Source organism: Xenopus laevis, chromosome 3S, assembly GCF_017654675.1.
Source record: "Xenopus laevis strain J_2021 chromosome 3S, Xenopus_laevis_v10.1, whole genome shotgun sequence".
NCBI lineage: Eukaryota > Metazoa > Chordata > Amphibia > Anura > Pipidae > Xenopus > Xenopus laevis.
Window position 1 is genome coordinate 40,076,468 of NC_054376.1, and position 72,089 is coordinate 40,148,556.

The window sequence follows — 72,089 nt, forward strand, 5'->3', positions numbered from 1 at the left end:
CCAACTGCTACTAGAAGACACAATAAAAAGAAACAGATGCTGAGAGAGGGATAGTGAAGATCATTTCAGAAACAATGTAGAATATTAAAGGGATACTGTCATAGGAAAAAAATTTTTTCAAAATGAATCAGTTAATAGTGATGCTCCAGCAGAATTCTGCACTGAAATCCATTTCTCAAAAGAGCAAACAGATTTTTTTATATTCAATTTTGAAATCTGACATGGGGCTAGACATTTTGTCAATTTCCCAGCTGCCCCTGGTCATGAGACTTGTGCCTGCACTTTAGCAGAGAAATGCTTTCTGGCAGGCTGCTGTTTTTCCTTCTCAATGTAACTGAATGTGTCTCAGTGGGACATGGGTTTTTACTATTGAGTGCTGTTCTTAGATCTACCAGGCAGCTGTTATCTTGTGTTAGGGAGCTGTTATCTGGTTACCTTCCCATTGTTCTTTTGTTTGGCTGCTGGGGGGGAGGGAGGGGGGTGATATCACTCCAACTTGCAGTACAGCAGTAAAGAGTGATTGAAGTTTATCAGAGCACAAGTCACATGACTTGGGGCAGCTGGGAAATTGACAAAATGTCTAGCCCCATGTCAGATTTCAAAATTGAATATAAAAAAATCTTTTTGCTCTTTTGAGAAATGGATTTCAGTGCAGAATTCTGCTGGAGCAGCACTATTAATTGATTCAAAAACAATTTTCCCATGAGAGTATCCCTTTAAATTGATTGTATTTAGAAAGTGTGATGAAGCTTATATTATATTTTCATTTTCTTGATAGCAATAGCAAATTGTGTTGTAGTTGATAATTAGTTGTATGGTGTTATTGAAAGTAGTTTTATTAAGAAAAAAGTACAGTTGAGGCCGGGGTAACTAATTGTGATATTGGTGCAGTATATTATCATGCCCTACACTTGCAAGCAATGCAAATCTCCCCTCTATAGAGTAGAATTGTAATGACTTCACTTTATACTATTATTAAACCAGCTTTCCTCCTCAATCCCATAAGGACCGCAAGAAACACATGGGTTAAAAAGAAGCTGAATGCTTTGCCTATGATCAAGCTTCTTGGGCTCTAGAGCGATATTCCTGGCATGCTGCTCCTTTTATTTATTGCATTTCTTTGTTCTGTAGCAACTCTCTTTCCAAACGAGACAAACGCAGGAACAATTTTGAGAAAAGAATATGGAAATGTTGCCTACTTAGGAAATATAACATATGATAATAGGAATTAAATTGCTCCATTTTCTTTTTACTGTCCTGCAGTAAATGTTTCAGGATTGTTAGGAGGCATTACTCTAACAACCAGAAAAGTGACTCCAACTGATTATTTAAAGCTGGAATCCTGACTGATCGTTAGTGCTGCACCAGACAGGAGCTCACAGGAGACAATTATATGACCATCTGAACTTTGCTGCAGACAATAGATCCATGGACACCCAATGGTACAGAAATAATTGGTCTTTAATGATGATCATCATATACTTAAGAAAAATACATTTCTAAATGCACATTGTTTCATTTAATTGTGTTTTCCAAAAGTAGCAAAATAGGAAACAGATTGTTTCGATGCCAGCAGAATACGTCTGCTCTAGCTGCAAACTTTACAGACAATGGCAAAGGAAGGGGTGCAGGGTATTGATTTAAGAGGTAGCTGTTATCTAGCTGGCAATCTTAAACTGACACTGACAATTTTGTCATAGAAAAACATTTACTTTGGCATGGGAAAGTACCTGTGTTGTGCTGCGTTGAGTGCCATTAAGGAAACTAGATGTTCCTTTGAATGCCGCCCTTCTCGACACTCACCGTAGCCCCCCATAAATTAGAGAGGATAAAAACCCACAAGAAGTTATTTAATGATTCTAAAAGTTATTACCAGACTTTTCATGTAGCTCCAAGAGAACAAAATGCATTGGTTTAAATGAAAACATAGATTTTATAGCTCTCCAGTCGTTGAAGGCAATAGAAGCAGAGATAAATTACTCAAGTGGTATAAGAGAAAATAATCTTCTTTACGGTGCTAGAAGTTGTGTTAGTGAATAGATGCTGTTACTCCTCGTGCTATACCCTTACATCAGTAGCTGTGGAAATGAGACAGCTGAGAAGCACAAGGGCAACCTGGTTCTAATCTAGTTTATAATCAGATTCACACATTAGTATAATCAGCAATTCAGCATCACTTTAAATATTATCAGTGTCGATTAACTTTCTAGAAATGAGACCTCTGCAAGGCATACAAGATACTCAGATATTGTAATGAGTGATTGTTAATTCTAAATGACTGTTTCCTTGTTATACTGCTTCACCTCATAGTTTGTGTTCTTTGGCAAATGTATCACTTTTTCTTTCTTCATTTCCACAAGTTGTTTACCCTTTCTCACCCAGAGAGCAAAATGATGCATAGTTACCATACATCTTATGGCTTATGTTCTGGAGCAAAGTCAACCTTTTGTTTTACCCGGTGCTACCAAGAAAGGGATAATGTCATGGGAAAACGTGATTTATTTTTTTTCAAAATGCATCAGTTAGTAGTGCTGCAGACTTCTGCATTGAAATCTGTTTTTTCAAAAGAGCTAAGTGACTTTTTTTTTTTTTTTTTTTTTTGCAATTAAACTTTTATTAAGTTTTCAAATAAGTAGAAAAAAAAAAAAAAGGGGGTACAGAAAGGAGAAAAAAAGGGGGGGGGAAGTACATACAATTCAGAATAACAATCTGCAATGCAAAAAATAGGCCCAAATATCGTATACATGAAGGCAACAAAAGGGTGGACAGGGTTAGGGGAAGACAGAGGGTGGTAAACCCACACTTTATATTAAGGTTCGTTTATAATAGTCGGACTCCTTAAAGGAGAGCCATCGCAACCACCTTGCGGCATAAACATCAGAAGAATCAGACAAATAAAGAGAGAGCTCCTCGAATTTATGCAATTCTTCCACCTTTAAGTACCAGTCACGAATCGTCGGGGCTAAGGATTGCTTCCATTTTAAAGGAATTAGCAGTTTAGCAGCATTAAGTAAATGTGGTTCAATTGTGGAGGTAAAGGCACCAAGAGATTTATCCATGTGAAACAACAGGACGTATGTCGGATCATCTGGGATGTCGAAATGTAAGATTTCACGTATAGCTTGCCTCACATCATTCCAGAAAGGCGTAACAGATGGGCAGGACCAGAAGATATGTAATAGGGAACCCTCATTTGTGCCACATCTCCAACACCTGTCACTAGTATTAGGGTAAATATGTTTTAGCCTGGTCGGGGTATAGTACCAGCGTGACATTATTTTGTAATTGGTTTCCTGTATTCTACAACATCTGGTACTCTTAAACAATTTAGACATGATAGCACTGAGCTGTTTTCCCGAAAAGTGTGCATTGAGATCAGAGGCCCATGAGTTAACAAATGAAGGGGTAACAGAAGCGGTAGAGTAGCGTAAGATTTTATAAATGCTTGAAATTATATGCATGGGAGCGAGTTCCATTGAACACAGAGATTCAAAAGGAGTCTGATCTCTACCCAATACGGTGATGCCACCTAGGGAATGAAAGAAATGTTTAATTTGAGCAAATTTCAAATGATCCATTTTCGAGAAAGGTTTGACAGCGTGAAACTTTTCTTTATCTATGAAGTCACCCTTATCCAGAAAATGAAACAATTGCAAATTGTCTTCTATCAGCCAATGCGAAAAATATTGCTGGTGTTGTCCCAATGGAAATGCAGGGTTATTAATGATCGGTACAAGTGGAGAAGGGTATTGTGTCAATTTAAATTTTTGTCGGCATTTATCCCATATCGACAAAGTATGGGGAAGTAAAGGGTGATCAGTAAACCGAATACGTCTGTGTCTAGTATCTAGCCAAGGCAAATGAAGTAGGTAACTGTATGTTGCCTGTTGTTCTATCTCAACCCATAGTTTGGAATCTGTGTGATGTGACCAGTCGACAATTCGACCCAATACTGCTGCATAGTAGTAAAGTTTACAATCAGGAAGAGATACTCCTCCCTTTTCTCTAGCCATAACAAGGGTCCTATAACTTAGTCTACTCTTTTTATTCTGCCATATGTATTTGGTAATAGTGGATTGTAGAGCGTCTAACATATGGTCCTGCACCGGTAAAGGGAGAGTTTGGAAGAGGTACAGAATGCGAGGAACAATATTCATTTTGATAACATTCATTCGACCAAACCAAGAAAGTGGTTTATCAAACCAAGAGTCTAGGTTTTTAGTAATAGCTGTCAAAAGATCTTTAAGGTTTCTCATCATCTAATCGTCATAGTCCTTGGTGATTTTAAGGCCTAAATATGTGATATGCTGTGGGGACCATCTATACGGAAAGTTCTGTGACAAGGCTTGAATAGTTCTAGCGGATAAGGATATGTTTAGTGCCATAGATTTAGAAAAATTTATTTTAAAGTTACTAAAATAGCCATATTGTGTAAATAATCGGTTCAATACCGGGATAGAGATTATAGGTCTTGTAATAAAAAAAAGAAGGTCATCAGCGTATGCCGCAATTTTATGGTGTAGTTTATTGACAGTCACACCATTAATGTCAGGGTGCAGGCGGACATGACAGAGGAAAGGCTCCAGAGCCATGATAAATAGAGTAGGGGAGAGGGGGCATCCTTGTCTGGTGCCATTGCGTATATCGATGAAGTGAGACATCTGACAGTTAACGCGTACTCTGGCGATTGGATTATCATATAGAGCGTATATCCAATTTAAAATTTTTGGGCCAAGACCAATATACTTCAAACAGGTAAACATATATGTCCAATTGACACGGTCAAAGGCCTTTTCCGCGTCTGTGGAAAGTAACATCAGTGGTAATTTATGAATTTTCGACCAATGTAAGATATTTATCAATTTGTTAGTATTGTCGCGGCCTTCTCTACCTCTCACAAAACCAACCTGTTCCGGATTTATGATTTTATGAAGAATGTTATTCAGCCTAATTGCAATAACTTTCGCTAAAAGTTTAACATCACCATTCAGTAAGGATATAGGCCTATAACTGCTCGGGTCGAGTTGAGTCTTGCCAGGTTTCAACAGAAGACTGATGTGCGCCTCTAGCGATTGTTTATGAAAGCGGGACCCTTGTTGGATACTTTGAAAGGCTTTGAGTAGGTTAGGGAGAAGGCAATCTTTAAATGTTTTGTAGTATAAGATGGTAAGGCCATCCGGACCGGGCGTTTTCCCCACTGGTGTGTTTTGAAGGGCTGTCGTTAACTCATCTAAAGTCAAATCCGCATCCAAAATATCAGCTTCAGCAGAGGTGATTTTCTGTATTTTAGAGGATTGTAAGAAGTCGTGTAGGGAATGGCCATATTCAGGCATATCATCTAGAGAATTATCTGGCAGTTGATAAAGATTCCTATAAAATAGTTCAAAGGTTTCTGTTATTGATTCCGGAGTATGTGTAAGAGCACCATTTACTTTTTTCATAGCAGGGATAAAGTTTTTAGTTTGCTTATGTTTTAAAACCCTAGCCAAGAGTCGACCACATTTGTCTCCGTGTTCATAAAACCTATGCCTGGAAACAGTAATTGCTTTAAGGGTAAAAAAATCAAAATGAGTTGAAAGGGCTTTTCTGGCTTCCGTTAATTGTGCAAGGGTGTCGTCACTGTGTGACCTCTTATGGGTTTGCTCCAATTGTTGTATTTTACAGATGAGATCGTTTCTAGTTTGTTCCTTGTCACGTTTTCGTTTGGCGCCATGCTTGATAAGGTGTCCCCGTATTACGCATTTGTGTGCCTCCCAACATGTGAGGGGTGAAACATCATGTGTGAGGTTCTCAGCAAAGTAGTGTTGAAGCTGAGTTGATATGTCCTGGCGTATGGTATCATCTGTCAAAAGCGATTCATTGAGACGCCAATTACCTTGTTTGAGTGTGGGAATAGGTGTACGCAGGGTAAGAGTTACCATAGAATGATCCGACCATGTTCTAGTGAGGATGTTACTATCTAAGACATCACTGAGCGCCGCATGGGATAAAAAAATATAATCAATTCTAGAATATGTGTTGTAACGGTGAGAGTAAAACGAATAATCCCTTTCATTGGGATATAGAATGCGCCAGGGGTCAATTAGTTGAAGGGAATGTAGCGTTTGTTTGCAACGCGACAATCGACGGGGCGCTATACTGGATTTGCCTTTAGAGCTGTCTAAGTGCGGATCTAGGGGTAAGTTGAAATCACCTCCCAGTACCAAGGTACCTTCTGTAAAGAGTGATAGTGTGTCTTGTATTCGCGTGAGTTCCTGGTCTTGGTCACTATTAGGTAAATATACGTTTGCGAACGTGTACCTCCGGCCCATGTAGAAGCCCTTCACAAAGACATACCTTCCCAACACATCACTCTTTCTATCAGTTACAGAAAAACCAAAGTTACTGGAAAAAGTAATTGCAACCCCGCGTGTTTTAGCGGGCTGGGGTCTACTAGTGAATAATTCTGGGAAATGTTTGTTATTCCATTTAGGCACTGCATCTTCTTTAAAGTGAGTTTCCTGTATAAAAATGATATTGGCCTTTTGTTTCTGAAGGTCTGAAGAAAGTAAAATCCTCTTTTGAGGGGAGTTGAGACCATTGGCATTAATGCTAACAATCTTGAAAGAACTTGTACCTCGAGATGTGGTGCGTAAGGCAGGCATTTATTATCTCTCAAATGGGAGTAGTAAAAAATGGAGAACAGAGGGAGCAAAACAGAAAAGGGAATGGGGGGTCAAAGTACGTCGCTACAAGGGGTAGGCTCAAGGCACTACTCCCGCAGGGTGGCTTGAGATGTAATAGCAGGGGGAAGTAGGCTGTGGGTCTAGAGTTTAGCAAGGAATTAAAGGAGGGGGCTCCCGCTCCTCAACCTCCGGGTCAACCACCGCAATCTCGAACCCAGAGAGACATGTATAGAAATAACATCAAAATAAGCTAATACCGTGAACAATATAACAATAACATGGAAAAATTAGCTAAATGAGACATGCGGAAAAACAAATTTTTTTTTTTTTTTTTTCCTTCCACTTTTTCTCTTCTTTTTTTTTTTTTTTTCCCCTTTCTCCCTTATTTTTTTTTTTTGTATTTTATTCTTGCATTTTTTTTTTTTTTTTATTTTGTCTTTTTTTTTTTCTTTTTTCCCCCTTTTTTCCCCTCCCTCCCTCTTTCTTTTTTCTCTTCTGTCTTCCGATATAGGCATAAAAATAGAGGGGGAATCAGAGGGTAGGGAAGGATAGATCAAACAAAAAAAAAAAAAAAAAAAAAGGGGGGGGATGTAGGGGTGGAGCAAGTAAGGCACTCTTAGGAGGTTAATAAACAGAAACTGGGGGTATGGAGGTTGCCTACGATAAAAGAAAAGCCCAGTGCAAGTATATATAGCAAGAAGTGTTAATTCCCAGTTGTATCCACAAGGTGAAGATGTCCAGTTGCTGCAAAGGACTTGTCCAAAAAAAAAAAAAAAAAGAGGGGGAGGGAGGGGGGAAAGCAAAAACAACTCTGAGTCCCGTGGACAAAAATATCGCAAACCGAAGCCATAAGGTATATAGTCTGTCTATATGTGAAGGTAAGGCTATGAGTAACAAAAAGTAGGACCCACATTCAAACTTAAACCAAGAATGTGTGATCAAAAAAAAAAAAAAAACAAAAACAGTAGAAATTGGGAAAACATCAACAAGAGAGGCTCATGAAGTGTCAGATCATATATCAAGCGACCTAAATGGGTCAGCATCAGAATGGTAGGTAGCAAAGAGGTAGAGCCGCAGAGTTATCGAGTAAGGAGGTGGAACAGCCGAGCAGGGCAAACAAACAGCTTACCAACAAAAATGTAGCGGTGATAAAGGTTGACCCTTCATCACCGAATCGCCATAGGAATCAGTAGAGGTGTCGTGGAGCCATCATGGATGCCAGGGCAGGGAAGAGATTCATCTCCGATGGTGTTAAAGCGAGCCGACGCACCATGGCCTCAGGTGGGATGGGGTGGCTCCTCTGTATCAGATCTTTTCTCGGCAGCAGTTGGTAATGCACTCCGTTGATCCAGGTCAAGCGGGGGTCCGTCTGGATAGACATATCTTTGCCAATCTTGTATTTCCACAGGTGGCAGCTCAAGCTTGTGAAAAAAGACCTGCGCATCAGAGGGGTCCCTGAGTGGGTGTGTTTTGCCATCCTTATGTGCCAGTAGGGCGAAGGGGAAGCCCCATTTATAAGGAATATTCCGTTCCTTCAGAAGTTGAAGCACATTGCGTAGTAGGCGTCTCTGAAGGACCGTAGTATAGGCAAGGTCTTGATAAATCTCTATATTGTCTCCGTCTAACTGCACCACTTTGAGCTCCCTGGCCTTACGCAATATGTCTTCCTTAACGGTAAAATTATGGAAGGCACAGAGAATATCTCTAGGTTTGTTAGGGCGGCCCCCACTAACTCTATGTAGTCGATCAATGTGCAGAGTTGCCTCTTTGTCTTGCCCTAGGAGCTGATTAAAGAGGCCGGAAAGAGTGGGCCGTAGAGCTGCATTAGGAATATCGTCAGACACACCTCGTATGCGAAGGTTACAGCGGCGGCTCCTATTCTCCGCATCTTCCAACATGCGACGCAAGTTAAAGATGTGTCGGGCTTGCGTGGTCAATCTAGAGGAGTGGGTCGTAACGGTATGCAGGAGATCTTGATGTCGCTCTTCCAGATCGTTCAGTTTAATAGCAACGGTACGGATTTCAGCTTTTAAGACCTGCGTCTCCTTCTGTTGGCCGGTTTTAATTTCCGTGAGGAGATTAGCCAGATCAGCTTTTTGTGGCAGAGCAGCGATCAGCGAAAGCAAACTAGCAGTATCTGTAGCACCGGCAGGCTCCTGCATTTCCTCTAGGCGCTCTTGCTGCGTAGTATCAAAGGCCTCGTCAGCCGCCATATTGGGAGTCTCGTCAGTAGCAGGAGACGAAGGCGTTTTATTAAAAAACTGCCCGATTTCTTTGTCTTTCTTCGTCGGGGCAGACTTCTGAGAGGAAGAAGTGGTAGTAGCTCTCTGGTTCCTTCTCATGATAAGGCAAATGTAGGAGAACGGTAGCCCAAAAGCGGTGAGGAGCAGGAGCCCTTGAAACACACGTCCGTTCTAGGCAACCATCAAGCCACGCCCCCCGCTAAGTGACTTTTTATATTTAATTTTGAAATCTGACATGGGGCTAGACATATTGTCAGTTCCTTGGAGCCCTCAGTCATGTGACTGACAAACTTGTGTCATGTGCTCTGACAAACTTCAGTCACTCACTGCTTCACTGCAAGTTGGAGTGATATCATCCCCCCAGCAGCCTATCAGCAGAACAATGGGATGGTAACCAGATAACAGCTCATTAGTAGATATAAGAACTGCACTCAATAGTAAAAATCCATGTCCGACTATGACCCCTCCAATTATATTAAGTAGGAGAAACAATAGCCTGTCAGAAAGCAATTCCATAGTGCAGCACTGGCTCTGTCTGAAAGCACATGACCAGGCAAAATGACCTGAAATGGCTGCCTACACACCGATATAACAACTAAAAAAAATACACCTGTTGGGTTCGGAATTACATTTTACATGACAGAGTGAATTATTTGCAGTTTAAACAGTGTAATTTAGAAATAAAAACTGCAACATAAAAGTCATAACAGAATCCCTTTAAATATACTTGGAGACATTTTTAGTCTAGCTGTCTAAAATCACAGAAGAGAAAAACTGCTCATGGCAAAACAAAAGCATGGTGGCTCAGTGTCAGGAGTGTTAGAGCCAATTACTAGAAGAGTTCAAGCAGTTAAAACTGCTTAAGTGTAACAGCCAATCGAATAGAACTTCAGTGGAGAGATTGACAGGCAGACTGCAGGCAGGCGTAGTCAGAAGCAGGCAGAGGTCGGTAGGCAGGCTGAAGGCAAGCGTTGTCGGAAGCAGGCAGAGGTCGGTAGGCAGACTGAAGTCGAACGTAGTCAGAAGCAGGCAGAGGTCGGTAGACAGGCAGAGGTCAACGAAGTCAGGAACGGGCCGAGGTGAAACACAGAAAATCAGAATATCAAGCAAGTCAAATCACAAGTGGGAATCACAAGCAAGGAAATAACCAAGCACTGTTTGTTTCCACAGATGCCTATTTAAGGGACTATTTTGGCGCCAAAGCGTTAGGGCGCAGCGTGATGACGATGAGCGTCAAACATTACGCGCCCGCGTCTTATCGCGGCGTGCGCACGTCCACATAAACGGTCGTGCGCGCCCTCGCAAAGATGCGCGCACAGGCAACAAGCGCCGAGAATGTACAGAACCCTGTACACTCCTGCGCCTGCGCACAGGTGAAGGCTTAACTGCGCCCAGTGGTACCTTACACTCAGTGGGTACCAGTGCCGGGGTCCTTCTGAGTTATAGTCCAGTTTGTTCATTAGTGGAAGAAGTTTGTATGTTCTTCCCTTGCCTAGGTTAGTTTCCTCTGGGTTATCAGTTTCCTCCCACACTTCTAACACATCTAGTTGTTAATTTACTCCTTTTAAACCTAACCCTACTGTGTGTGTGTGAATGCAATAGGGGCCATAGATTATAAGCTACACCAGAGACTGAAATGAATCAACATCTTAAAGAAAAATGTGTTGGAGCTGTATAATTAACAGAAAATAGATAAATATATATATATATATTCTCTCATCTCAGAAGACATGGTTTATGTTTAATCTCCATTTTGACTACTACTGTGTTTTTTTCACATATCAACATATTGAAGCATGCTGGCATCTGAAAAAAAACTGTATTCCACAGAATTAGTCCATAAAAATATAAATAAAAGAAAATCAGCATATTAGACAAAATAAAAAAACGTTAAAATTCAAAGCTTTTGATGTTATGTTCATAACATATACGTCTTGTTCCGGTTTATGTTGTGTTGAGTATGGCAGACACCAAAGACCAAAGAAAATCCTGACTTAATCAAGCCTGGTCTTCCAACTAAACAACCAGATTCAGCATTGTTTTGAAAATAGTATGCCACATTTAATTTGATGTAAAAAGATATATCATGAGAAAACTATATTGCAGTCTTTGGAACTAATATTAGAGATAATATTTTTTTTCATCAAAATTGAATCAGACCCATTATGAGAAATCACAGTTTAATGGGATTGACAATTATGGTCAAAAATGTTGTAACAACAAAAGCAAAGAATGATCAGTAGGATAGATCGGTTCACAAAACTTGTGAATATGCTGTAGAGAGGCCTGAAACCTAAGAAGAAGAGAGAACCTGTATCCATAGGGTTGCCAGGAATTTGAATATTTTTCAGAAGCCTGGAAGTTTGTTTTAAGTAGCTGATATGAACCAGGAAGTTGAAACAAGACTTACTTTCAATATTAGTGTTTGTCCTATTAAGTGAAAGAGTTTTTTAAATTTACATTTTTATATTATTGTTATTTCAACAAGAAATCAGAACAAAATTGGTTACAACAATGTCACGTGTCTTAATATAAAATAGTAAAGTGACTGACAAAGAACAGAAAGTTGCATTTTAAAGTACACAATCAGTTAATATTCACAACTCACTGTACTGTAGAGCTTTGATTCTTGTAGCCCATGTATAATAAACATGTAGCAAAAAATCTATGAAAAAAACTTGGTGAGAAAAATCTAATAGGAAGCCAATAGGAAGGAGGACACTATAAAAATTGGCACTAAGATGGATTCCATATTTCCCAAGTTAACCAGACTTCTAAGAAGTGGGCTGTGATGTCAATTGTACCAGATCTAGTGACTCACAGTAACCAATAAAATGCTTGCTTCTAAACAGGGACCAATAAATGTGAGATACTGATCAGTGCTATATGCACCTAGACCTGTAGAATACTCTGCACCTTTTATTACATAATCCCAATCATTTTAAATGACAGAAAAGGCACAAACCTTGTTTTTATGATGAGCTTTATGTAATCTCTATATCTGCACAAGTATAGCATCCGTTAAAATTTTAAAAATGATTACAATTCTTAAAAATTATTTCCTTTTTCTCTGCAGTACTAAACAGTACCTTGTATTTGGTCCTAACTAAGATATAATTAATCCTTATTGGAAGCAAAACATTCCTATTGAGTTTATTAAATATTTCTTTAAATGTTTCTTTAAATGAATATTAGTAGGCATGGTGATGCAAACTATGAAAAGACTCCTTATCTGGAAAACTCCAGGTCCCAGGAATTTTGAATAATGGGTCCCATACTTGTACTTACTATTTTATTACTTTTTAATTTTCCAGTTTATATTTCCTTTCTCATAGCTTTAAGATTAAATATTTTGTGACCCTGTTTTACTTACCTTCCACAGTATGTGAAGTTCATTAAAATGTTACCAGCAAAATGATTTTTTCCTTTTGCATACTCCTCATGAGTCCTTCCTATTCCTCCTATTCCCTTTGCCATAGTATTTACATCCTGCTTTAAATGATTTACCATGTAATACTTTATTTTGCTTTTTTCATTCCCTGTCTTGTCAACAACACAACTGTATCACTGAAATACATAGAGAAGCACATTTAAGTGGGTTATTTAATAATTTCTTATTTATTTATTTTTTTTTAGTAAAACCACTTTCTCATCTACATTTTTACTTTATTTATCAATAAATGGGAAAAGACTCGCTAAAAACTTTAAAAAAATATGAATCTTATGATTTCTTTATTTGATGCTCAAAAAACATTTTTAGGGGTTTCTCATATGAAACCCAGCGCAAATCATCTTCTAATTGTTAAAAGGACATCTGAGATTGCCTTCTACATGACTGTGGCAGGTTCAAGATGGAGTTGGTTTTTTATTCAGACTTTTAGCAGCCTCTGGGTTTCATAAATTTTGAAAAAATGAATTTTTTTCCATGAAAAAAATTGTATTTTCCCCTTTAAAACTCCGACCAGGAAAAAATCGGACTTTAGTAGATAACCCCCTAAGTGTTTGTTGCTGTCAAAAGTTAGATATTTTATCCACCATGCAAGTAATACAGAATACTCTCTTGTGGGTTTGAAACTTGTTTCATTCATTGTCAGATTAATATATGGCCAAATTGAATAAAGGTCAGCTGCCATCTTATATTCCTTACTCTATACCGTGATACCAATATTTAAAGAAACTAGTGCCAGATGCAATAATAATGAAATCTGAATTGAAAATAAAGTTGAAACTTGGATTTAAACCCCTAAAAAACCCAGAAACCCTTGCTGAAGTCATTCCCTAAAAGATTTCCAGCCTTTTGTTAAAATATTGATCTATTTGGCTCCCAAGCAGTTTAAAAACAGCCAAAAGGCTTTAGGTTGTGCATTTTTTCTAAGTGGCAAGGTTGGCATGTATTCTGTATTCCATGGTTTAGAGTTCAGGTTGAGCTTTTAATGGCTGGGGGCTTTTGTTGGGCTTTCGATTACAAAACTATTTTGACCAAATTGCTTTGGATGTCCCTGTTATTAGACTATTTTAGCTTTGGCTATTGACCTGTAACATCATTATTAAGTTTACAATTTGACAAATTTCTTTTTGGATACACTGCTGGTTGATATTGAACAGTTGAACGTTTGCTTGGACGGACACTTTTATACACCCTATATAGTATGGAGAGTGCTACTCCTGAGAATGTTTTCACCATTACTGACATTCTCTTGCCCATGATTCCATTGTAGAGATTTTGCTTTGAGTTCATGTCTTTTGTCACTGTACTTAGCAAATCACTTCTCAGATTCCAACTTTAAACACAATCACTATTTTTTTTAATCATTATATTTAGTGAGACAAAGATCATATTAGCAGATAACAACAGCATCAAAGTTTCGTTTTCTCTGACATGAAGACAAATCCTCCTTTTAATAATCAGCTCCTCCCTGCTAGTCACAAATGATACAGTTCTGCAAATCATGTCATTTGTCAGAATTTTTAATTATCTGCATTTACTTTGGCAGTGTACTAAACAGAGTGCTAATTGGCTTCCTTAGCACTTCCCTCACTCATATTTGCAATTTTACAGTGGTGCAAAATAATAAATGAATCACGGCTTTTATCAGATTTTATCCTGTTTGACAACTACAATGTTTAGTCTGGTTTGTCCATTAACCAGTTTAAACCAGAGCAAAATTAACATCTTGTTGTTGGTTAATGATACTGGAGATGCTGTTTTACATTGTTTATTAATTTCCTTTGGCTTTACCCAATTTAACTGCCTCCTGTGATTATAGGGCTTAATTATAAATGCAAGTGAAGTGTTCAAATCCATTTTTTACCCGGAGTCAGTATTGGACTGGCCCACTGGGATACCAGGAAAACTCACGGTGGACCCAGGTGCCAGTGAGGAGAGGTGGAATAATAGTTTGGAAAGTGGGTCCACAATCTAAAGTTTACTGGTGGGCCCCTGGCTTTCCAGTCTGACACTGGCCAGAGTACAACAATTCTTCCCATAATTCCAGAGTAACTGTAGCTGAAGCAGACACAATTGTGCTGAAACACCACTGCGCTATTTCCAACTCTTAAAAGCCAATGTATTAAAAACTGAATTTGTGTAATGGTATTTTTCTACTTGAATAAACTTTTCAAATTTGAATGCTTGGTTGTTTATTTAAAAATATAAATATAAAAAATTGTAGAAAAAAAATTAAATACCTTGAATTTGTATAGTTTCCAATGAGTCAAGAAATTAAGAAGCCTATTTATGAAGCCTCAAATTTTTCTGGTTGAGTCTTATAGGGGGGAAATCTGAATTTTTAGAGGAAAAAAACGATTTTTGGCTATTAAAAATTAAAATTCTAAAATACTCCAGCTAAAACTTGTCAAAGCCACGTAAAAGTCAATGGAGGATGGTCCCTTTAACAATTGGAAAATGTTTTTGCCTTCATGTTTATCCATAGTTTTGGATTATTTGTGCTGGTTTTCATTTGATAATCTGATATATTTGAGTTTTTCAGTAGTGATGGGCGAATTTATTCGCCAGGCGCGAATTTGCTGCGAATTTGCGCGATTCGCCACCAGTGAATAAATTCACCAAAAAAAAGGACGCGTGTCAAATACGGGTGCCGGTGTCAAAAAATTTTTTCGGCGAAGCGAAACGGCGCAAATTCGCCCATCACTATTTTTCAGGCATCAGTTTGATATAGTCAAGTTTTCCGGGCGACAAATTCAAAAAAGTTGCATGATTCGAATTGTTTGACAATTTCTGAGACTTTTCCAGCACATATGATTTTCAATCCAAATTGTCAATAAATGACGCCAGATCGTGTTAGAAAAATATTTAGTTTATGTATTTAGTTTTAGTAAATACACCTCCATGGTTTTACAAATTTCTTGCACTTAATAACTTGAATATGTTTTTAAAAATATAATTCTGATTCAGTAGTAGTAGCGCAAAAAATTGAATTTGCAGCAAGCATGATAAACAATACAATAATTTTAAAAAATTTGAATTAGTTCACTTTTAGCAGGTAGCTTAAAGCCTAACACAATATGCACGGCTCCTCTGGTGCACTTAACTGCCCATTTACTTTTATGCCCTTCCTTTGTTTTAGCATTCCTCAATCATTATCTCATGTGAGATATACAGTAAGTAGATCACACTGACTTTCTGTAACTACAGTTGGTTGCAAAGGTTAAACAGACAAGCTCATGGCACTGACCAAAGCACAGTGACTAGGCTATAGTGACCACTGTATAACCCCAGTTTCAATCTTGGCTTCATTAGCAACTTCCATTATTTACCGTCATTCCTCATTATCATTATCTCATAAGAGATTTAAGTAGATCACAGTCATGTTCTAATTATGGTTGGTTGCACAGGTAAAACAGACAAGCTCATGGGGCATTGACCACTGCACAGTGCCCAGGTATGAACCCCTTCTTCTGCTTCTGATTAATGAATCTATCCCATTACTACCTCCAACTACATTCATTAACAACTTCCATTAATTACCTTGCTATTTGCTTTTCCCAATCCTCTTATGCCCTTCCTTTGTTTACCTCACTCCTTAATCATTATCTCATGAGAGATATAATTAAAGTTTCTGTAAATATAGTTGGTTGCAAAGGTAAAACAGACAAGCTGATGGGACATTGATACTATGAGTTAGTTGTTTGCACAACAATATGCAGCTCTTGTTAGGGCTGTATCTCTTTGACTGTGCAACAAGTTATTCTATGTCCAGATAAACTAACCCTCTAGACTGCTTTGCTATGCATTGCTGGTACTTAAACTTTTATGCCGAGCTCTTTCATGTTTGTGGTGGGCAATCCGCAGGCAGGGCTTATTGAACAAGGCAGAGCAAAAGAATGTATTCATTAAGAAAAAAAAACTTGAAGGCATTAAAGGAGGGATCGCAGGCCTCTTACAGAATTTGTATACATTATTTTGTTTTTCTCTTCCCCAAATTGAGAGATTAACCGTCAGTCAATTGAAATGGCAGTCTGTATTATACCTTCCCTTGGTCTCCCAGCATGGATAATAAATGCTGGGATACAGCCAACCAGGCTTCTTTCTCTCTTGCCTTATTGTTCCAGGCCACACATCCGTGAACCTTTAGCGTGTTATGTACTTAACCACGGTCAGGTTGATGTCATTATTTTCTTATTGTTGCCTGGCTCCCTGGGTGCTGGTCCTGTATTCACATAGAGTGCAGCTTGTGTACTGTTTGTAGGTTAACCTTTTGAAAAGGAGATGCTCGACCACCTGCAAATTTAGCCTAGGGCTTTGACATTGCACTAGGCCGATTGGAACGCTTGAAAAAACACATTAGCCCTCTTGTGTTATTTCATCATTCTTTTTAATTCTGGCTGAGCTCTGTCAGATAATTCACAAGCAAGTGTCTGGTAGTGAACAATTTATGAGGTCTTTTGGTTGGGTTGCAGTTGCTGGATACGACAGGGTCAGAGTATGCTTTGTCTGAGTGTATGATCATGGCATGTGCCACTCTATCTTTCTACACATCCATCTGTCTGTATGGCTGCCTAGCAGCACTCAAGCAGCAGCCATTAAAAGTGAGATGTCAGAACCATGGGGAAAAGCAGTTCTCTGCATGAAGCACATCCACATTTAACGTGTACAACAATATTGTGCAAAAAAAAAAAATTGGTCCACATGCGGTTAGTTGAAACTAGAAAACAAGCTACATCCCTTCTCATTTCTCTGTTCACTGATGGGAGAACCAGAAATGCCTCTTTTTAATCCATAACATGACAGAATACTTCTAAGAAAATTTTAATTAACTCCTCTTGACACCAGATGCAGTTAATTTGCTACCTGCCAGGCCTGCTGCATTATTAGGTAAGGTGATATTTATTGCTATTATTAACATCAGAAATCTAGTTTTTTTTTTAATCTTTTAATATCAGTCTGTTTTGCATTGAGTGTATATGACTGCCTGATGTGCAACAGTCCAACATGTGGCAAACAATCCGCTTATCCAATTAGAGAAATGATTTAGCGACACCTCTGCATAACTATACGGATCAATGGCGTGTATGATCAGCAGTTGCAAAGCAGCAAGCAGAAGCAGAGACAAAAAATCTGTCTCACGCCTTCTAAATACAAGAAAGGAGAATCTGTGATAAACTAATGAGCATAAATAATCATATATAGATTTATATGTAAAAAGCCCTGCGTGGTGTGAATGAAATTACCATCTACAGAAATTTTGTTTCAGAATTCTTCTCTCTTTCATTTGAACTAATCAAAAAAAAATAATGCATCTGCCATTGAGTCAAAGTGGAGTATGCTTATCCCTTGCCATAACCCTGTAGCTATAAACACAATCTTATGTCTTGCCGTTGAGTTATATTCCGGAAAAGTTGCTATTTACAAGGCAAGGATACGCACAATTAAATCATCACAACCCATAAACCAAGCCGGGATTTTGTTTTCTGTCGCTAAGTAATAGTGAGAATTTCAGCTTTAATTTTTCTTCATTCATGGGAAGATTTGCTTTCCTCTACTTGGCTTTCAACAATAATTACACTAATAGAGAGTAACAGAAAGCATATCAATAACTTGACAAACTGATAATAAACTGACATGAATTGGATTATTAGATTGTCAACATATATTGCGAGATGGCATTTTGCCAGGATGGTATTTCTCCTGTGTGTGTGTGTTATGCAGGTACTTATTGATGGAATGAATTGTACAATTAACAATATCATGTATTTGTACAAGGCATTGCTGTTGAATAATGAGCTGTGTAACTAAGGTGATCCATGCCTGGTTTAATGACAGAATGGAATAAACAGGCATTTTGTGCAAGAGAAAGAGAACTATTGTAGGATTTAACTATACCTTTTTCTCAGTATAATTGTTGCTCTATATGTATATATAGATATTATCCTATTTATGAATTGCTGTCAATGCTATCTCTATGACCAGACTTGATGAGTTACAGGCTCTTTTTTCCCCCCAGAGTCCTTACAGTCAGCGGATCAACCACATTTAAAATTGCACTAAAATTGAAGCCATGAAAAGAAACTTGCATGCGATTTATAAGCCAATAGCTGCGAGCTGAAGTGCCAACCAATTTATATTTTTTAACATAGTTTGTAACTGTATGGTTTGGCAGTGATTCCAACTAAGTTGTGGCTGAAAAAACTTACCAGCAGGAGCACATTTATATTAGCTTACACCAATACAGATGAAAATAAGGAAATTAACGGTTGGTGTTTTAATAATTTGTGATAAATGTATTGATCATATCACTACACAGCTATGTGACCTGTTATCCAATAAGCTTTGGGCTTGGTGGTTTTCAGATAATGAATCTTTCTGTATTTTGGATCTTTTCATTCATTTAAACATTAAATAAAACCAGCAGGCTTGTTTTGCCTCCAGTATGGATTAATCATATCTTAGTTTAGATCAAGTACAAGTTAATGTTTTATTATTAGAATTTATTCGCCAGGTGCCAATTCGCTGTGAATTTCCGTGTTTCACCGCTTGCGAATAAATTTGCGAAATTGCAGCGAAAATTCGCCAGCGTCAAATTCGTTTTGACGCCCAAGACAATTCTGATGCCGGCGACAATATGCGTGTTTCGTAGGAACAGGAGAAACAGGAGAAATTCGCCCATCACTATTATTACAAAAAAAATTATTTGGTTTTGAATTATTTGGATAATATGGAGTTTATGTAGATAGATAATGGGTTTCCAGATAACAGATCCTATAACTGTAGTCACACACTGACGACTTCTGATGTGATAAGTGCCCTTAGCATAGAGCTGGCCACCAATTACAGAGCAGAACTCATTCTGGGGAGAGATACAGCTTTTTAATCACATTCAATGACAGCAGGTGCCCTGTCCTTTTTGTTCTGCAGCATGATGCTCTTTTGTATAGGAATGCAAATGAATGCAGCATATCAATGTCTTTTAAAGGTACTTTATTTAAAATTTGCAAGGAGTAAGGAAAAAGGTTTTGGACTTTTTGAAAGAACATTAATAAAAACCAGCCTTGGTGTTTGTTATCCAGCTGCCAGCATTTTGACTGTAAGGGTTTTTTTTTACTAAGCTCAGAATACCCGAAATTCTCAGAAATCCGAAACATTTGTGATTTTTTTGTGTTATAATAGGCTTAAAAAACAGTCCCATTGAAAAAGTAAATTTTGAGGAAAATGTAATAATAAATAAGCATTAAAAACCCGAGCGGGTTAGATCGGAGTTTGTAGAAGCCGATATTGAGATAAATTCGGACCTTGATAAATAACCCCCACAAATCATTGTATTTCTCAGTATAACATAGTCCATTTTTTAGCTTTTCCAGCATTTAATGGTTTGTGTTAAAAAAAAAATTGTAATTATAAGCCCATCTGTTCCAACAATGGGAAATGTAAGATGAAAATAAAAAGCACATGTAAAGTTATTCTTCCAATGCCAACTACTTGTTCAGTCACTGTGTACTGAACGAAATGTCTAAAGTGCAAAAATGGACATAAATTGTCATGTGTTTTACCCATAATGCACTTTTATTTCCCATAATTCCATTGTAAGTCAGCTAATTTTCATCTCTTGTCATCATGCCCATGGCATGTCTTTGTTTTTTTGTATCAATGAGGGTGCTGTTTTTGTAATTTGGTGCCAAAAAAGTGTCAAAAAAAGGACCTAAGGAAAATGACATCCAAGTGACAATTTGTCTACTACCTGATAATATATATTTTTTAATATTTCTAATCTTTTGAGTTTTAACTATTTTTGACTGACCAATGTTTTCTTACTTTACAATAATTGTAATCATTACAAGCAATTTCACTTTGACCAGTGTTATGTATTTACCTCATTTGAAAAGAAACACCAATTTCACATTGAAAAACCCCTCTGCCTATAAAATAAGAAATGAAAAATATGCTTCTGCATGCTTTAAGAAAAAAAAAGTGCTTTTTTTTTATTATTTGAACTCTTTTAAACAAATGTGTTACACTGAGCACAAAAGCAGTCCAATTTCTTCCAACCTTATACTTCTGCCTAAACCATAGTCATTTTGTTCGACATTGAAAATGGCTTGATTTAGTTGTCTTGCTGTTTTGGGCCTGTCCTGCCCCCTGCCGTGGTAATAAGGATGAGGCTTCCTGCTGAGCTCTGAAGAATACCATTTCATGGCTGCCACATAGCTGGTAGCTTTTATTTATAGAACCAAGAAAATGAGCGGGTATTAGTGTCCAAACATTTCAGAATTCTCCTGTGGCCACGAACAAAAGGAACTGATTTGCTGCAAATTTCCACTTATTTTCCAAAAGTATTTACCTTGCAGAAGCTTGTATGATCACTATAATGGCAGAGGAAAGGAGGGAAAAAGTGACCATTTCAGCTCCCAATTTTAAATCTGTTTGAATCTTAACCCATTGGTCACAAACTCACGGGGAAATACATAATCCTTATCAAGAAGCCCTGAGCCAGCGAAAGTGTTAAAGCCCTACATTGAGCCGAAGATAACAGGTCTAGAAGCTGGATGTTCTTCCTCTCCAAGTGAAGGCAGATAATTTCAAGACAGATATTTGGGAAATCAGAGCGTTTTCTAAATGTAAAGATTGTTCTGATGTTAGAGCATTTTTTTTTCTTAAAATGTCATTTTACAGCAGTTTGGAATGTAAGAGTTCCATTTAGTCAGCATGTATGTTGGAGGAAGAACAATTTAAAAGTGTGTGAGTTTCTAGGGTTTCTTCAGCGTAATTATCAGATATTAGTTTAGGATGTGTTAATTTTTACTTATCATTATTACAAAAGCAACTAGTCACAATTACTATATTTTAGCAATGATCCCTGTGTTCAAAAGTAGGCAACAAAAACACTACAATCAGCATTAAAGAAACAGTAACATCAACAAATGATGGTAACTGTTCTCCACGGTTTAACCTGTGCCATATAGCCTTTTTTCAATTTCCACCATTGCTACACAACAGCTTATTTATATAAACAATAGTATTGTTTTGAAGCAAACACAGCAGTTTCACCAGTGCAGGACAACATTGCATTATATTTTTATTACTTTAAAATACTTACCATATATACTCGAGTATAAGCCGAGTTTTTCAGCCCCCAAAATATGATGAAAAACTCTACCTCGGCTTATACTCGGGTCAAGCGCAAAAACGGTCGCCGGCGTCTAAGAATAGTCGCCGGCACCTAAGAATAGTCGCCGGTGTCCAAGAATAGTGGCGGGCGTCCAAGAATAGTCTCCAAGAATATTCGCCAGCATCCAAAAACAAGATGCCAGCACCTCTAATGGGAGCAGAAACCCTCAAATTTTTGATTGAAACTTACCAGAAGCTGCTGCATTTCTCATCCTAGGCTTATACTTGAGTCAATAAGCTTTCCCAGTTTTTGGAGGTAAAATTAGGTACCTCTGCTTAAACTCGGGATGGCTTATACTCGAGTATATACGGTAAATTTTTTGGTGTAACTGTTCTCTTAAGTTTCTGATCCAGATTAAGTTATAGTAGTCATATCTAAAACTGCTTTCTTGCAACTTCAGTAACTTCCATATATTAATTATGCTGATTACACCATCTTGTATTTACAGAGTAAACTGTCCCCCCTCAGCCAATGCATACCAAATAAAAAGTAGAGCAGTGCACATTATGTTTTGGGTTTCTGTACTAGCCCAAGGCAACCACAGCCCTTTAGCAGTAAAGATCTGTACCTCTAAAGATGCCCCAGTAGCTCTCCATCTTCTTTTCTGCTGATTCACTGCACATAATCTGTGCTGCTGTCACTTACTGATCTTAGGGACCCCTCACAATATACAGTACACATAGAATAGAAATGTAACAATATAAGGCTGATTAGTAATTAATACAGATAATTACTAAATGGCAGCACAGAAACCAGTGCAATTAGCATCAGAATTTAGTAATCAGCCCTGTAGAATCATCTTATATCATAGACAAACCTCATTTTCTGCTTGATAATTTGTGACAACCCCTAAACTTAACTTCTCAACAGCTGCTCAGAGCCCACTGAGCATGTGAGTGTTACAGACACTTTCAAAGATGGTGACCCCTGTGACAAATTTGAAGTCCTGGATCATTGCTGCTATTGAGAAGCTGAAACTTTAGACTGGTGCAATAAGTTCAGTATATAAAATATGGCATTTATTTGCCATATTCTTTTTGTAGGGTTTAGTTCTCCTTTAATCCTTAGGCTCATTGTTTACTAAATTCATTTCCCCTGCAAGTTATAAAAGGTAAATAGTTTGCCCAGGTATAGTAACTAATACAATTTTTGTGTTTAAACAAGTAAGTAGCATTTAATGCCTGCCTACTTTGGTTGATTTAAGTGACTAGACCTGTAACACAAGCTCTTTAGATTCTGAACTCACAAAGAGTCAGACTCAGAACTCAGAAAGGAATCACAAAGTTTTATAGACTTTGGAACGTATAACAATACAATGTACAAGTACAGAAGTGCAATAGAGTAGATAGGGCTTGCTTCAAAAAAATGTGAAATTTTTTCTAAGTCCCAAAAAACGCTGGCGTCTTTTACTTTTTTAAGGGTGATAGGCTCAAAAAGATCGTACATTTTTTGGGGGTACCCTCCTTCCCCCCTACATTTCCTAACATATGGCACCTAAACTATACAGTGGGCACGTGTATAGGGCAAAATAACAACTCTATTTTATTTTATGAAGCTTTCGCAGGCTTGTGTAGTGTAATGCAAAGCGAAGTTACGCTAGCGATGGTTAATTTGCATACGGCGCCAAATTCAAATTTCAATGGAAGTATTTGTAGCAGCACTACACAAGCCTGGGAAACCTTCAAAACATCAAATAACATTTTTATTTTGCCCTACACATGTGCCCACTGTATAGTTAAGTTGCCATGAGTTAGAAAATGTAGGGGGGAAGGAGGGGAGACCCAAAAATGTTTTTGATCTTTTTCAGCCTATCACCCATAATAAAGAAAAAATGCCAGCGAAGAAAGTCTGGCGTAAAAGATAGCGTTCAGAACAATGCGCGCGTTAGTGAATTTGCGTAGTTACGTCCGTTGCGCAAATTCGCCAGGCCTAAGGGTGCGAAGTAACACTAGGGAAGTTACGCCAGCATCCGTTAGTGAATTTGCGAAGTAACGAAAATGCCCAACGATAGCGAATTCACGCTAGCGTTAGGCGCTTCGGCGCTTAGTGAATTTGCCCCATAGGGGTTACCAAATGGCCAATTACAGCCCAAAACATTTTTCATGCATGTGTTGCTCCCCAACTCCCTTTACTTCTGAATGCTGCTCATGGGTTCAAAAGGTTGGGGATCCCTGTTCTAGAGGATATCACCTGATGTCAGTGGGGGTATGGCCAGTGGATGGACTTAAAAATAGATTGTTTTGGATAATAAAACAGTCTAAAATTTGACTAACTTGAAGCATGCTGATATCCTGCACATAGATACAATAAACCATCTGAACACCAGCAGAGGCAATGATTTTGCAGTTTTAGAGAAAGTTTTCCAACTTGAATATCTGCAGGCTAGAAGCTAAAAAGACATAATAGGGGACATGAGTCTGAGGATTGTAAGTCTTGTGCCCCAGAGCCCCAGCTTATGTACATTATAGTTAATAATGAACCCAGTAACAGGAGCTAATACTAACAAAATACTTATTACTTTCTTAGTGTGGTAATTAAATCAATTTAAAATGTATTTACAAATCTTTATGCAACATAGGGGGAAAGTGCTAAACTGAAACAGAATGCATTCATGAAATGTGATAATTTTATACCTACAAACTATCGGAAACCTAAACATTCCAGGTAACTGAAAAGCAGTGTATTCAATAATACCTCAACAATAATTCATATTGTCATACACATAAACTGCGACTGCATTGTCTTGCATCCGCCAAAAGTTCCCCCGAAGGAGAAAAGTTCAGTGTCGGAGTAAAATAAAAGACCAACAATTTAAGAGAATTGGAAAAATTGGCAGGAATGGGGAAATCTAAAGTGCATCATAAATATGTCTACAGTTCTTTGTAATGAAGGCAGAGAAAAGTTATTTGTTATGTTATTTCCCATGATTTGAATGCAGTTAAGTAGAGCACAGAAGTAGCCGCAAATGCCAACAAACAAAGCAATGAGGAGAAAGAAGTGTTAGTCACACAGATAGGGAAGTTCTGATGCCATTTCAGGGCACACTGGTACAAACTTCTGAATATCTTGTATGGCCTTACAATTGAAATTCCAAAAATTGACTGATATCCTGCAATAATAATTATGTGTAGGTTGCGTTTTATACTTTCTTCTGGACTTGTATCCCACACCCCTCCTTACAACATTCTATAAGATATTCACTGCCTCCCATTTTCACAATTCCTGCTCATTTTCTATATCTCCATCCATGTCATAATTAGGCACTTCATATAGAGTACACAGAAATGGCTGGTATGTAAAGCCATTCACAGATAGTTAAGATGGCCATACATGGGCAGATTTAAGCTGCTGATTCACCCCCTTCAGAATGATTTGGCAGCTTTTCTGTCCATGTATAGGTCCATCGGAAAGGGCCTACCTGTCTGATATCTGGCCAAAAATTGGTTGGATGTCGATCCGAAGGATTTGATTTTCCTGTCAGATCAAGGAGGACCTCACCTGTTAGTTGATGCGGTCCTCAATCCTGAATGTGGTTTGCTCAGTAGCAATTGTGATCCAACTGTTGGCTAAAGGGCCAAGCAATTGGATCAGCCAGATATTATACACCTCAAGGTGATCATATTGGTGAAAGATCCACAACCTCGCTAAACGATCTTATAATGTATGACCATCTATAGACAGATAGTTAGACCAGTGATCCCCTGTGTTACATTACAGGCTACAGAGATTCATTGGACAGAACACAGCTTCACCAAAACCAATGTTTTTTTTTAAATTAATCTCTATAGTCAGCCTTGATCTAAAAATCTGTATGAACTAAGCTAGAGCTAATAAAGGAAACTATGCTCAAAAAAAAATAAAAACAAAAATGACCGATGGATCACATTATGCATGAGAATAACAACTCTTAATTGTTATCAGATTGTGAGTTCATTTGAATTCAGAGGACAATGCTTTGTAGGACATTCAAAATTCTTTCAAAGATTAGAAAATGTTTCAAATTAGAATATGCAAGATTAACCTCTGCATATGTTGTTGCATAGTAATTTGCAATTCTTGCCCTTGGTCGGCAGCAGACATTGAGGTGAGGTCAACACCCAAGTAATATAAAAGAATTTGGGTGGCTTACCTATTGAAATTAAGTGCAGCGAGGAAATAACCTGCCCGACCCTAGCTACCATGATGTAGGTTAGTTTGATCTTGAGCTGTTTAACTTTAAATATTACGTTAAAAGTCGAGAGTGAAACGCAGATGGCCTGTTATTACTATAATCTTGTGAAAGAAGCTAAAATTACTTCTTTTCCCTCATCCAAAGAATTCTACATTGATCCCTGAGTAATCCTACACTTTCTTAAATATATATTTCATCGGGTGATAACAGAAATACATGGCCTGCCTTGATTTTCTCTAAAAGTGACAATCTGACATTTGTTTCCTTTAGGCTAAAATAGAATTGAAATGTAGTCGCTGACTTGAAGATCGCCTTGTAATGCATTAAAATGTCTCCTTAATATGTCTCATTAACATGTCAGACACCTCATGCAAAACATAATCATTTGACAGCATCAAAACTGAGACGCAGGGCTTATGGGAGACGAACAAGATGGCAGATATTACTTCAGGCAATGCTGGTGGTGGATCCAAAATGTACCTGCTCGAATTTAAAATGAAATATGCTGCCAGGTTTTATCACTTGTCTGTCCTATTCATAATCATTTTATGAAGTCAATGCAGTAACCCTTGAAAACACTGTATAATGTTTTTGCCCAGTTCTGTTAATGCGGATTTATTTGATTTATGCATACAAGAACAACACTGAGAAGTAGGTTTTTTAGTACTGGTGCCAGGGGCGCCTGGAAGATATCCAATCTCATTCTGTAGCACAAACTGATGTATAATGAAAGTGATGGTGGCATTGTATCCTAAACAGGAAAATGAGTTAAAAAACCTCAACTGAACCATATGGATATAGGTGTCTATGATAATAGACATATGAGTTTTAATATTTCAGTGTTGTGTATAATATAAATGAAATGTTGAAAGAGTTGGCTTGTTACACATATGGCGGCACATTCCAATAAATTGTAATTTTCTATTGTAGTGTCTACTTTTATTGTCCAAAGACGCCTAAAGGATATTTAATACTTTCACAGCAATCAAGGTTGACTGGATACCGAAAAGTCTTTAAATAGTATTGCCCAGTCTTCTTGTGAGGCACCTCCGCCGTAGGTGCAAATAAGTAATCCACCAAAAAATAGAACACAAGAAGATAGGCGCTGAGGCAGGATTAACTGCTAAATCATCAGTGTTTATTTGCCAACACTACATGTTTCGAACCATAGAAGGCTCTTTGTCAAGTGTGGAGACAATCAGTGCATCATTACTTAAAAGGTGTTAGACAGGAAGTGACACAATATAATGGAAACGAACTTTCCAATTATTAACCCTTGCCTAAAAGATTAGTGAAAAAATTATTTAGAAAAACATACTGAAGCGTGACAATGTCCAATACAGATTTTTGTTTGGTACAAATAAAGTCTTTTGAAGCGTTTCAATGGTGTCTGTTGTGTGTCTTTACTTTTTGCGATAAGTCTTTAAGGTGGAAGTAGGAAAAACAGTGACTGTGAAGATAAAAATATCATAGGGAATAAAAAACAATTTATTATCCAGGTTTAGTACTGCCTAAAAAAGCCTACCAAGCCCTCTTTTCATCACAAATTCTTAACAACAGAGTTCCATTAGTACGAAAAATTACTAGGCCTTAAATGCCATTGGTTTATTATATATATGTTTAACAAATTTATTGAGCCCATACGTTACCATTAGAAGTTTTCAAACATATCTTGGCTATTAATACTGATCAATATCTGGAAAAGAAGAGTAATGCACATATTAGGACCGTTTATAAAGAACTTTTTATAAGAAACTTTTTACGCTCCAAGACTCATTCAAGCCTTTTGGATTCATAGTGTTTAGTTTCTTAATCCAGTACATTTTTGGGAAAACCTAAAAAGGGAACATTTGCTTGCCTTAATTGTGTGTGTTGCGCATCTATTATCAAGGGAGATAGGGTTAATCACCCCTTATATGGCACCCCCTTGTTTTTAAAAAATTATGCAACATGCGACACATGCAACGTAGTCTACCTACTTAAATGCCCGTGTGGAATGGCATACGTAGGGCAAACTGCTAGGCAAATAAAAATACGGATTAAGGAACATCGAGGGTATATCCGAAATTATAAAAAAGACACCTACACAGATACAGCAGTTGCGAGACACTTCGCAGAAATGAAACACAATGTCAATCAGTTGAAATGGCTTGTACTAGAAGTAGTGCAAAACCCTCCTAGGGGAGGGGATGTGAAAACCAAATTGTTACAACGGGAAATGTACTGGATTAAGAAACTAAACACTATGAATCCAAAAGGCTTGAATGAGTCTTGGAGCGTAAAAAGTTTCTTATAAAAAGTTCTTTATAAACGGTCCTAATATGTGCATTACTCTTCTTTTCCAGATATTGATCAGTATTAATAGCCAAGATATGTTTGAAAACTTCTAATGGTAACGTATGGGCTCAATAAATTTGTTAAACATATATATAATAAACCAATGGCATTTAAGGCCTAGTAATTTTTCGTACTAATGGAACTCTGTTGTTAAGAATTTGTGATGAAAAGAGGGCTTGGTAGGCTTTTTTAGGCAGTACTAAACCTGGATAATAAATTGTTTTTTATTCCCTATGATATTTTTATCTTCACAGTCACTGTTTTTCCTACTTCCACCTTAAAGACTTATCGCAAAAAGTAAAGACACACAACAGACACCATTGAAACGCTTCAAAAGACTTTATTTGTACCAAACAAAAATCTGTATTGGACATTGTCACGCTTCAGTATGTTTTTCTAAATAATTTTTTCACTAATCTTTTAGGCAAGGGTTAATAATTGGAAAGTTCGTTTCCATTATATTGTGTCACTTCCTGTCTAACACCTTTTAAGTAATGATGCACTGATTGTCTCCACACTTGACAAAGAGCCTTCTATGGTTCGAAACATGTAGTGTTGGCAAATAAACACTGATGATTTAGCAGTTAATCCTGCCTCAGCGCCTATCTTCTTGTGTTCTATTTTTTGGTGGATATTTAATACTTTCTAATAGTTGCAGGGAACACACTTTAAGGCCAACTTTGAATGGGAGCCATATTCTCCAGTGTATGAGTATGAAATTATCATTTAATTCAGATGGTAAGTAGCCAAATTTCTTTGTTTTGGTTGTACTTGATGCAAATGGAATTGAATGATATGAGCTGGTCGTGTTCTAATAGCTAGTATAGTTCCCAGGTGTTCTGGATAAGTGATCCCATATCTCTAGCATAACCTGAGCTCCTGATTATATTGGTGCCCATGGGAGTCTTGGTAGTGCTGCTGCCCATCTACTTTTCTCATCTGGACTTGACCTGATCCATAACCTACTCCATATTACAGGAGCCAAACTATGCAGTGACCCCCAAAAGGTACTAATCCTAGGAAATTTATGTATAAAGGATTATTTGTCATTAATTAGCATTTTTTCAAAAACTTTTGTTTAAGTTTAAACATGGTATTTAAAAATGTAGATGCACTGTATCAAAATTCTGATTTTTATATTTTTTTAATTATCTTTTGAAATGTAAAAAACAAAAAAAATGGGAGTATGTCTTATTTATGAAAATACTAAAGTAAAAAACTTGATTATTTAAAAACCCTGAGCCTCATTTATAGGCAAATCTGCACCTGGGCAGTAACCCATAGCAACCAATCAGCTATTAGATGCAGGTGCAAATTTGCCCAGTGTTTATAAATGAACCCTTCAATTATTTGCATAACCAATTTAGTAATATAGTCATTAGCTGGTATTATTTTCTTCTATAGTAAATAGTGATCCTCTTCTACTAGGAAGTGTTCCCAATATCCATGTAATTTTTATACAGGCGTGTTGAATGGATGGGAAATGATGTGGGTTAAAGTGAATATTTAAAGGGGCAATATAGTTAATGGTAGTTAAATGGCTACTTTTCTTACCCAGTATACAATGAAAAACAGGCATAACATGATGTGCTGTGCTAAAGTACTGCATGCGTCACCTAATTAAATAAATTGTGCGTGGGAAATTAATGTTTTTCTTTCTTAAACTCATTTCTGTCCTCTATTGAACCTCCTATGTGTGCTAAGGACTTATGGTCTTCACAGTCAGTAGGATTTCTTATTTGCATCTTATTATAGACAAAGTAAACTAACTTGCGATTTGTTGTTTTTTTTTTTAATCAGTACACATTTGATCATCTTGAGATTTTAGTTCAGACACTTGTAATTAAATTCATTACATTACATTGTTTTAATTCTATCGGCTGTAGATACTTTTTCCCTACCTTACATAAAGAACATCTCTGTTGGAACCTTGATGAAGAAAGAATGCTTGAATTCCAATTAGAGAACCATATTCAAACTGCCATATATGAGTGTAAAGTCTGCTCCTTCAAGAACTCTTTTACAACTCAATAAGAAGGAATTAAAGCATGTAATGGTTTGAGAAGGGCCCTCTTTTGCTTGTTTATAATACAACATTTGTATAAGATATGTATGTATGTCTGATATATACACGCATCTAGTGTACAATGCTGGGGAATATGTTGGCCCTTTATTAAAGGAAAACTATACCCCCAAAATGAATACTTAAAAGGATCCTGTCATCGGAAAACATGTTTTTTTTTAAAACGCATCAGTTAATAGTGCTACTCCAGCAGAATTCTGCACTGAAATCCATTTCTTAAAAGAGCAAACAGATTTTTTTTATATTCAATTTTGAAATCTGACATGGGGCTAGACATTTTGTCAATTTCCCAGCTGCCCCTGGTCATGTGACTTGTGCCTGCACTGTAGGAGAGAAATGCTTTCTGGCAGGCTGCTGTTTTTCCTTCTCAATGTAACTGAATGTGTCTCAGTGAGACATGGGTTTTTACTATTGAGTGCTGTTCTTAGATCTACCATGCAGCTGTTATCTTGTGTTAGGGAGCTGCTATCTGGTTACCTTCCCATTGTTCTGTTGTTTGGGTGCTGGGGGGAAAGGGGAGGGGGGTGATATCACTCCAACTTGCAGTACAGCAGTAAGAGTGATTGAAGTTTATCAGAGCACAAGTCACATGACTTGGGGCAGCTGAGAAATTGACAATATGTCTAGCCCCATGTCAGATTTCAAAATTGAATATAACAAAATCTGTTTGCTCTTTTGAGAAATGGATTTCAGTGCAGAATTCTGCTGGAGCAGCACTATTAACTGATTCATTTTGAAAAAATGTTTTTTTCCCATGACAGTATCCCTTTAAGCAACAGATACTTTATAGCCTTTATAGAACAATTTATAGAGAGCATTGTGTTTAGCGATGGGCGAATTTATTCGCCAGGCTGACGACGGCGTCCGTTTTTTTGGATGCCAGCGCATTTTCGCCAGCGACTCTGCACTGGCATAAAAAAATGGATGCTGGCATAAAAAAAAAACGGACGCCGGACGCACCGTTTCATGATTTTTTTTGCCGTTTATCGAATTTTGCATTTTTCGGCGAATCGAAACACGCCAAATTCACCCATCACTAATTGTGTTTTAATAGTTGAATAGCTTCATGCAAGCCTAACTTCACCAAAACACAATGCCAAGCATTTGCAGGAGTAAAGGTCACTATGACTGGACTCTTGGGAAACATGCCCAGTTGTATGAAAAATGGTATTTCCCTAACAATCTGATTAAAAAACCCTACTTGCCTAAAGTCAGGCTGCAAAACCAATATCAGTGCCAATTACACCAACAATATTCTAAAATCTAATGATAAGCCTTCCCAAAATAGTAGAAGTTGTCCTCCATAGCAACAAATGGAGGACCAACTTAATATTAACACCCTTGAAAATGGAATTAAATCAGACAGATATGTGTCTAGATACTTTTGGCCTTGAAGTATATCAAGTTTTAGCTCAGTGGTTACATGGAACAACACTTTGGTCATATCTGTATCCACTTCCTATTAAGTTAAGCTGCCATATTGTACTGTTTTGTTTGATTTCTGTCTGCTTTACTTTTAGCACTAACTGATGGATCCCAGATGACCATACATGTAAGAATGACAAACATTAATGGGGTTATTTATTAAAGTCCAATTTTTTCTGGTCTGAGTTTTAAAGGGGAAATCATTTTTTATAAAAAATAATTTTTTTGGTGATTTATTATACCCTGATGTTGCTAAAAGTTAAAAAAAAAAATAATCTGTCTCAAACCTGCTGAGGTCATGTAGAAGTCAATGGCAGATGTCCTATTTACAATTGGAGGATATCATGATCTTCATGGTTTTCGATAATCCGAAAAAATTGTACTATTTAGATTTTTTTTTTCACGATTTTATCAAGTCTTTTCCCACACCAGATATTTTTTAAAGGTATTGATAAATTCAGTAAAAATGTGGATGGGAGTTTGGTCAAAATGGTTTTAAGAAAATAATGAGACATTTTTGGATTTTAGTATATAACCCATTTAATATGTAAATTACTCCATGGAAACAGAAAAAACACTACAAAGCAGGCATAGGATCACACATTCACCTCCTGTTCTGGAGCCTCTGACCAGAAATTATTCTGTAATAGACAATATAATTTGAGCATTAAGCATTATTTTATTTGAGTATTAAGCATTATTTTTCCTACTTGATGTACAACAGGAAATACAACTTGAAACACAGGAAGGACAGTGGTATAATTACAAGTTACTGGGCTCCACTCCCTCAAAACTCCGCTCCCTCAAAAAAGTTTGGGAATAAGAAATTTTCAGTGATCAGCAGTAACCAGATCTGCCTCCTCTATAATTAAGCCCCTTCAAAAGGACATTGAGTCACATTCTAGGAGGAATTTCACCAGTTTCTGACCTGCATACATTCACCTGTACAGAACACAGAAGTCAACCGTTCCTCATAGCTAGGACAATATTTTAATGGCTTTTAGTAATGTGGAGAATACCACTGCATGAAACAGACAATATGATGATATTACCCATACTTAGATGCAAACATGCAAACAAAACCCCACATTTTTAATGTTTATGATAGGGGACATTATATAGTGAATAAAGTACCCCCTCTTGTAAAATATAAGGATATTATAAGTTACCGAGGAGTTTCATGACCATATAAAAACACGAGGCCGAAGGCCGAGTGTTTTTATACAGGTCATGGAACTCCGAGGTAACTTCTAATATCCTCATATTTTACAACTGGGGGTACTTTATTAATTATAATACACAAGTTTTAGTGAGTCATGTGACAGAAATTACATCACTACTCACCGTTTATAACTGATGACATCACTACTCACCGTTTATAAGGATATAATTTACAAGATATTCATGGCTTTTGTGTATTATAAGTAGATACACTCCTATCAATATAGTTTATTTTTTTTAAAGAAAACTTTAAAAATATAGGGACAATAGATATAGCCATATGTAAAATGGATTAAAATGTACAACTAGGAATGATAGACTATGTTGCAGTGACATTGAGGTCACAGGCAGCCCTAATTCAAACACTCAATTCCTCATCATAAAAGGACAGCTTTTAATATCATTTGTGTAGAAGTTGGAGTCTTTCAGGCATAATTAACTACACATGCGAACCATAATTGAGGCCTATAACTCATCCTCGCTCTATTTTAATATTACATCATGAACCACATATATAGGATGTCATGTCGACTGATATGATAAAATGTTAATATGTTCTTGTGGGAAAGACATTTTCAGTGATTGCAGTGTTTGGATTAAGAGAGCCTGACAGAAATGTACTACTTTTCTGTATTGTACAGTATGTAGTTGAAACAGTTGTGCAGTATATAACTTACATAATATCTGAACTTAAGTCTTTCATTAGACCAAGCTGCATGGATGAATGCAAATATATAAATGTATGCAACCTGTTATCCAGAATGTTCGGTACCTTGGGTTTTCCAGAAATTGAATTTTTCCATAATTTGGATCTTCAAACCTTAAGGGGCAAATTTACTTACCTTCGAAGTTGCTCCAGCGTTGGCTTCGCAGCACTTCGCCAGACGAAGTTTCGCCAGGGCGACGTTAATTCACTAAAACCGAAGTTGCGCTCAGGGAGGCGAAAGTTATTGAAGTTGCCCTACCGATGCCTAATTTGCATACGGTGCCAAGTTAAAGTACAATGGACGTATATGTAGCACCAAATACATTACACTACACAAGCCTGCGAAAGCTTCATAAAATAAAATAGAGTTTTTATTTTGCCCTATATATGTGCCCACTGTATAGTTTATGTGCCATATGTTAGGAAATGTAAAATTTACGATCTTTTTCAGCCTATCACCCTTAAGAAAGTAAGTCTGGCGCAAGAGGTAACGCTCAGTAAAATCCGCAAGTTAGTGAATAAGCGTAGTTACGTCCCTTCGCCATAGTGCAACTTCGCCTGGTGTAAGGGTGCGTAGTAGCGCTAGAGTAGGTCCACTTCGCTAGTGAATTTACGCCAGCACCCGTTAGTAAATCGGCGAAGTAACGAAATGACGCCACGCTGGCGAATTTTCGCTAGCGTTAGCCACTTCGCAATTTAGTAAATTTGCCAATAAGTCTACTAGAAAATCATGTGAAGATTAAAGAAACCCAATAGGCTAATTCTGCTTCTAATAAGGATTAATTATATCTTAGTTGGGATCAAGTACAAGTTACTGTTTTATTATTATAGAGAAAATTATTCTTAAAAATTTGGATTAGTTGATTAGAATGGAGTCTATGGGAGACGGCCTTTCCGTAATTCAGAGCTTTCTGAATAATGGATCCTACACATGTACAGGTTTATTTCTTCCTTTTCATTATTGACCCTAGATTTTTGATGTGATGAGCTAAAAAAAAAATTGCTGTAAAATTCACCAAACTGCTGAAATATTTGCACAAATCATTACCATAAGTTTATGGAAGAATTTTTTTGTTGCAGTGACTTTTTCTTGTCTTATTTTCTCTGCAAAGATAGCAAAATGTGGAATTTCACCGCAAATCACTACACTACTGATTTATTGGATGCATCATGTTCAAAGTTGCATTTGCCTTGATATTCTCAAGTCTTCTTTTGCCTTTATATGGCTCCTGACCAAAAATGTTTTCATACAGTATGTGGTTGATTTAAAAATACTTTCTTTAATGCAGTTTTGGGCACCAAGCTTTAAGAAAGATATTATGGCGCTTGGAGAAATACAGAGGTGTGCTCGCGAACTATTAAATGGAACAACTGAACAATGAATAAACAAAGGAGAGCTAAACCCTAAAAATTAATATATTTAAAAATGCCATATTTCAAATACTGAACTTATTGTACCAGCCTAAAGTGTCAGCAATGATCCAGGCCTTCAAACATGTCACAGGGGGTCACCTCTTCTTTAGACTCAAGCTACAAAAACACACAAGTAATGTTACAATTTTTGGATTCCACTATAACAGGGATCACCAACCTTTTTTTACCCATGAGGCACATTCAAAAATTTTTAAAAAGTTGGAGAATAACACAGGCATGCAAAAAGTTCCTGGGGTGCCAATTATGGGCTGTAGTGGATTATTGGTAGCCCCTATGTGCACTGGCAGCCTACAGGAGTCTCTGTTTGGCACCTGGTTTGTATGCAACCAAAACTTGCCTCCAAGCCTGGAATTCAAAAATAAGCACCTGCTTTGAGGCCACTGAGAGCAACATCCAAGGGTTGGAGAGCAACATGTTGCTCGTGAGCCACAGGTTGGGGATCACTGCCTTTCTAGTATGTGACTAGTGATGGGCAAATTTGGGGCATTTAGCTTCGCCGAAAAATTTGCGAATTTCCAAAACAGCGAAAAATCTATTTTTGACGCTGGTGTCAGTTTTTTTACGCCGGCAAAATTTGCTCTCGCCGTTTTCGAGAATTTCATGAATTCGCTGCGAATTTGCGCCTGCCGAATAAATTCGCCCGTCACTATATGTGACTCTTAGTATGTCTATGAAAAAACATTGCGGTTACAACATTTTTCTATAAAGTCAGTTTCAAAAAGTAATGTTTTTAGAATTTCAGTAGTAGGGATGACCCATGAAAAATATATAAGAGCTTGGCAAAAAGCCAAGGGTTCACAGTTTACCCACTTTCACAAATAATGTGTAATATTATGTTAACTGGAGAAGGACAACTTTGTATTGCCACTTGCTGATTCTTCAGGATATGGGATTATTAAATCTACCATATTAAAATTTAGCATTTTCAATAGCAAATGAAATTCAAATGTATTTTCATGCCACTGATACTCTTGAATGTGTATTTAGATTAATCCCTACACCCTTATGCAATCAGTTGCTTCACACAAAACACTTGATGTCAAAGATTTCTAAAAAAAAAGCACTTGTTCAGAGCTATGACTCAAGTACATTATTGCTGCAGTAACTTTAGCCCTATGTAGAAATCCGCTTTTTTTTATACTAAAAGCCTTAAGTTTTCAAAATGTAGATGAGCAAAGACTAAGGAAGCCGTAATTAATTTCCTTTGACCTCAAGCTGAATTTCCTTTCTAAAGCTGTCATAAAGAGAAAGAGGGCAGAGACAAGAAGTGAAACTTTGTAACAATGCAATTAAACCCTTATAATGAGGTCAGCCATTGGACTCGCTGCTACCGATATCATTATAGTGCCAAGAAGGCATTATACTGATGCTCTGTTTTTTTTTCTTTTTCCTTAAGCTTAATTCTTCATTTATAATATATTTTTTCTTGGGAAACAGCAAAAAGAATAACAATTAACCATAACACTTTGTAATGTTACACCTCAGCAGATTTCTTACATTTTATATAAAAACGATTGACCATTTAAAAGGAGAGAATAATTCTAGTTGAATTAGAAACTTAAGTTTATTGATTTTTTTTTATCATCGTAGCAAACCTTCTACGACTTAAAATGTAGTCTTTGGAAAATACAATAGTGTACATAAAAATTATGGATATATAATAAGTAAATATTTTCGCCTGATACAGATTCACAGTGAAATTAGTGAAAATGTTTTGCAAAGTCTGTGGTAGAACTTCAACATGTGTTTTGTTGCATCAGGAAAAAAAAAATTTATGCAGAAAACAAGAGAGATAAGTCTATTGCCTCCAATGCATTAGGCACAAGAAAAAGCATTGAAGAAAAAGCTCATTAAATCCAATGCATTTGGTGCAAGAAAAACACAAAGAAAAATGCTATTGACTTCAATACATTTGATGCAATAACAACGTCCATCGATTTCAATGCATTTGGCATGAGAAACTGATTGGCTTCAATCATTTGGTGCAATGATATCTCAATATCTAATCTTTCAATAGTTGATCAAGTTGATCCAGTTTTCCATGGAAAAAAAATGATATTTGTATACACAAATGTATAGCCCTACTATACAAAAAGTAGTCTACACATAGCCACTCCTGCCTCGATCAACATTGCTTCACTGTAATTCTTTTTTGTGGCAAATGCCTTGGAGTAAATTACTATTTTCTAATGCCAAATACATAAGAGTTGATGGGTGGATTTTCTCTTACCAATTCAATGGAGTCAATGTGTCAATGTGTTTTTGTTATGCATTTTTTTGTGCCAAATGCACCTGAGTCAATAGACTCAGGTGCATGGACCAAGCTGCATGGATAAATGCAAATATATAAATGTATGGGACCTGTTATCCAGAATGTTCGGTACCCGGGGTTTTCCAGATAATGGATTTTTCCATAATTTGGATTTTCAAACCTTAAGTCTACTAGAAAATCATGAGGCATGTTGCCTCATGTGAAAAAAAAGCAAATTTCCCCCCCCCAAAAAAAAAATACATAGCGGAATTCTTGCACAGAAATGTGAAATTTTTCATCACTCACGTAACCGTAAATTTTGTCGCAAATTTTTGTCAGCTCAAAAAAATAAAATCACTGATCTCTAGTATTCTCAGTTTATAGAACAATTGGTGGCACCTGTGAGCTTCCAGACTCACTAGAGGGAGAATTTACAGATGTACGAATGAAAATTTTGAAAAAATGGATAATATATTCTTAAACTAGAGCACTGGAAACAAAACTGGGAAAAAACAGACACCTACGCCCCCCCCCCCATATGTAATAAAAGACATATGTTTGCCCAGGAGCAGTTACCCACAGAACCAATAAGATGTTTGCTGCTCCTGGGTAAACAAGTCTCCTGCCTTATATTACATAGCGTTTTAATATATGAATCAAAATAAGATTTGTTCACTAAATGGCAAAGTGATTTTATCATCCACTGCTGAATATATTTCCAGGAGCTCAGTACAATGTACTGTCAACAGTGCCATTAAAAGTACCAAGATGTCTGTTACAGATGTTTCATTTAAACAGCACATGCAGCTTCTAGTTAATACTGTGCAGCAGGCCCGGACTGGCAATCTGTGGGTTCAGCAAATGCCAGAGGGGCTGCTATAAGGTCCCATAGAAAGTCAGTATTTAGTGAGCTGGTGGGGGCTGTTTGTGCCTCTGTATATCTGAAATGCCAGGGCCTATTTTAATTCTCAGTCCGGACATGCCGTGCAGATAGCTTTTTGTTTTTTAACATATAAAAATAAGTTATGAGCATATGTGGCCATGTATGCTAAATTAGGAGAGTTGGCAACCTGCACAACATCTAGGGGCCCATTTACTTAGCTCGAGTGAAGGAATAGAGGAAAAAAACTTTGAATTTCGAATGGGTTTTTTGGCTACTTCGACCATCGAATGGGCTACTTCGATCTTCGACTTCGACCTTCGACTTCGAAACGAAAGATTCAAACTAGAAATCGTTCGACTATTCGACCATTCGATAGTCGAAGTACTGTCTCTTGAAGAAAAAACTTCGACCCCCTAGTTCGCCACCTAAAAGCTACTGAAGTCAATGTTAGCCTATGGGGAAGGTCCCCATAGGCTTTGCTAGCTTTTTTTGGTCGAACAAAAATCGTTCGATCGATGGATTAAAATCCGATCGAACGAATAGCGCTAAATCTGATATTCGAAGTCGAAGGATATAACTTTGACAGTCAAATATCGAGGGTTAATTAACCCTCGATATTCAACCTTAATTTGCCCCCTAATCATTTGCAAGTCCGAGGGCAGATATAGGAGCAGCATGCCACCCACTTGTCGCATTGATAGGGATCCTTGCCAGCCTACTGTGGCTGTTTTCAAAGCATCTGGTATGGCAATGCATGAGTTGAGGGGAGGAGAGAGTAGGAATGGCTCCATGGCATATCCATACAAGTATACATTGGGGTGGGTGCAAGTTACACAGGCTGGCCTAGGGGCACATAGACTTGAAATCCAGCCTGACCATTTAGCATATCAGATACTGTACAAGATCAGGCTGTGCATGGTCACCTTAAAATCACTCATAGAGGATAAATAAATGCATAAATCCCTTCTCTCTCTCTCTCTCTCTCTCTCTCTCTCTCTCTCTCTATCTCTCTCTATTTATTTGAGTTGGTGCTACTCTAATCCAGAAATAATCCTATATTCCTAAAAAGATCAATAAATGTATGTGACTCTACACCACACCAGGAGATGTCCTACCACTGGCTATATAGCAGAAAGTCAATAATTCATATCACATTTGCATCAAATTCTTAACAAAATGCTATGTTGGTATTAAACTGCTGGTCAGTGGTACTGGCAGTCTCTTGGACAAGTGCCCCAATTATTGTTTTTAGGAGTACAGGCATGGAATCCGTTATCTTGGCACCCCGTTCTGAATTATGGGAATACCATCTCCCATACACTCCATTTTAATCAAATAATTCACATTTTTAAAAAGTATTTCCTTTTTTTCTGTAATAATAAAACAGAACCTTGTACTCCAACTAAGATGCAATTAATCCTTACTGGAGGCAGAACAATACTATTGGGTTTATTTCATGTGTAAATGTTTTTTGAGTAGACGTAAAGGTATGGAGATCCAAATTATGGAAAGACCCCTTATCCAGGTCTGGAGCATTCTGGATAACAGGTCCCATACCTGTATTTGATTTTGGCTAATTATAAAATTGTTAAATGGCCAACCTTCAAATGTCACCATGGAGAGCTCCATAATGTAGGCCTCAATGAGGTCACCAGAAATGCTAATATAATATTCAGAGCAAGCTCACCAAATTTCGTTGTTGGCTTCTTCCACAGGTATTCTGTGTATAATACCCAATAGTTCAATGCATTCAGTAGTTTTGTGGAACAAATCCAGGGCAGCAACTTGTCTGCAAAGTTCTTTATTGGGAAACTGAGTTACACTGAAATGCTGCCATTATGAAAAGCTCATCTGGATATACCTGTGCAATCAGCACAATTCAATGTTTTGTATACTACAAAGGAAGAAGAAAACCACACTGACATGCTCTATTGTTTTGATTTAATTTGTTTTGATTTAATTTGTTTTGATTTAATCTTCTTATCACCTTACTAGAGAAAATTATTTTATTTTTTATCACTGTTCCCTACAGTCGATTCCGGTAGATGGAGAGTTGATTCCAAGCTTGGTTTGTTGACAGCCAACCTTTTATATCACATTGAGCATGAGTACCCATGTCCACACTGGAGAAAAATTCCCTCAGCGCCTGCCAAACATCATTCATTTACTGAATGGAAAATGAAAGAAGCAGCATGCAGGTAGCAGGCACAACGAAACCAGATGTTGAGCAGAGCCTCTCGTATTCTCTTTTTATATTCCATTTCTAAATTTGTCACCCTAAAGTACTTATTTTTCCTTCAAAGGTGTTACCCTGAAACTCTGATACCCTTATTCATACATTTATGTTTTTTTGCTATTATTCCCCCATCCTCCTTCCTTTCTACCTTGTATCATATAAATCTTCTGAAACCTTTTTCCAATAAGTATTTCATGCTCCCAGTAGGATATTTGTAGCTTTCCCAAACAACATAACAATATTACTGGGACCGGGGTAGGAAATATCTATTCTGGGATATTTATTAGCTTCTCATTCAAGGGTAAGCCTTGCAGATTTCTAGCAATCTTACAGGAAATTAATAGGATTTCCTCTCTGTGTGTTATTTATGTCACTTATGTGCATTGAGATATCCATGAAAAATAATTGAAGGAAAGATTTTTTGTCAGATGTAAAACTTTATGTCCTATCACACCGCAACAAGAACTATATGTGCCTTCTAAAATTGATTAATATCTATATTATTAATAACACAAAAATATTTAGTGTTGGGATATAATTGGCCACTTCCTTTTGAACTTGATTCTTACTGTTGGGCCAGAGGCACTTTGCCCCCATTTTGCTTATATAGTCTTTATATTCTCTGCCACAATGGGTTATGACTACAGCTGTAACTGTGGCTGCTTTAAAGGAGAAGGAAAGTCCTGTTATACTTGTTAGGCACCCCCAATTTTTTGGGCAACAGACAATTTTTATATGTGCGACTATTTTGTCCAAATGCACTAAAGTCAATGGGTGCCCGAATAATTTTTTTGTTGCAGTGGATTTTTCACTGGTGAACATTTGCAGATGACGAAATGCGGAAATTGCCTATTTCGTTCTACTGCACATGCGTCTCCCCCGGGAAATTTGAAGAAAGAAGAAGCAGGAAAAAAAAATTCGCCAGCGTCAAAAACGGGCGCAGGCGCCTTTTCATGAATTTTCCGCCGTTTCGTGAATTTCGCAAATTTTTCGGCGAAACGCCGCAAATTTGACCATCACTACTGATAGGAGCACTTGCCTGGGGTGTCAGGTAAGTAAATGCGATCACTTGGGGGTGCCTAACTTTTGGCACCCCCAAGTAAAAAGGACTTTCCTTGTTGCATTCATTGACACCATTAGTTTAATGTACTTGAAACAAGAATGCTCCTTCCCTACTCCTCACCTGTGGGTCCATCCTGGTTTCGACTCTGAATCATGTTCAAGTGGAACTATTGGCAGCCACCACCCGTCACTTATTCCGGGGTTCCCACTGTAGGCTGTGTCAATAGACACAACAATCTCGATCAAACTGAATTAAACACTAATTATTATAATGATGAGTGCTCAAAATTCCACAGTACCCACACTCACAAACCTTAGATTCTATTGCATATTACACATACTGTAAATGCTGGTATATCCGCTACAGTAGTGGGTATCTCTATCTGCTAACCCAAATTCTGGTGAATTGCTCAGTAGGATGCAACACGTAAATGAAAACAAGATCCATTTGGCCTTCTAGGTTCCAGTGATCTTTCGGGCAGAATTTCCACTTCATTCATTTTGCATTTTTTATTTTAAATAATCAACTTCTAAACACTAACCCCCAAATGTAATAAAAGGCACCAAATTTGCACGGGAGCAGTAATTCATAACAATCAATAATATGTTTGCTTTAAACAGGTGACCAGTTTATTCTACCTGCTGATTGGTTGCCTTACATAAGCACTATACAGGCAAATGTACAGGTACGGGATCTGTTATCCAGAAACCCATTGTCCAGGAATTTACAGAAGGTCATTTCCCATATACTTTATTATAATCAAATAATTAAAAATGTTGAAACATATTTAGTTTTTCTCTGTAATAATAAAATAGTACTTCTAATTGACCCTAACTAAGGTGTAATTTATCCTTATTGGAGGCAAAACAACCCTAATGTTTAAATATTTTTAGCAGACAAGTATGGTATGGAGATCCCCTTTATCCAGAAAACACCAGGTCCCTAGAATTCTGTATAATAGATCCCATACCTGTACTTAAATGACAATTATTCCTTCTTATTTTAATTTCCTTTGGTATTTGCCTAATGCAAGTATGTTGAATTATTTATTTTTCTTATATAGGTGATACGTTTTTTTTTCGTTTGCATTTTTCTGAGGCTATCTGACTGAGATCTTCCTTCATGCCTCAAATAGACATCCTATTGTGTTATATTTTCCTCTAAGAAGAGGCCAGAAGTGAGAGGGACCTAGATTTTATATGTTCTGAGATTATTAAGAGCAAGGCTAGCTAAAGAGGATGGTCTTGACAAAGGGTCAGATGTGACCCGAAACATTGCTGTAATGCCCTAAAGGGTTCCAATAAAGGCATTTTTATTTTATGAAGGAGTGGTGCTGTTTAATCTTGTAAACTGAAAGAGGATTGTCTTGCCTGGTGCAAAAATTTTAAATTACCACTTGAGAATTATAGCTAGGACCTAGATAAAGTGCTATATTCATGGGGAAAGTTTACGCTAGAAATAATTGTGAGAAAAAACCTACTATGGCTCTATCAACAAAGCTGCCTGTGTCTGAAATATTCAGGGGCAGTGTTGCATTAAACTTGTCCCCTCATGTTTAATATAATAAAGATATGATTATATTCACAACAGCCCTAGTGGGAAATATAATATATGTCTGAATTGCCTAAATGATCAAATTACAGCCAATGGAGGGGTTGCTGGATCTGCACATTTAGAAACAACACTATCATGATATTTCTTATTAAGGAAGGACACTGTAGTTTCCCCACTCTCCTAATCCTTTTCACAGTGAGTTCAAACAAGCCATCATCATTCACATGAGTACTGAGCCCTGAGAGAGAGCGAGAGAGAGAGAGAGAGAGAGAGAGAGAGAGAGAGAGAGGATTATCACTGCTGAATAAAGAAGGAGCCATTGAAACTAGAACATCTCATCAGTATTTGTTCAATGTGTCCACAGCATTATAAAGCTTTGCGTTTGGACGTTCACTAAACAAAATTTCTCAGCAATATTTTTGAAGGAAGTTAAATATAGTGTATGCCATAAAAATGAAATATATATAATGTACAGTCTCTGTGTGTAGTGGACATACAGTAGATTCCAGCCTCTGGAAGGATTTGCATTAAAATCCATGCTATATGTTTTGTCTTTAAAAGCAATCATTTACATGATTACGGTAGTCTCTATACTATAAATGCTTTGAGCAAGTCATTGGATAATATGAATTAGCATACAAATAGAAGGTGCTGGTCAATATACATTCCCTGGTCCCCTGTTTCATAAGTAATTTAGTATCTATGTAGGTACATGTGAGGGAGCAATCTGGGAGCACTCACCCGCACCTGCACCTCGGGTCCAGCAATCACCTGTGCTAGCTCGTGTTGAACGCCCCCAGATCCAAGCGGTTTCATACACACTGACAGCAATATACACCGAGCACCAGGTTACTGAATAAATAAAATCCTCATTTATTGGGTATAGTTAAAACATATTCATTTCGCAGCTGTGACACATACCCCATGCTTGACGCATTTCGTGCCGTCTCGCCACTTCTTCAGAAGCATGTGGCGAATTTGTGGAGAATTTGCACAATTCACTGCAGGCGAATAAACGAGACGCTGGCGCCGTTTCGCAAATTTTTTGCAGTTTCGTGGGAAATTCGCCCATCACTAAAGGTGGTGCAATTAAAAAAGTTTATTAAAAGAAAAAGTGTCAACAAATAACATCATTACATGTTTCATGCCAAGAGGGGCACTTAACATAGGCTGATATTATAGACTCTATAATTAAGTTCTTCTTTTGGCACAAAATGTGTAAGCCATTTATTGCGTGATGCTTTTTCTTTGAATTAATTTTTTTTAATTGCATCCCCTTTTTGTTTTGTGCCTGTCAATGCAACTATGGAAAAGTTGGCCATGAAATAACCTTTGCATTCAGATCCTCTTCAAAATAAGAAAGCTTTTGATTTACTTAATAATGAATAGAAGGTCTATCACAGAATAGGTAGAACACCATCCTTATATTGGGGTCAAGAAAAGAGTGGATGGTTTGCAAGTGTTTGCTGATGGCATTTACAGTCTTACAGCTCATGGTTTACAAAGGCAATCTTGTTCATAAATAGCTGCTTAGCTGATACACCATGACTGCAGTCTGTGGCAAGGAATAATACAAGACACCTCTGATTTTATTAAAATAGTCATTATAACCAGAATTCATCAGATGGCAATACCTCAGAAAGCACTCATAATTATGCGATGGAATGAGAAGTCTTAAACTTATCCCACCAAAGAGCATAAAGGTTGAAGTATAGTGAGCTCGACTAAAGATGTTGGTCAGGGTGAGACATGAAATGATAGACAGGAGCAGAACCAATGTCCAGAGGTCTCTGACATTCAAATACCCATTATCTCGCCATCATCGCTCTGTCAAGTCCTCTGTACCTTTATTGGTTGTTACTGCTCTAGTTGATCATAAGGACCCCTGTTACCTTTCACACTTTTCTCTTTTTATTTTCTTTCTTGATCTTGCTAACTGCCTACATTTCCTCCAGTAATTGTGTTCTCTACCTGGTGTGTGTTTAGATTTCAGAATGACTCAAAGACAAGAGAGAGAGAGAGGTTATTGAGTTCAAAATCAGAAGACTATATAATCCAGTAGGACTTTGTTAAAAGGAAAGCTTGCCCATTAGGCATCCTCTTCACTAAAGCTTAATAATCTCTGGGCGATCGGCAAATTTGGGGAGATGTGAAATTGCTTTCAGGCAGTAATATGAAACATTATGCTGATGAGGTAACCCTGTTTCTCCAGGCTTTTTTCCATAACAAAAATCCCATTAGAGCTTTGCCCTGCGATGTCCATTAGATCCAATCACAAAGCTATTGTAATTTGTATTAAGAATAATACAGTTTGGTGTTATAGGTGTAATTGACTTGTTGAGAGACTAGCACAGGCTGCATTTAAAACTATGCATAAGATAATGGCAAAGGAATCTCAGTGTTTTTTTGCTAGAATTATGTTCTATCTGGTAATAAACTGTAGTTAGATTTCTATTTCTACCCAATAATGTGAAGAGAGAGTCAGAGCAAGAGTGGTTTAAGTTTAGTTCTCTTTGGGCTCTATTTTTATATGGTTTTATTAGAATGTATAAAAACACCAACAACATTTGGTTTGGTCATTTCAAGAAATAAGAAAATCCAGGAAAGACTACTCTTTTACCATTACATCACAAATTATACAAATACCTTGTAATAAAAGTTACTAACCCTGGTGGTCTAGTGGGGGGACGGCAGGGACGCCTCACCACGCAATCCTCTTCCTTCTTCCTAAGGCGCGCGCTGCACGTCTTTCCTACTGACGTCAGCGCGCAATTGGCGTGAAATTCAAATGTTTAAAGGGACATTCAGGTTTAGAATTGTTGCCCTTTATAGGAGTTTGTTCCTGGTGCTACTGAGCTTTAAGCTAAATCTGTTTTGAACCTGTTATTGATTCCTGTTGTGACCCCTGCCTGGCTTTGACGATTCTACTCTCTGTATCCTGCCCCTTGCCTGTTTACCGACTCCGATTCTGTTTAACCCTTTGATTGACTTCCTGGTTTGACCCTTGCCTGCCTGAATACGCATATTCTCTGCCTGCCTCGACCCAGCCTGATCTGACTACTCTATTGCCTAACGCCTTGTACTACGACCTTCTGCCCAAAAGACTCTGCCTATCCAGAACCTCTTGCCTTGCACCTCTAGTTTATGTCCAGGTGGCATCCAAGTAGCTGAGGGCTCCTCCCGAGGCCAACGGCGGTCACACTACAGGTGAAGCACGAGCCGAGACCAGGGAGCTTGGCATTTGTTCTGGTGTTGGGTGACATACGTACCTACACCCACCACCCAGTTAAAGACATTGGGGCCGATTCACTAAAGGTTGTTATTTCTTAACGCACTGATTTGTGCGTTATTTAAGATGCGTTATTTAAGGAACGATTCATCAAAGTATTTTTGTATAGACATATCGCAAGCGTTAATTCTATATTTATGCACAGCGGTATTCTAATCGCATTGTGGTACTTATAGAATTAATCCTAGTGCAATAATTACTGTGAAATTGAACATCTCCTAGGAGTAGGCGCTACTAAACAACATCAGATGGATTAATAGAGGAAGATGTAGTGAGGAGCTGTAGGGCAGCAATTAAAGACCTTTATGAGGAACTGGAGCTTTACCTACCGCCACTAACACAGTTTCATGATACCTTGGGCTGGTCCAGAGTGGACTGCATTCTGTGTCATGGAATTATATTGTTTCGCCAAAAATTTGCGTATTTACCACGCAATGCGTGAAATGGTGAATTTCGCGTAACGCATTGAAATGAATGGGCATCAAAATAATGTTGATGCGAGCAACAATTTTTATACGTGCGACTATTTGGTCCAAATGCATTAAAGTCAATGGGTGTCCAAATAATTTTGACACGCAACAATTTTTATGCACGCGACTATTTTTTTTTTTTTTGATGCGCCAGATTTTTTGATGCAGCAAGATTTTCGCCTGTGAATTGTCGCTGCAGTTTCGCAAATTCACTTGGGCAATCTAGTATGTAAATAGAAAATCCAAAATAGTTCCCTCTTCATTAAAAGGCCTGTCAAATTTCCTCCCCTGCTCCCTAGCCTCACTTTTTCAATGCCCTGTGCAGAAAAATATACTACATCACTGCCGTTACATTGTGCAAAATGTCTTGTTATATTACTTTTTTCCTTTACTTTTGGGTTTTTGATCTGGCTCAGGTATTCACGTATACGTTCTGTGAGTGTTTTATTTGTACAGCCCACATATTGTTTTTGACATTTTTGGCATGTCACCAAATAGACCACCGTGGATGTATTGCAATTGATATAGTCCCTAATCTTAAAGCTCTTCCTTGTTACAGTTGACCTAAACTCCTTTGATATTTTAATATGTTGGCATGTTATACATCTACGGCTGCCACATTTATAGCACCTCTCCTAACCCCATATTACCTATTCTGTCTCTTTTATTCTTCTCACTATACATACTCGGTGACAAGAAGTCCCTCAATGTATGTGAGCGTCTAGGGATACTATTTACACCTGATATTAATATTTTATGAAAATCATCATCAGCATATAGAATAAGTAGATATCTCTTAACTATATCAAGTATGCTATAAAACTGTCTGCTGTATCTAGTTACAAACAGGACCTTTTCCGCTAGCACTCCCTGTATCTTCTTTCCTTTCTTACCCAACGGGTTTACCTTCAACAAGTGGTCTCTATCCGTCCCCTTGGCCCACTGGTATGCCCTGTTCACACTTTTATGTCCATAGCCCCTATCTAGAAATTTTTCTTTCATATTTTCCGCTTGTTCTCTAAAGGCTATGTCTGTGGAGCAGGGAGTACCAGTGGGTATGAAATGCGTAAGGTGGAGCATCAATGGGTCTGTATGCCTATCTTTTTAAATTTTGTACTTAATAAATATTGATTTTTAAGATTTTTAAGAACATATTGGAATATATATATATTTTTAGTAACTGACATTCCGTGTATGGGGCTTCCTTATGGTAATTACCCAGTCAAGGGTATAAAAACTAGGTGTGACAAGGAAACCCTTGTCACACCTAAGTGCTTCCCTCTGAGTTTTGCTTTATAACGAGGACATGGTAAACTCCGAAGAGTTACAATTGCCATTGTGATAGGATGAGTGGAAGAGTTTATATGCCGAGGACTTCCCACACCAGTTGAACTGAAGAAGCTGCTACAACAAGTCCAGTTGTTTTAGAATTACTTTTACTGGATATACCATGACCTGGATGAATGAAAATCTTCATAGTCAACATGCTATAAGTGTTGTATGGTCAAGGAAAGAAAAATAATAAACTACCACCAGTGATTTTTCCAACATGAGTTGTTGTGGATGATGACAATCATCAAATCATTTGGAAAAGCCTGTTCAGCTGTGATCATGAAGCAGATTGTGCTGTAATGCTTTTGCTAGTGAAACAGCCTTAAATGAATAATTATCTTGTCTATTGCTACTTGTTGGGTAACATTATCCTGCTATTCTAGATTATTACATGCTTTCTAAGGCTCTGCACTGCAATATGCTTGTTGCACATATGGAGCCAGAAACACAGGCAGGAATAAATATGACAATATAATTGGGTATTGCTATCTTATCATGTGGAAGGTTAATACATTATTTTAATCCAGACCACCCTGTAAATCCTTCCTTAGACACTGTTCATTCCATATTCATGAAGTGCATACCAGAAAGAGTTTCTGTCATGTTATGCTTTTTATGAGCCTGCCTGGCCAATCTACATGGTCTGTGTGCATTGCTGTTCCATTGGGTATGCTGTCATTAGGTTGGCACCAAGGGGCATTAAAAGTCAATCAGAAATGTAACCTGAATTCTACTGTATTAGCCTTAATTTGGAAATGGGCAGGCTTTGGCCAGGATGCTGTGAATTAAAATTGTATTCTTTTATGGCACATTATTGTCTCTCAATTTGACAAGCACTTTACAACCTCAATTCACATGATCTGTCAGGTTTGTCTTTAGTTTTCCTTGGGCAAATATGACAGCATTTTGTTCAGCAGTTTGGATCAACGGGGACAATCTCTCCACCTCTCGGTAGATTCACTTGCATTAGCTGCTGAGGTGGAAGCCTTGAATGAACAATAGGACGCTGACAAGCTCGACAGCAGGCCATGAATGTATGATCGCTGCGCTGACAGCCTGGGCCTTGGAGGGTAAACTGCCTTGCTGGAACTAATTAAACAGATGAAATTATTACATGAATATGCAGATGTTGTTTACATTTTACCATATGGTATTATTACAGGTAATAACTCGCAGGAGGATCCTTTCCTCTCATCAAAAGAAAATAGACTGAAATGGGAGACGCTGCTTGTCACCTATCAGTTGCTAGGCAAACATTGACATGACATCTTTCCTCAGAGAAAAGCAAAAGAGCTTTCACCATTTAAAACCGTAAGTGGAAATTTGCTACTATGGAATTGTTACTTTGCCAGAGGTCTGGCCCAGCTAATATACTATGGAAGATCTATCTGCAGCAGTTATATCTGTCGGTACGTGTGGCATATCCTTATGATACCAACAGGTGCCTATCCTTATTAGTAACATAAGAACCATTTGTGCTACTCTTCACTCTCAGACTGCTGGGATATTAAATGAACATCCAGGTTTTTAGTCTAATTTTATACTGAGTGATGCTTGCTAGCTGAAGCACATGGGATAATACTACAGTAATTGTCTGTCCAGTCTTATAATTGACTATTAATTGTTTTTACTCTTTGTATTAGAAAGAGGCTTCAAAAATGGCTTACCAAAATGTGCAGTTTGGGGATGTTAGAAATGAAAGCATAAGCCTTGTGCATAACTCATATTTCTGGAATGCCCTGGTAACGAGTGCAAAATGGAGCCCTCTAATTCACTTTATGCAAAATATTTATATAAAGGTCATAGTTTCATAGTCATAAATTTCAAACTCTGAGGAAAATCAATTCTTATGGGTAAAAATACTGCCATTAAAGGCCCAAACACCCAGATACATTCCAGCACATGAACCTACCCACAGGAAATTCTGAGAGAGTTTGCTACTGGATGCCAACTGGATACTCTGCCTGGACTTTTGTTACTTTAACTTGAGCTTTGCCTTTATTGCCTGTCCCAGTACCAGCAGTGCCTATCTTGCCGGTCCTGTTGGCTATATCAGTGCCAGCCTTGGCTGTTACAAGCCTTACCTATCTTACTTATCTTCACTGTCATGTCTTTAGAAAATAATGAATAAAGCCTGTTTTGCCAATACCAGACTGGCCTATCATGTCATGTTTGTTTACCAGTACCTGCCTCTTCTTCCCTCCTCACTAACGTCTTTTGGGCCCTGACATAAAGATCAGGTCATCCTTAAGGCAACCAACCAAGATAATGTTTTTTCTTTACAGAAAAAAAGCCAATGGCATTTTATTTCCCATGATGGCAGGCTGTTTGCTGAGATGGTAGTTGTGCTCATTGTTCTGGCATGCCATAGGGATTTTGTCAGGCACATTATCGAGGTTTCACTTTATTTTATTCAAATAATGGTAATCAAACAGTACTTTATACTTGATGTAACTAAGCTTCATACATCCATGTTGGTACAGTACTTTATATTTCATGTAACTAAGCTGCACACATCCATGTTGGTACAGTACTTTATATTTGATGTAACTAAGCTTCATACATCCATGTTGGTACAGTACTTTATATTTGATGTAACTAAGCTTCATACATCCATGTTGGTACAGTACTTTATATTTGATGTAACTAAGCTTCATACATCCATGTTGGTACAGTACTTTATATTTGATGTAACTAAGCTTCATACATCCATGTTGGTACAGTACTTTATATTTGATGTAACTAAGCTTCATACATCCATGTTGGTACAGTACTTTATATGTGATGTAACTAAGCTGCATACATCCATGTTGGTGTCCAAACAATCCCAATTGTTTTTTTTTCCATTGTTTTGTTTTTTTTACCACCACATCCAGGGTAGCGATAACTTCAGGCAACTACTCCAGTAGTTGGTGCATTCACATACAATTCAGCAGGAGGGGCTTTGCCACTCTAAGCAGCTATGCAGGAGTGAAAAAACATATTTGGATGCAAGCACTGAATACTTGCACAACCTTGCATCAATTTTAGTGCACTTCCATTTGCACATGTGGTTGTGAATGAAGCTTTATTTTGGTCAGTTGTTGAGAGCCATTAACCATATTTAACCAATAACAGGAACATATATATATATATATATATATATATATATATATATATATATATATATATATATATATATATATATATATATATATATATATAAATCTTTTCATCAACAGTCTTCCTGCTATAGTTAAATGAGTAACAATAAGGATTGGCATAATTAATGTGAAAGACAGATTACTTAGTCTTTGGAGTTGCAAGGAAAACACAACAAGAAACTTTCCAGATCACAAGTTTATTTCTGAAGCTGAAAGTCTATTGTACATTAAATAATATTATTACATTTTATCAAACCTTTGCACTCTGCAAAGCATTATTATGAATTTAAAAACATAGGGATCAAAAATTAAACGCTTTACACATATTATTATTCAATTACTCTTAAAGAACGAGAAGTCGTTGCATAAAATACCCTTTCCTGAACATGCCCTGCTTCCTTGAAAGGCATATTTCAATGGAAATTTCCCGAATTATGGAAAGATTCCTTATCCAGAAAACCATAGGTCCCAAGCATTCTAGATAACAGATCCACTGGGGCCCAATTGGGGCTCAATTTTTACAATGTGTTATACTTTAATTTGTATTGCTGACCCTGGCTTTGTAAAAGTAAGAAAACGTAAAAAGAATGATCAGGTATCGAGAAGACACCGCTATTTATTGTTTTAATATGTTATTAAAACAATAAATAACGGTGCTGTTAAAAAAAAAGATGCTTTCAGAGCAAAACAAGCATAAATGAATGTTTTAAACCAAAATAAAAAATTTTTAAAGGTAAAAATAATGGAGCATGTAAGTGGCACATGCGGCCAAACACTTCCATTAAATTTAGCTCACCAAAAGCCTTATGGAAATGTTCTAAATCTATATCCATCATTAACCAAAGTATTCAGCACAAACTTAACTTTGTTCTATAAACTATTGTTAGTGATGGTCAAATAAATTTCCCAGGCGTGAATATGCAGTGAATTTTCGTGTTTCACTGTTGGTGGATATTCACTGGCAAATAACCTGGAGCGTTCAAAAAATTTGGGTGCGCATCCAAACAGTCGCGCGCATAAAAATTGTCACGCGTAAAAATTATTCAGACGGCCATGTATTTGGACAAAATAGCCACACGTATAAAAATCGTTGTGGGCATTGAAATTGACTGCATGTCAAAATTATTTTGATGCCCATTGACTTTAATGCGTTTCGCTAATTTTTGCCGTTTTGCGAATTTCACTGTATTTTTCGGCGAATCAAGACGGGACAAATTCGCCCATCACTAACTATTGTCCATCAATGTCATGATCCATCTTTTTAATAATAACTATTAATTCCTTCTATTGCAGGCATGTTGTGTGCCATTTGTAGACATGCTCACCTTTATTTCATCCCTCTGTCCCTGGAGCATGTAAATGGATGCGTTTCTCAGAGTAAAGTCTTGGGCCACTCCAGAAGCAGCAAGATTGAAATCAGCACTGTGTCAGAGGCTGTCATATCTTAGGGAAGACATAAAACACACGGAAACATCAATAAGCAACAAGCCTGTGACAGCTCTGAAACATTTCAGCTGACAAGAAGAGAAAAGGGGTAAGGTTAGGGCTCATGGGGAATGCTTAAAATGACTAACAGCCAGTCGAAGTGTTGGCAGGATTGCACGAGGCCAGAGCAGACAAGATAAAGAATAGCAGGTTATCTTCTGCTCTATACAAATTGTAAGGCCATAGAAAAAGAAGCAAACACTAAAAAAAAACCTTCCTTTTTTTTAAACTTAAAATATCTAAGTTAAAAGAAATGGGTATGCAGGCATTTCCCTGGCAACAGTTGGGTGGAAGATTAAAAATATGTTAAAAAGATGAGATGAGAGAAAATTGTGGGAGTCAAAGAATTCTGCTCCCAGCTACTACATACAAAAATCAAAAAGGATTAACAAGTTTTTCCCCCCACACACTTTTCATTTAATTTCCTGTACATCGGCTGCTTGTGTTAAAAGATCAGAGATATTTCTATTTATTGAATTTTTAATATGATCTTTATTAAAGGGTAGCTTACATGCTTATTCTTTCACTTTACAAAGATGGATCTAGAAATCAAAGTTGCTCACCGCACCACCTTTTTGTTTGATTTTCCTCAAACTAATAAATCTAAGGTTCTGTTGTCTCCTCTAATGTTTCTGTAAAAGAAAAGGAATATAACAAAGCAATGCTAATTCTAATAATGTTCTGGTTAGTGCTCTGCCACATAAACAGTGTGTTTGCTCAAGGCCATCATGAAGCAAAATTCCATGTAGTTGTGGGTACCCTTTCTTCGGCTTACATAGCCATGTCAAGGGAAACAGTTATTTACATCTTAGCCTTGTGACCCCAGTTCAATGAATAAATCCCTTAATTGTATAAATAGTAGAAAATATGATGAGACAGATATTAGTGAAGATATCCAAGATATAATGTTACAAATCCACACTTAAATATAACTTTTCAGTACTACAAATATTAAAAAATGCATAGCTTCCTTAAAGCATTGCTAATATGTATTTTACTACTATAAACATTAACACACAATGCACATATTAAAAGAATTATGCATAGAATATCCTTGAAACACTGCAGATTTGGATGGATAACAGTGAGCAAAGCTGGAGTTCCTTCATATATGGAAAAGTGATAATCCAGTCTATGCCAGGCTTTTTTTGTTGTGATATGATTATGGGGATAGTTATCTATGTTCACTTTGTAGGAGCAATGATCCTAAAACTCAGCAGTGGATGTGCAGCCATATGAAATTCTGGCCCTGTAAGTCTTGAATGAGTGTCCCCTTCAATGACATGGAAACTTAAGTAAGCTGCCATCTTGCAAAAAGTAAAATTTTTTCACATAAGTCCCCAGTCTTTAAAGGGGTAGTTTACATGTGATATTCAGACAGTTTACAATTGGTCTTAATTTTTTATTTTTGGTGTTTTTTTCAATTATTTTGCTTTTTGTTTAGCAGCTCTCCAGTTTGGAGTTTCAGCAGCTATCTGGTTTCTAGGGTTCAATTTACCCGATAAATGAGGCAGTGGTTTAAATGAGAGACTGGAAGATTAGTATTAGAGGGCCTAAACTAAAAGACAGGTACTTAGTGAAAACAATAAAAACTGTAGTCTCAGCACACTCACACATATTAATAAATCTGCCTCTTGCAAATGGAAAGTCACAAAGGTTGAACAGTTTTGGTAAGTCATAGCATCCAAATAAATTTGCTTTCAAACAGGTCATCATCATTAAAATCTTCATCATCATAATTTATTTATATAGATCCAACAATTTACACAGTGCTTTAGTTATAACAAACAGGGAACAATTGGTGAATAACAAACAAAGGTTTACAGAGTGCAATACGAATAGATGGGCCTACTCACAAGAGTTTACAAACAAAAAGTTGGGGTTCAATGGAGACATATGGATTTCAGAAACAAATTTGTGATTTATGATACACTTATGACTGATTAATGTACTTTAAATAAGCTTCCCTAAACAGGTGGGTCTTTGGGGAGCGTTTGAAAGTTTGGAAAGAAGGAGAAAGTCTGACAGGTTGAGGCAGAGAGTTCCAGAAAAAAAGCAAAAGCCTGAGAGTTTTTTTAACGAGAATGGGCTGAAGTGATGAGAAGAGCAGAAGGGCGAAGGTCAGAAGCAGAGCAAAGGTTGCATGAAGGAGAGTATTTGGAGATCAGAGATGAAATATTGGGATGGGATTCACTGTTACCGGCCTTGAATGTAAATTTGAGTGGTTCGAATTTGATTCTAGAGGAGATTGGGAGCCAGTGAAGGAATATGCATAGAGGAGTAGTTGATGTTGAGTTGTGTGATAGATGAATGAGTCTAGCATCAGCATTAAGAACAGATTGGAGTTGTAAAAGGTGAAGAGTGGGTTGCAGTAATCAAGGTGGGAGATAAAAAGAGACTGGATAAGTGTTTAAATTGTGTCTAAACTGAGATACGTTTTTTTTTCAGCTGGATATAACAACATTTTGCAAGTGTTTGGATGTGTGGTGAAAAAGACAGATGTGAGTCTAAAGTAACTCCTAGGCAGCGTGCCGGTGTGGTCGAATGAAAGGTGATGTTATTAACTGTGAGTGATATCTGAGGGACAGGGTATTCATCAAATGAAATCTTGGTTGTTATGGATAAAAAGTCATATAGAAGATGGACCAGTGACTCCTGAGCTTTTACACCTGCAGAAACAATATCATTCATTCATTTTACATTTACAAGAGATGAGACACTACATACCCAAAGGATGCTGCCATGTTTTTAGCAGCAAGGCCCTAATAAGTTTTTCAGACCTGTCCATGCAGTATTGGCATGATTGTATCAATCTGTTCTTTTAAAATGCTCTATATACATTACATTAGTACATTTCTGGAACAATTCTTTAAAATAAAACATTCCTTGAAGATAAAAGATTGCCTTGTAAAATGTTAATCAATACCAAGAAACATTCCCTTAAAATCTCCAGAATTCATTATGGAGGAGCGTAGACTTAAAAGATGGGTAGATATAATGCTTGACAGGTTTAGGCTTTTATTATTCAGCTATAAGAGGACAGGCAATGATTTCATTTAAAGACTAATGTACAATTTGTTCTGTTTCATCTTGTGTTGGTGTAACACAAGCTGGCTATTTCTGAGCCCAAAGTATTTCCGCACTAAAAATGCCTTATTAAGAAACCATCTGTGTCAAGGAATATTAAGCTAGTCTTCCCTTGTCTGGATTTACGATGACATCTCCAACATGCTGTTATCCTATTGTCCATATGGATCATACTTGCTATATTCTTAAGTCAGTTATTTCCTTTACTGCACTTGATGGATAGTATGTTGGACTTAAGTAAGGGTTGTGTTGGAACTTGAAGTAAATTTCTATCAATCAGTCATTCAGATAGTCACTGTCTTCTAAATGTTAAGGACTCTTTAAATAGCTTGTATTATTCTAAAATATTTATAACATGGAACACAGAAGTCTTTCTTTTGTCAGCATAATAATACTGAGCACAAAGGCAAGGCACTTTATACATGTGGAATATATGATACAGAGTTGTTTTTGTCAGGAGTAGCAACATTTACAATTTAGATATTTGTTTTATATTTAGTTTACACTTGTAACTCAAATAAAGAGTTTGGTTTGACCACACATGGATTAGTGTATATGTTGGTCCAGAAAACCAGACCACCAAATTCTGTTGTGCTGCAAGTCTTTAGACATAGCAGTGACATAATTCAGTAGTAGAGGTGCTTGATAATCTATAGGTAGAGCAGGCATTTCTCTGGGTCAAACCCCTTTGATGTCGTATTTAGTGATGAGCGAATTTATTCGCCAGGCGCCAATTTGCGGCGAATTTGCGCGATTCGCCGCCAGCGAATAAATTTGCGAAACGCCCGCGAAAATTAGGCGCAAAAATGGGCGCCGGCGCCAAAAAACTAAAGCGATTTCGCAAATTTTTCGCCGTTTCGCGAATTTCGCAGTGAATTTTTCGGCGAAGCAAAACCGCGCAAATTTGCCCATCACTAGTCGTATTCTACTGTGGTGCATGGGCTTGGGCACAGTACATATGCAATTCTTTTTTGTTCTGGTATGAAAGCTGTACAGTGATCAAAGAATATAATTAAAACTAAATGGAACATTACTGTAAGAATTAAGGATTCATTTATTTTTTATTTACAAAGCATAATATAAAAGTTAATAAACCCAAGCACCTTTGGGGTTTAATATTTCTTCATTGTTGGCTTTCATATGGTTTATAAAATGTATTCATTAGAAACTTCAGCAGGAAAATGCAATTTGCCAGCAATGCAACCCTGGCACCTTGGAAAGATAACCAAGCTATAAAATTGTAAAATTTGTTCTTATCTAATTCCTTAAACCAAATATGTAAGCTCCTGATGCAGGAGCTCCCTGTGCAGGTGGCTTCACACTGGCCGGGGGGATGTTTAGTAAAAAAAAAACCTATTCTTTCCTCAACCGGAGTGCATACTCTATTGGCTCAACCTCCACTGGTGGAAGAAATGCAATATGTCATAGAAACATTTTCTGAATGCTTATACAGATAAGAAATGGTTTAATCAATTAGAATGCCAGAGGCACCTCAAAAGAGTTTGGGTGGATCCCTCTTATCAACCATAACAAGGTAGGAGTGGGATTCTTTAAATAAAGGATTAGATGAAGACCTGCTATAGTAAGCTCCAGGAGTACAAGATATATATTGCTTGCCTAAATAACATAAAACTGTAGCAACTACAAGAATATGATAGTAATCCCTAGTGGGGGGGTAGATGTTTCCTAATTAAATACGGACTTGAGTAACAATGTAGGACAATGTAAGACTGCTATTGTGTATTAATGTTTGGGAATTATACTGCATTTCATCTGAGATTTACTGTTATTAAGCCCTGCTACCTAGAAATTTCTCCAAAGCAAAACCCTACCTGAGTCCTGTATAGCCTATGATTAAGTGCCCGTAAGTGGAATGGAACGAGTAAGGCTATCAATTATGATTGTCTTGAGACACGAAACAATACATTTGATTATTTTACAAGAACTGCCATTGACCAACACTTCTACACTTGTTGGGATTTGGATACGTTTCAGCATATAATCTCTTCTGTGAGTTCTGTATAGACCTTAAACAATATACTTTAGGAGTCCTGTATAGACCTTAAACAATACAATTCAACCAGAGTAGCTTTCCTATCCAGATCAATCCTCTATAATTTAACCCATAAAGATGTGATTTGACCTTCAAAGTGACATTGATGCAACTATGATACAACACTTAGTACATAACCCCAAGGACTTAGCATTTAGGCATCATACAAACTAATAAAAAACAAAACAGCTTAAGAGTGTTTCAGTGGACACCAGAGTTACCTGCTAGAGTAACCTTAACCCCTGTGTACAGAAACCATAAAATGTTATCTTGCGTCAAGAGTCAAGTCAAGACAAAGGGGATTATTTACTAAAACTAGACTTTTTCTCATTGTTTGTCAAATAAAATCAACCAAACTCCCAAACCGGTATGTCCTTTATTTACTAATAGAAGTTCTAAAAATATTTGCTGCAAAAAACCATTGTGAAAAAATCGAGCATCAATTCAAATTGTGCAACTTTTTCAAATTGACACTATGAAAACGCAACTTTAAAGGATTTCTGTCATGAGTTTTAGGATGTAGTTTTTATTTCTAAATTAAACTGTTTACACAGCAAATAATTCACTCTACAATATAAAATTTTATTTCTGAACCAGCAAGTGTATTTTTTTTTAGTTGTTATATTGGTGTGTAGGCAGACATCTCAGGTCATGTTGCCTGGTCATGTGCTTTCAGAAAGAGTCAGCACTTGATGCTTTTCTCCTATTCAATGTAACTGAATGTGTCGCAGTGGGACCTGGATTTTACTATTAAATGAACAGTAACATCAAAAAATGAAATTGTTTTAAAGTAATAAAAATATAATGCAGTGTTGCCCTGTATAGTAAAACTGCTGTGGTTGCTTCAAAAACAAAGGAGAAAAGGTTCATGTTACACAGCAGTTGTGTAAGCTCTGTAGAACATAATGTTATCTGTTATCCACTATTAATCCTGTGCCATATAGGCTTTTTTCAATTTCCACCATTGCTGTTTATATGAATGATAATAGTGTTTCTGAATAGTGATGGGCGAATTTATTCGCAAAAATTTGCCGGCGTCAAAAAAAAATTTGTTTCCGAAAAAATGGACGCCGGCGCCGTTTCGCGAATTTTTCGGCGAAGCAAAATGGCGCAAATTCGCCCATCACTATTTCTGAAGCAAACACATTAGTTTTACCAGTGCAGGGCAAAACTGCATGATATTTTCATTACTTTAAAACACTTTTTTTTGGTGTTACTGTTCCTTTCTTAGATCTACCAGGCAGCTGTTATCTTATGTTAGGGAGCTGCTATCTGGTTACCTTCCCATTGTTCCGTTGTTAGGGTTGCTCTTTTGAGAAACGGATTTCAGTGCAGAATTCTGGTGGAGCAGCACTATTAACTGATGTGTTTTGAAATATAAACATTTTTTTCCCATGACAGTATCCCTTTAACTAGTTGTCTGCCTAAAAAATTTGAACAAACACCAGTGCAAACAGCCCAAGGTAAAGAAAAAAACATGTTTCAAAGGTTAAAGAGACCATCTGCCATTGACTTTTACGTGATTTTGACAGGTTTTACCTGGAGTATTTTCGGATTCCAATTTTTAGCAGCATAATAAATCTCGAAAAAACTCGTCCAGGGAACTCAACCTTTAATAAATAGACCCCTTAAGGAACTATTTTTAAGAACTCATTTTTGTTCTGTTTTGATTTTTTCATATGAAAATTGAGAATTCAATGTATTTATTTTTCAAGCCTTATGCTGCCTCAGTTCTCATTTCCTTACTGATCATAGATTAGAGCAAAGACATGAGCACCAGCAACTTTATTTTCATCTACAAGTAAGAATATAACCTCTGCCTAAAATGATGCAATATTTTGATATAAAGGTTTCCTTGTAAAGCAACTTTGGGCGACTTCGCAAAACGAAGTGTGCCCAGTGCCATCCCGCTGGCGATTTTCATTATAGTCAGCAGAAGGCAGAGGAACGCAGTTCGGGGAGATAAGTCGGCCCAAAGAAGAGGAGATTTGTCTCTGATTTGATTTGATTTGAATCTGCCTGTATCGCCCTGACCCTAGGTGGAGACCGAAACATTTTCCTGAAACAACCTCTTTAAATGTAACTAATAAATAAATATTTTTATTTTTTGAAAAAAAGTATCTATGTCTTTTACAGCTGTGCTTAAAGGAGAACTAAATGTTAAAAATAAATAAGACTAGAAATGCTGCATTTCATATTATGAGCTTACTGCACCAGCCCGAAACTTCTGCATTTTTATAACATTAATTATCCAGGCCTTCAATGTTGTGCACAGGAACTCACCATCTTGGATTTTGTTAGGAGTGTCAGTGAAATGCACATGCTCAGGGTACTCTGGGCAGCTAAGCTAAGCTTAGTGGTTGTCGCAAATCATCAAGCTGAAAATTAGGTTGGTTTTTCATAGAAGCTGACGCTACCAGGGCCTATTATTAAATTATCATGCAAATTGCACTCATTTCTAAGCTGCAATGTAATATGAAAATTGAATAAATAAATAATAATCTTTGTATTGTGACATTTATATTCTGTATATACAGGATATAGTCATTCGGTCTCTAAGCTCAGGTAAATAACAGAAGCATGTGCAGTAAATCAGTGGAACAGAAGATGGGGAGCCACTAAGGGACAATTTGGAGATACAGATCTTCCTTGCAAAAGGCTGTGGTTACACTTGGGCTGGTACAAAACGGGCAGCATTTCTCCTATATTTCTTTTTTAAACTTTAGTTCTTTTTTAGTATGCTGATTGACATTCCTATATTTTTCTTCAGATTCCTGGTGCAACAATGTTGCTCCTCAAATTGCTTTGAACAGTGGACCTCTTGTACTTGCAGGTTTTAATTTCTCAGACATTAGGATGGTCTTTTTGTCAGCACTGGTCAGTCCCAATTATGTCCCTCTCCAGGCTACTGTACTGGCTTAGTGCTTTCTCTTTACATGGTGAGTAAATGGTGAGTAAATTCTAAACAAGCAGTTTAATAACAATCATGTAGGTAGCTTAAAAAAACATAAATTTGTGACATTACTACATTGTCTTATCTGCCATCAATGATATGTTTATGTTTTGCATAATGTTTTATATATATGATTTTTATAAACTAAAATGTGACTCTTGTCCAGGTAAACCCCTAAAATGTAACATAGGTCAGTTTGTGTTGGAAATGTAATTACACAATAAGTGACCATTTGCAGCACCCGAATAAAACTTCAATCTCAATCTTTTTTGGCGAACATCCTCTCAGCGCTTCAGTTATTTTGAAACTGGTAAATGATTCACACATTTCTGCAGATAATATGTATAATTAAGAGATCTGTTTCTCATCCTGCAGGAGAGAGAAAGGGCACGGTGAGGGAACATATGTTGCAAAGTTGAGTTTTGCATCATACTCATGAGGTGTCTGAGAGAAAAATGTACAAATATATAACTGATACCATATGTCCTCTGAAGATTTACCTATGTGCTATTTACCGATAGATGGAGACAAACGATAAACAATATGGCATAGCTGGAAGTTTGTATGTTTGTATGCTCTTGGTGTTTATTACATGGAATTGTTTCATAGCAAGAGAACATCAGAAATGAAACATAACTGCAAATTGTGAACAGTTCAAATATAATGGGGCAGATTTACTAAAGGGCGAAGAGACTAATGTCAATGTAAATTTGCCAGCATTGCCATTTTCAGGGACTTCACTGATTTACTAATGGGTGCAAGCATCACTTAACTAGCGAAGGAGATAAAAGCTAGCGGTGATTCGCACACTATCTCCTGGTGAATTTTCGATCTGGCGAATGGACTTTACTTGCCTTCCGAAGGCGAAGTGCACTAAAGTGAAGAGATCTTCCTCATTCTTCTGTTACTTGCATCATATTTTTTAGTGGAAAAAGTCCAAAAAACAAAAAAACAATGGCGTCTTTTCCTTTTTTCAGAGTCCTTAAGAATTGTTTTGGGTAACCAGGTTTCCCATACATTTTCTAACACATGGAACATATACAGTGGGCTCATGTGTAGGGCATTATAACAACTCTATTTTCTTTATTAAAGTTCCCTGGACTTGTGTAATGTAATGTATTTGCTGCAACATATATGTCCATTCAACTTTAAATTTCCCGCCAAATGCAAATTAGCCTGAGCGAAGACCTCTAATGAAGTTAAGTCATAGAGACAGCGTTGCCCAACTTCATTTTTTAAAGTTTTCATGGCAATAGTGGAGTTATACTATGATTACATTCTATAAGATTTCTTTGCCACAGATAATGAATGACCATGCTCTAACATGTTATACTTTCAATTTAGCTGAGGTATTATATTGGCTTCCCCTGCAGATCTTGACACATAACCAATAAACATCTTTCATGCCAGGGAAGGAACATATGTTTCCCTGCTGCATTTATTGAACTGCAACTGTTAATATCTTGCCAAAAATTGGGGGGTTATTTATCAAAGTCCGAATTTATCTCAATATTTTCTGAAAAAAAATCTGACCAAATCTGCATGGGTTTTTTATTAATACACTTTCCCGAAAATGTTGTATAATAAATTCTGAAAAATTGTGATTTTCTTTTCCACTAAAAATTTGAATTTTCTACTAAAAAAACAAGATTTTTTCGGGTTTTTCGCATTCGGAATTTAATAAATAACCACCTTGGTGTGCTGTACATTAAAGTTTAACATTATGTTCAGACCTGTGCCAGGAAATTTACTCTGCTGACTGAACCAAACATTGCAGCTTATTGTTTTGGGGTAGTATCAGTCACTTGGGCAAATAATATTTAGTGATCAAGTAATTGGACAAGTAGAACAAGTAGATGATAAACGGGCAATACATAAATGATAACCTCCTAGCACTGATAAGGGGATGTATATTAAAATATTATAAAAAGATTATCCCCATGACACATTTTACAGTAAGTCCAAGCATGCAAATACATTCATACATGAAATGATATGTTATATTGTTCTGCAAAGGAGGTCCCCATTTTTACTTCACCCCCTGGCCATGCAGACTGTTTTAGTTATATTCCATTATGCCATTATTCAATGTCAGTGCAATATAAAATTGCAAAGAGGGGTGTAATTTCTGGAATAAAGTATGGGGCCCATTTGAAGGGAACACCCTGAGGGATCTCACTGTGCTATTACCACCCTAATATCTAAATCCAGAAACAGGAGGGGCTAAACTTCATGGAGAATTTACAATTAGAACTATTAATATATTGAAGAAATTGATTAAGAATGCCTTCCAATCCATTAAAAATCATTGATCTAGTGCCCTCAAAATGCAATGTGAAGGCAATATATAGTGTCAAACAATAGGGGTTATTTTATTTATTAAAGGTTGAATTTCGAAGTTATGTGAATTTTTTTTAACTCTAATAAACAACTCGAATGGGAGGTTATTTATGATAAAAACTTGAATATCTAACATTGATCGAATAGGAACGACATGAAAATTCGAATCCAATTTGAATTACGTTTTCCTTCGAAAAAAACTTGAATGTCAGGAGGGCATTCCAATGGTTCAATGGACCTCTGGCATTGACTTCTACATGAACTCGGCAGGTTTTAGGTGGCAAAGTATCGAATCAAAACTGTTTTCATGGTCGAGGCATGATAAATCTCACATTTAAATTCTAATTCGAGTTGGTGGTTTTTAATTCAAAATTGTGAGTTTTGACCAAAAAAATTATTCAAAAATTTGAATTTGAATTTACCATTCTCACCTTAGTAAATCTACCCAATAATGTACTGCCTAGGTCAGGGAGAAGAAAGTGACATCATCAATATAGTGCCCCCCAAAATACAATGTGGGGGTAATATATCGAGTTATAACATAATGTCACGCATAGCTGAGGAAAAAGGAAGTGCCCATCACCGCCCCATTTAATTCCCTTGAAACTAAAAAAAATGATGTGAAAATGATGTGGTCACTAGCAGGTAGCAGCCCCTGGCCCAATGATTGGAGCATAATGAGGGCCTATTGGGTTCCAAAAGGAAAGGAGAACATCAGCATACCAATGTGGTTCCAGCTAGATGACATTTTCAAACCTTCCCAATGTTGGTCATACAGACTAAATGACCTGCCCCCACATTTTTGCCTACATGGAGCCACAACCCATTTTGACCGTCAATAGCTTTATCCACAACCTGACCCATTGGGCAACAGCCAACCTGAAACAGAATATCTGCTAAAAATAGAAATTAATGTAAATTGCTCAGAGAAGCACTCTGAGTTAATATCAATTGGTTTAGATACCCTTTATTTTCTGTAATATTTTTGATATGTTTATTATTAAAAAAAATATGCATTTCACATTTTCACATTGCTAGATGAAGGCTGAGGAATTCCTTTGAGATTTCTTGTGTTCTCTAGTGTTGAGCATTTAAAAAATTGGACAATCAATCTGATCATATGGCTGTGAAATAACCTATATTAAGAAGTGCACTCATCTTTCTCACCAAGGAACATACCACATCCTGTTGGATATATTGCACATACACATACCATATGCTGTGTATATGTGCTTAGAATAGAGCAAGAGTAAGTGCAATCTGCATTGTGTCCATAATGGCACCCCATACTTATCTGCTGAAAATATCTAGTCTACCTACTGTGAGTTGTCAAAGAACACAAAGGATTATACAACAAAGGCACATTTTGAAAGAAGGGAAATGTCAAGGCAGAGTGAAGTATCCTATTCATTTCAAAATACAAATAAGAGGTTGTCTGAGATTGCATTTATAGTAACAAAAATATATGATTTTCCAAGTGTTCGGTGTTAGTATTCTGTGTGTCTGTACAGGGGTTTGACAATTATGGCAACAAATAAGGATCTTGACCATATTTTGAAGCACATGATTAGACAGGGGAGCTTGTGGGAATTTCAGTTTGAATCTCTTATGTCACAATTGAAGAACATTCACTATAAATATAGGTTTTTTTCCATCTCTTCGCTGCACTACACTGCATTAAAGTCTCATAGAAAGTTTTCTGCAACTTGAAAGATGGACAGCTGCTTTTAACAATAATTCGGAATAACAATAATTCTTATTTCTGAAAAATAAGTACCTGCTTTGAGGCCACTAGGAGATACATCCAACACTGCTCTATAGAGAGGCAGGCCTTCATAAAACACACTTGTACGTGGTATATGCTTGATTTTCAAATTAAAATTTACGAGAATCATTGCCCTTTAGCTCTGTTCCCATTTTTTGCTGTATCAAGAGCCTTTGCTGCCTATTGAAGTAGAATGTGGTCCAGTGTATGGATCATTGTTTACTGTATGTTCAGTATTTATATCCAGTATCATTAATAACTTTGCTGTACAGGTATGGGACCTGTTATCAAGAATGCTCGAGACCTGGGGTTTTCCGGACAACGGATCTTTATGTAATTTGGGTCTTCATGCCTAAAGTCTACTAGAAATTAATTTAAACATTAAGGGGCCCATTTACTTAGTTCAGTGAAGGAATAGAGGAGAAAAAGTTCAAATTTTGAATGGTCGAATATGGCTACTTCGACCATCGAATGGGCTACTTCGACCTTCGACTACCACCTTTGACTTCGAATCAAACGTTTCGAACTAAAAATCGTTCGACTATTCGACCATTCGATAGTCGAAGTACTGTCTCTGTAAAAATTTCTTCGACCCCCTAGTTCGCCACCTAAAACCTACCGAGGCCAATGTTAGCCTATGGGGAAGGTCCCCATAGGCTTCCTAACAATTTCCTGATCGAAGGAATATCGTTCGATCGATAAATTAAAATCCTTTGAATCGTTAGATTTGAAGGATTTAATTGTTTGATCGAACGATTATTCCTTCGATCGTTCGATCGTAGGAATAGCGCAAAATCCTTCGACTTCGATATTGGAAGGATTTTACTTCGACGGTCGAATATCGAGGGTTAATTAACACTCGATATTCGACGTTAGGTAAATGTGCCCCTAAATAAACCCAATAGGCTGGGTTTGCTTCCAATAAGGATTAATTATAATCTTAGTTGGGATCAAGTACAAGCTACTGTTTTATTATTACAGAGAAAAAGAAAATCATTTTTAAAAATGTGGATTATTTGGATATAATGGAGTCTGTGGGAGACATTCCATAATTCGGAGCTATCTGGATATCGGGTTTCCAGAAAAGGGATCCTATGCCTGTACAATGAAGTATTTGTTGGGGAAACCATGCATTTGCCAATTTTAGTAAGTTTTAACAAGCGGCGGCAGCAGCAAGATGGTAGCAAAGACAAAGGCATTTAATACTTATGCCGATTTCTGACTGTTTGATGGACATTCAGTAGCTAATAAATGAAAATCACATGTGCTGTTTTTATGCATTAATATGATGTTATTGATGCTAATGGACGGGCCCACGTTTGTGCAACTCATTAAACACACAAAGTGCTTATAATTAAGCTAAATGCTGTTTAAATTCAGAATAGTAATTTTAAAATTCAACATGAAAAAGATCTAAAGAGGAAAAACCTCTATGACTACTGGGATTACGGATTATATTGTGGCATGATAAAAAGGTGACACTGAACTGTGCTCCATCTATTTTTGAGGCAAGCATCTCCTAGACATGACAGACCATTTATTTGTTGGCTAGCCCTCTATATTAAATACATTTTGAGAGTTTTTTCCCCCAAAAAAACCCACTAACCTCTAAACTAAGAAGTAAAATAAAAATCCCTGAATAAATAACTCCAGTTGACCACAGTGGTGGATTTCATTGAGGCTTGCTGATAGGCGGCTCCCTGCTAACATACTGGGAATTCCCCTCACAATCATTGGGGACTGAACAATCAAGAACTTTGACAGTAGTCTGTATTTGCTGCCCAGTCCCTAGTGTAATTACTGACTATTCAGTCCTGGTGGTATGCCACCCCAGTCTTTTTTGCTTTTGTCACCTGCCCACTAATAGAAGCTTGTTGACCCCATTTAAATTCACTGCATGGTACGGATGGGTGAATTTGACCCGTTTTGTTTCGCCAAAAATTTGCCGCCTGGCGAAATGACGCCGACGCCCATTAAAGTCCATGGGTGTCAAAAAAAAAATTGTCACGCGGCAAAATTTTAATTTTTCGGCAAAACAAGGTGAAAAAATTCGCCCATCCCTACTGCATGGTAGTGACCACAACTGGATTATGTACAAAACTCCCAAGTCTCTTGTCCAGAATGCCAAAAACACTAGGTGGCATATTCACTAACCCGCGACAAGTCGCAATCGAACGCATCTCATCAATCGCTACACCTCACCAGGTTCGTCCAGACAATGCTAATTCACTAAAATGTGGTGTTTTGTTGTGGGTGCCGAACGCTGGCAACTTTTCGCTAGCGTTACTTCGGCAATGCGAGCAATTCAAAGTGAAGATGCGCTAGCGTTCGTTTCTGCCTAGCACAAATTTGCTAGTGGTCTTGCACTCAGGTTAATTTGCATACGGCGGGAAATTTAAAGTTGAATGGACGTCTTTATGTTATATGTTGCAGCAAATGTCCATTTCCACTGTTAATTACACACGTCCAGGGAACCTTAATAAAGACATTAGAGTTAATATAATGCCCTACTGTATAGTTAATGTTCCATATGTTAGAAAATGTATGGGGGAAACCGGTTAACCCAAAAAATTTTCAAGGACTTTTGCAGGCTATCACTTTGAAAAAAGGAAAAGACACAAGCGCTTTTTGAACTTTGATGCTTTTTCCACCTAGAATATGATGTAAGTAACAGAAGCTTGAGGAAGATCTATGCACTGCAGTGCACTTCACCTGGTCTGAGATGGCGAAGGCAAGACTGATGAAAGAGGTAGCATTCAGTAAAATCCACATTTTAGTGAATTTGCGGGGTAATGTCCATTTGCCAGAGCGAATTGTCGTCTGGTGATAGAGTGTGAATGAGCGCTAGAGCCTATCTCTTTCGCCAGCGAATTGGCGCCTGTGTTCGTTAGTAAATTGGCGATGTCCCTGCAGGTGGTAACGCTGGTGAATTGTCGCCAGAGTTTGTCACTTAGCCCTGTAGTAAATCTGCCCCTATGAGCGTGCCAGTACTAGGTGCAATTGCAGAAGCAGCAGGGAGTATCAATATTGACTTGCTGTAAATCTGGGCTTGGGTAGCAAACAAGGCAGCATCTATGGGACAAATTCACCAAACGATGAGGCGCCTAACGCTAGCGTGAATGCGCCAGCGTATCTCATTTTCGTTATTTGGCCGATTCACTAACAGAGCCTGGCGTAAATTCGCTAGTGTTACTTCGCACCCTTACGCCTGTCAAATTTGCGCAACGGACGTAACTACGCAAATTCACTAACGCGCAAATTATTCTGAACGCTACCTTTTACGCCAGACTTCCTTCACCACCCCAGACCAGGCGAAGTGCAATAGAGTAGATAGGGATTGCTTCAAAAAAAGTTACAAATTTTTCTAAGTCCCAAAAAACGCTGGCGTTTTTCTTTTTATATGGGTGATGGGCTGAAAACGATCGAAAATTTTTCCTAACTCATGGCAACTTAACTATACAGTGGGCACATGTGTAGGGCAAAATAAAAATTTTATTTGCTGTTTTGAAGGTTTCCCAGGCTTGTGTAGTGATGCTACATATACCTCCATTGTAACCTGAATTTGGTGCCGTATGCAAATTAAGGATCGCTAGCGTAACTTTGCTTTGCTTGGCGAATTAATGCTAGTGCAACTTCGCAACCTTACGCTTCCCCTGAGTGCAACTTCGGATTTTAGTGAATTTGCGTAGCGCTAGCGAAAATACGCCTGGCGAACCGGTCGCTGGCGCAATAACGAATCTTAGTCTCCCACTATGTGTCTCAGAGAGAGTGACTGCAGATCAAATAGTCCCCAAACAACACTTTTCTAGGGCCCCATTTTGTGTGTATGAATATTTAGTAGCAGACATCCATGGTTATGTAAAGTGTTCATCATCTTCATGTTGATAAGTGCATTGCTGTGCTTATGGCTGATATTATTATTACTGCAACTATCTATCCACTGTACTGAACATTTCTATAATAATTAACTCTAAATGCCCAGTGCTTGTTTCCCACAATAAGAGTGAGAATTAACAAAAGGGAGAGAGAGTGCAGCTCTGCATCTTAAACTCTATTTACAAATTTACATTGGCAGTCCCCCAGCCTGCCAATAGGAAATGATCTTGCATATCTAATTTGCTCTTTTGTTATGACGGGGCTTAGGTTAGTTAATTTCAATTTTCGATTTCAAAAGCTATCAAACATGGCTCAGATGAGAAATCAATTTTTCTCAGCTGCTTCTGTTGTTGTGATGGGAAGGCATATTATTGGCTGAAGGTCAGTCATGTGACACCGAAAGAGATTAGTTCACGGGACCTCGTGTTGCTGCCACCTCAATTACTGGATGCCTCTTGTAATTTAGCTTTATAACACCTAATTTCAAGACAGAACTCATATTTAATTCATGAAAGCTTCTTCAAGAGTAATTGTGAAATAAATTGCCATAGAAAATATCCATTTGTGACTCATTGTGATTTTGTATGCTGGTGGCATGCTATTTGTTCTACTTGTTTAATACTTCACAATCGACATTTTCATAAGGAAGATTTCAGACTCCAAATTAATTAACATGTTTTTAATATTCAGACTGTACCAAGACAGCCTTTTAACCTTTTTTAGGGAAGAGCTGAAGGGATCCCTTAAACCTTTGCTTTCTCAACAGCTGATGTTGTTTAAATATCTCATTTATTTATTTTCAGAAAGAATGCATTTTTATCTTAATCTGGAAACCATAGATTACCGTATATACTCGTGTATAAGCCGAGTTTTTCAGCACCCAAAATGTGCTGAAAAACTCTACCTCGGCTTATACGCGGGTCAGCTAAAAAGGTTGACGCTTACTCAGTGTGTGTAGTGACTCCTCCGTGCTGCCCGTACTTCTCCCCGCTCGTGGCTTCCTCAGCCCCTCCCCTCTAAGCTCTCGTCACACAGTACTCCTCAGCCCTTCCCCTTTTTGCAATGTGTGCGCATTACCGTATTGCGAGAGGCGTAGGCCGTGTCAGTGAATGTGTGACAGGAGCGGGGGCAGAGAGGAGGGGGAACAAACTGATCGGCACAGTGCGGAATTGTTTGTGTTTGTAGTGTGTGTTGACGTGGGATAGTGTGGTTGTAGGGAAGGTTCTGGTATGGAGGACAAGACGTTTACTAAAGAGCTGGACCAGTGGATCGAGCAGCTGAATGACTGCAAGCAACTCAACGAGAGCCAAGTGCGCACCCTGTGCGAGAAAGTGAGACCGGCCCCGCGTAGCAACGTCTGTAAACACTCCACATACACGCACATAGGTGTATAGCGCTCACAGCATCGTAGCGTAACAGGCATGATGTCATGAAGGGAACACATCTGTATATAAACGCTTATAAGGACATTTGCTTATGTAGCAAATCTAGTTTATGTCCGTACATGCACGTCCCACACATAAATAATACATCCATACACCCATCAGGGGTTGCTGAGGGTTACCAAAACTGGAGCAAACTTTTCACCTGCTATTGCTACTATTGCTACCCATACAAGGATTTCCTTGTTCATATGGGGGAAAGCACAGCAGTTCATGATCCCTGCAGCTAAATGCCTTTTAAAGGTACAAATATAAAAATTATTTTTGATGAGTGCCTTCCTTAAATCATTTTCGTTATTTGTAATCTAGCCTGTGGTCAGTAAACACATGGCATAAAGCAAAAATAGTACCAGTTTCTCACCCCTAGGCTTATACACGAGTCAATAAATTTTTCCAGTTTTCTTAGGTAAATTAGGTACCTCGGCTTATACACGGGTCGGCTTATACACGAGTATATACGGTATAATATTTTTTTTTTACTTATTAAAGATTTAAACATATATTATGCATGAAATACAGAATATTATTAACACTCTCACCTCAGTTTGTGTTTGGTTTCACCTGCAATGCTAGGTGTGTGCTTGAAAAGAAATTTCCTGGAATAAATACATTGGTAACATGTTCCTCATTCACTGTGGGCAGAACTACATTAGTAGCATGGTACTGGAAATTCTAATGCCTTGGAAAAAATGTTTTCAGTTACACATTTTACTTCCAATAGTATAGAAATCCAAATTAATGGGTAAAAGTTCTAGGCAGTATCTGACTCCCAAAGAAATTGACATTCAGGGCCCACAAGTAGTGATAGGCGAATAAATTCGCAAGGCACAAACTCATGGCGGATTCCCGCGTTTCGCCGCCGGCGAATAAATTCGCGAATCTCCAGCGAAAATTCACCGGTGAAAATTAGCCGGCGTCAATTTCTGTTTTTCACAATTTTTTTGTGAAAATGTCCGAATTGCTAGATTTTTTTCGTGAAAGTGTTCGAATCGCTCGATATTTCCGTGAAAGTGTGAATTTCTCGCTTTTTTTAGTGAAAACTTTCGAATCGCTTGATTTTTTCGTGAAAACGTTCGAATTGCTCAATTTTTTCGTGAACTTACGAAGTTCACAATTTTTCAAAAAAATTTCGCCAAAATACGCAAATTTTTAGGCGAAACAGGAGAGATTTGCCCATCACTACCCACAAGAACGGGCTGTACATATTATATAAGATGTTGTCAGAAAAATTAAAGGGCTCATAGGAGTCATCCATGGCTGAATCTAACCAGGCATTGGCCCATCATGAGATCCTCTGGCATCTGGCTGGCCAGTCCAACCCTGCAACTAGGAAATTCAGTAACCCTAATATTACTAGGCTATACTGAACAAATACTGATGTCAAGCATCATTATGTCAATACAGAACTTTTTGCTCAGCCCACATAATTTCATTAAATATTATTGCACTGGTGCTTACCTGGGCTAAATTGGCAACCAGCAAACTAACATGATGGCCAGTAAACATAACAATGGATGTTTACGGTTTCTACTGAAGGAGATTGCAATTTGTTAAACAATTACAGGACTTCTATACAAGGGAATATTTAAGAAGAACAATAACCCCCCCTCCCAATATGTAAAACAAAACACAAAGTTTGCCCAGGTACAGTAACTCATAACAACGAATAAGAGGTGTCTTTTTAACAGGTGGCTATCAAATGTTTACTGCTGATTGTTGTTATAGTTCACTGTTGCTGGGGGAAACTTACTAACCAAAAAGCAAGTCTGGTTTGATCTTCCGATGGCCCAAAGCAAAAACACAAAACATTCTGGAGATCCTATTTTAAGATAATATGAATATTACTAGATACAAACCAACAGTGTATGAACATGTTCATAAATTAGTCACAAAATGTGTCAAGGCTCAGTCATTTAATTCGGTTTACCACCTTAGCATTGAATATATGTATCATGATAG

At 37.4% G+C, this 72,089-nt stretch overlaps 2 long non-coding RNA genes across 2 annotated transcripts; one reads left to right on the top strand and one right to left on the bottom strand.

Annotated features, from left to right (window-relative positions):
- Window positions 1–26,818: 26,818 nt before the first annotated feature.
- On the bottom strand, window positions 26,819–27,514 carry LOC121402147. The gene is made up of 2 exons (XR_005966611.1): window positions 27,352–27,514; window positions 26,819–27,152 (listed from the first exon to the last, which is right to left on the bottom strand). It is a non-coding gene; the product is annotated as an uncharacterized LOC121402147 (long non-coding RNA).
- A 15-nt stretch (window positions 27,515–27,529) lies between these two features.
- LOC121402146 lies at window positions 27,530–28,627 on the top strand. The gene is made up of 2 exons (XR_005966610.1): window positions 27,530–28,094; window positions 28,294–28,627. It is a non-coding gene; the product is annotated as an uncharacterized LOC121402146 (long non-coding RNA).
- The last annotated feature ends 43,462 nt before the right edge of the window (window positions 28,628–72,089 follow it).